The 51917-nt window shown below is 51.0% G+C and overlaps 3 protein-coding genes across 3 annotated transcripts; all 3 read left to right on the top strand.

The window, feature by feature from the left end:
* The first annotated feature begins 9898 nt into the window (after nt 1-9898).
* Nucleotides 9899-14335, top strand: LOC148595366 (sperm-associated antigen 4 protein-like). Its single transcript, XM_088521004.1, has 7 exons — nt 9899-10067; nt 11686-11837; nt 12397-12472; nt 12872-12984; nt 13562-13729; nt 13863-13952; nt 14168-14335. The coding sequence occupies exons 1-7, from the start codon at nt 9899-9901 to the stop codon at nt 14333-14335; spliced, it is 936 nt and encodes a 311-aa protein (XP_088377130.1).
* A 13330-nt stretch (nt 14336-27665) lies between these two features.
* Nucleotides 27666-32151, top strand: LOC148595365 (SUN domain-containing protein 3-like). The gene is made up of 8 exons (XM_088521003.1): nt 27666-27800; nt 29243-29283; nt 29489-29627; nt 30214-30289; nt 30689-30801; nt 31378-31545; nt 31679-31768; nt 31984-32151. The coding sequence occupies exons 1-8, from the start codon at nt 27666-27668 to the stop codon at nt 32149-32151; spliced, it is 930 nt and encodes a 309-aa protein (XP_088377129.1).
* An 8051-nt stretch (nt 32152-40202) lies between these two features.
* On the top strand, nt 40203-44682 carry LOC148595364 (SUN domain-containing protein 3-like). The gene is made up of 7 exons (XM_088521002.1): nt 40203-40371; nt 42007-42158; nt 42745-42820; nt 43220-43332; nt 43909-44076; nt 44210-44299; nt 44515-44682. Exons 1-7 carry the CDS (start codon nt 40203-40205, stop codon nt 44680-44682), a joined length of 936 nt encoding a protein of 311 aa, XP_088377128.1.
* The last annotated feature ends 7235 nt before the right edge of the window (nt 44683-51917 follow it).

Here is a 51917-nt window from a genome sequence, read left to right as displayed (position 1 = left end):
CTAGTTATTTTTTTCCTCTGCTTATTTCTCTTTATTTACATAGCACTATTTTGCTGGTATAAATTCTTTCTACTGAAATTGTGATATAATAATAACAGTAGTAGCAGTAGTAACAATAGTAACTAGTAAAAGAATTCCAATGCCTCTATGCTAGAGTGGGATTTGTATTGTCATTTTCCTTGGTAGATTTCATGTGGAAATAAGGGACTTCTGATTGCTTATGTTATTCTATATCATTTAACAATTTCCTTATTGATGAATAGATCTCTAATAATTTAGTTCTTGGAATTTTTAACTAGTTGGAAAATAGTGACAAAATTGCTTCAATTTTATCAGTTTTATGTTCTGCACTCTCTCTCTTTTTTTTTTTGGCTAGTCCTTAGGCCTGCCTGTCTTCAGCATTTTGAACAGTGGGCTTCAGCTGTCTCCGGATAGATGCTTCACATCCCTTTTGAGTTTAAAAATGTTACTTTGCTCATTACTCTCAGTTTATTCCTGGAAACAATCAGAATAACCTCTCATGCTGCATTTTCCCGCTCTATCCCACCAGGCATGGTCACTGTGCTTCCTCATGTGGCTTGTTTTTATGTGGTATACGTGTGGTATCTGCTTGTATGTGTGTGGTGGGTTTTCAACCCATATTTCTTTATGTGGTTAGACCTAGAGGCAGTGCATGATTTTCTTTCTGCCCTACTCTCTCTTCATACTCAATGCATGTGTTCTTGTACCACAAAGCACTTGTTTCATCTCAGCTGTTCAAACAAGTAATTGCATAGGCATTCAACTTAAAAAGAGAGGTTTTTTTTCAGAACCACTTTTAGAGAAGACCATGCTACTGTTATTTTTACCATGCACCCTTTAAAGTCTCTGACTTCAGTGAGGTGGATTGTGCTGTGTTATTACTGATCTTGTCATATCCTTGTATGCCTTATGGAGAGATGTTCATATTTATAAGGTCTCAGAAGTGCCTTCTGTGTGCCTCTGAAATGCAAGCTGCCTGTGAGTTTGCTTAAGGTTATGGGGCAGCACATAGGAGGCGGGGTAGGAACCTTACAAACAAACAAGCAGACAAACAATAAACTTTAGTATAAATATTAAATGAACGGGAGCAGGAGTTTATTTTCTCAAGATGCTCTCTTGCCCCTTCTTGTTCATGCTTGATCTACATTACTTTGGAAAGACAGAAGAGAATCTGGCTGTGAGCTGTGCAGGGATTCAATTACTAAGTAACTGAAGATGGCATTTTAGTGGAAGCCCAGTATATTTGTGCATATTCCAACACTGAAGGAAGAGGGGGTATGGGAGGGAATACTGTTGTGAATGATGAGCCAGTCAAGCAACATTTGTCAGATATACAAGCTGTCAAGTTTCCTCCAAGACCTTGGCAGTCAGGCTAATATTAACTACAAACTCACTACAGCATTTTTAGCTGTATTTGTTTCAAGGCGGCTTGTTGCATCATCTTCTATATGCCATCTCTTAGAAACCTATTTCCTTATTTCAGTTCAGAAACTCTTTGTGGACATACAGAGCACACAATTAAGAAAAAGGATGCTCAATGTTCCATCTAGGTCTTCCTTCCTACATTACTCCACATGGTGAGAAATATTTGATTAAGTTCAAGGTGGTTATTTTCCAAAGAAGTGCTAGTTATCTTACTCTGGCTCTGCAGGCCGCTTTAATTACTTTTCCCCCCAAAGGTCTACTCAGACAGAGTGATACATATATTCAGAGTATGGGAGGACAGACGTTGTGAGCGGATACACAACCTCATTTTTTTTGACTGCTCAGGAATTTTAGGCAATTTCGCTGAAAAAGAAAATAATGACTTTGTATGCAAGCGGCACAAAGAAGCATAGCCTTGCAGATGCAGAGGTAAGTGCTTTTTTATGTCAGCTTGCTCAAGAACTCCCTCATGTGGCTTAGACAAAACACTCCACATGGGTTACTGAGTATGTTTCCCCTAATTTTTACTTATGAAATAAATAAAATCAAACACTTGCTATTCATTGCCTAGAGAAGTCAACAGATGCTCTCAAAACAAATGCACATGAGCTATAATGAAAGATAATTCATGATTAGAAGCCTTTTCATAGTAACTGGTCCATGTTATCTGGTAGCGTTGATGGACAGGGAAAGAGAAAAGAACAGTCATTAAAGAAACTCATAACAGAGTTTCTTCATTCTGTCTAGTAATACATATGACCTGTAATGCAAACAGTTTCTGAATACATCAAGTGCTTGTTGTGAAGAAAAGGAATTGTTTGCTTGGCAATGATATTAGCAGTGCTCTAAGTAGTTTTGTTTTTACTGAGGAAAAGAATAATTACTCTGTGCTTCCCCATCACTGCAGTGTAAAAGAGCAGCATAAAGGGAAAGAATGAAGGCACTTAAAAGAAAGACACATGAAGGACACTGTAAGCTGGTAAATAAATGATAACTGTGACTCCTAAAACACCAAAACATATTGCTAGGCAGATGCAACAGAAGGCAGCAAAACATGTAAACTCTTATCTCTAAGTAATAACAACTTAAGATTTTTAAAAACTGTGATTCAGGGGAGACTTCAACTTCACAGAGGTACCTCCATCACTGTGCGGTGGAAACCAAGCTGTAATTTCAGGCAGTGTAGCAAGTAATTAGAGTGCAGTCAGGAGTTGATGAGTCCAAATCCTCTTATAGGACACTGTTAAATAGCTGGCTATACCTCATAGCTGGGATACCTCATAAACAGGCTTTAGTGTAACAGGCTCACCCTGTGATCAAATAGATAATCTGAGGAAATGAGAATTAACTGAAAGATCATTGTATCACACAATTTATGGATTTGAAGGTTGGACTTAGGATAGAGAATCTGTTCATATTGCTGCTGTGGTGTGCAGTTGGGCTAATGTTTGTCATTAATAGGAAGAAACATAGTTTCTACAGACACAAGTAAAGTACTAGTAAAGTACAGTAAAACAGAGCTGTGCATATTTGCCCATACATATGTGTGCATAAATAAAAAATACATGCTCAAATATAGAAAATACTGTACTTTCCAAATTGTCAATTATAACTGTGTAATCACAGAAAAACCTACTTTTCCAGTTTATTATAAGAGTTGCAGAATGGGTCTTCAAACCGCAATAGCTCCCAGCTATTAGCTCTCTTGGACTTTTCATTCTCTTCTTTTCTACATATCCATTCTTACATGGTCTTTAATTACAGTGGCCTGCAAAATTTTCTTGCACGTGGCAGGAACATTGATTTCCTAGAAACAAATAGGTCAAAAGAGCCACAGATGGTCACACCATTACATCAAACATTAAGGTGTGAAAAGCGAGCACTAGCTTGCTCAGAACCAACAAACAGGCATATATGCACTTTTTCTGAGTTTGTGTAACAACTCAGACAATGCAGAAGTATCCCTGAGACCACTTAGTAGTGTTAAGTACAGTTTTTACTTTAACTGCTTAACTTGATATCCTATTCTTTTTCTTATACACCTTTTATGTGGTAGGAGAGAGAATGTTATTTGTGATTCTGGGTTGAAGAGAGTTTGTTGACATGGGCCGCAGTGGGTGACGTTGCATTTCTTGCTGGATGCTCAGCCTAATCTCGGTGCAACACCTTGGTCCGTCCCCGCGGCTGCAGACATGCAGCACCTTCGCCTCACTGCTGCCTGTGACCGACCTGCGCTGTGGTCTGCCATCATTTCTGACCCCCGTCTGCCCGCCACACACTACATTTCCACCCAGCCTAAGGAATCTTCAACATTGCTCAGGGGTGTGCTGCCAGTGCTTTTGAACTTTGGTAAAGCAACAAATTCTTCAGTCACGCTCCTAGAAATAATAAATCTCTTTTGACAAAACTTTCCTCTTAAAGTTAAGGGGCCTATCAGGCCTTGGTAGACAACTGGTATATATAGTTTCAGCTCGGATGGTTAAACTAAAATAAGATTAGAAGAAACTGAAAGTCAGGTCATCAGAATGGAAAAAGAAGGAGTCTAGTATAGCAAGTGCACCAGTCTTCAGTATACAGTTTCAGTCGTTACTATTTCTCTTAATGTCCTGGCAGCATAATTGAAATACATTTTATGGCACAAGCTCGTGACAAGGATGAATTCATTAGCTTAGTAAAGTGCTTTGAGAGTGTGAAGTGTTACAAATGTCAGGAGCAGCAGGTGAGACTTGTGGTATTTAAACCAGCAGATGATTTGCTAGAAAATATTAGCGGGCCAAAACTCCTTAAAGACAGCTGGGGGACAGATGTGTTGGACTTTGATAAAGCGGTATCTGAGAATGCACAACCAGTTTTCCCCTGGTACCACAGTGGCCCCTGCTCTCTCCTTTACACCAATTACTCCTAATTAGTAACAAAATCAGACAGTACTGCAAGTGGTGTGCCTGGCTGACTTTGACTTAGGCTCAGACATAGATTAATATTGCCTTTTCAGCTCTACATACATTTATGTGAGGTAGACTTTACCCATATTTATGGACACCAGTGAAAATACTCTGCAAGGGAAAGCATGAGGAAAAGTACAGCTTGGAAAAGCAATGCAGTGCTCAGAAAACTTCAGTGCAAGTGTTCCTAAGTCTATACTGAGGTGAGTGTAGGGTGTGGAAATGAAAAAGAGTACGCCGTATGAGGAGAGAAAAACCGTGGGCTCAGAACGATGCAATGTGAATCAACCTGAAAAAACAGTTTATTGAAACAAAGCCGTCCCTTATATACCAGTTCCGTTCCCGGGTGCCTACGCTCCCCTCTCATCTGATTGGCTAGAGCCTTTCTCCTGATTGGTTGTTGTCAGGCTCCGTGGATCTTCCCTTAGGCCACAGGTTCAGATTAACCTTTTGTTCTGCGCTGTGTTCTTACTCCAACGTCTCCTATGGCTGGTTCAATAGGCGGCCATTTTCCTCCAAAATTCACTCCACAGCAGTATCCTTCTGTGGCTCTTGAGAGGTCAGGACAGGAATGTAGTGCATTTAGTTATAGGAGAAAAGCGAGTACTGTCTCAAGGGTGTTTGGGTGATGTCAGCCATCTGTAAGCTTAGCAGCTGTGGGCAGGCTTATCCTGTGTGCAGGAGCACCTTGTGACAAGGCAGCTGGAGCGGGAGCTGCCTTGTGACATGTTACTGAGGACAGTGCTGGTCATACTGCCTCCTGCTGTTTGTGTTGTCTGAAGGCTGCAGTTTAATTAATTAGAGGAGAGAGGAATTCATGTTCAAACTTCATTTCCTGATCTTCTTGATCCAACTGAGAGGTAATACAGGGAGTGTGAAGGGTTTTCAGTTTCTGCTCTCTAGCTAAGATCCATGTCAGGAAGAGGTCAGAGAGGAAACAGCACGCGGAGAAAACAGAGCTTGGCCGATCTAGCTTAGCTCTGCGCTGCGAGAAGAGTTCATATTATGAGTGCACATTCTCTGCTAGCCACATCCCATGATGTGTCTTATGCCTTCTGTTGGAAAGGCAGCCAAAGGAGGACTGAGCGGGAGGCCCTGTGCTTTAAATGTCCTCTACTCCAGGAGGAGGAATAAAGAATTATAGGGTACCAATGCTCACTTCAGTGATGGCAAGTGTACTGTGCTGCCTGTTGCTGGCCTGAGAACAGGCTAGATACATGGATGGGGAGACAGTGCTTCATCATGAAAACTGCCCATCTTGGAAAGGAAGTCTTCCACTTATGGTGCCTCTGAGCTTATCTTTACTGTTGTTCAAAGTGCCGTGCAGAAGGAATTTTCAGCTGACCTGCCAGGGAACTACTGCTGACTAATCCTATGCAGAGTCTTTTGCTGTTTCCATTAAATGAGAAGAAATGCTTATCATGGTGAATGTAAGACTAACAAAGGACTCTCTAAGGTCTAACTCATTATTTTACAGTGATTATCAATTTTTAGTACTTTGGAAGAAACTAATTTGCAAATATTTAGCACTTAGTTGAAATATAAATTACTTAAGGAGTAATACATTCCAGATCAAAACCACAAAATGTTTCTAGGTAATAATGACTTTTCTCCTATACACACGAGTGTGCAGAAGTGTCTGTCCAAGATGTGTATGTTCAAGTGTCTTCTGAGATATGTATGGTCAGTCAGCAGCAAAAGTGCACTGTATTTAGTCGATGTTCTAGACATCAGCTTGTGGTTAGTAGTGAGGCCTGGCTCAGGCCTTATCTGCTCTACCCAATTTGAGATTACCCTGTTGAACATGCTAACTCCTGTCTCCCATAGTGGTGCAGGAGACATCAGAGAAATAAGCATGTACTTTTTGCCTCCCATTCCTCTCTCTCTGCCCTCAAGTTAGTATATCTCTTTTTTTTTCTCTTTTATTTATTGTTTTATTCTGAATGTTTCTGTAATTGAGACTTTTTAAATGTTTTAAATTTGATTTAGTAATTTATTCCTACCTTCGGATATAAGTTTATTTCTCAGGAGTCATCAAGCCCTGGGAGTAGGTGTGTTTTGCTGTCACCCATGTTTGTCTTTAAAAATAAATGTTTTGTTAGCAAGGGTCTACTGGTGATGGTAGTGAGAAGACAGATAGAAGTGGAGATACTGAGGTAGTGTAAATAAGATGACCATCATTTTCTGCCCAGTAGAGCTGGATTTTGAAATATGCAGTGGAAAACTCACAGGTATTCAGTGCCTGTGGTTACATGAAATTTGTAGATGTGACAGAGTGGTGCAAGGAGGAAGAGAGTATCAAAGCCTAAAGCTGCCACATACTGTATAGATATGGTGCTAATACCTGGAGGGGAGAGAGAAAATGGGTGGTGGGAAGGCTCCTTACTCCCTTCCCTCACTCCTCATAATCTGATCTTTCTCCCTACTGCTCAGTAGATGCCATCTAGATGATGAGTGGTTCATTTTGCTTAACCACAGGCAAAGTGTTTTTTCTTCATGTCAATTTTTCACTTGTGAAAGATACTCCTGGCAGATAGCCTTGGAAGATGAAGAACTCTGTCTACAAGAAAGAAGTCCAAGACCAGCATTAGCATCTTAAGCATCCCTGCACTGCCTGACATGTTGGGTAAAGGAGAGCTGAGTTTTCAGTTCATTCAGTTTCTATCTGCTCTGCCTAAATTGCTAATGGGATGCCTGTTGTGACTTTTGAAGCCCAGCATCCTCCATACAGTAAGATTGGGTATGAAGCCACTTAATATATATTAGGTGAAAATGAGGCTTGATTATAACCAGAATTTGGGGGGGGGGGGCGGAAAAAAAAAGAAGAGCTCAGATGTTTAATTTATTTAGAAGTGTCTCTGTGGAGATTACTGTCAGACCATCAGATTAATGGTGGCAGATCAATCTCTTCAGATAGACTTTGCTTGAAATTTTACTCATTATAACCTCATTATAATACCAACACACCTCCATCCCAAAAGTCACCCATTTCCAAGGTATGACCATTTCTCACTGAGCATGCTCTCCAGTTTTTCAACTGATTGTACATTTAAATGAGAATGAGGGACTTACACCAATCGGTAACAAAAGTAAGTATGACTCAAGTCACTCAAGGTCCACTTAAATCTAAAAATACATAAAACTAAGGAGGGAAGAAGTTGGGGAAGACTCCATGGTAACTTCTGGGATCAGTTGATGGGCTGAACCTGCCTTTCTGCCCTTGGGCTGGGACACCACCTGAGGAGACTCCTTGACTCCTCTCCCATCATCTTGGGTGAGTGGTTATAGTGCATTTCTACATTAAAGGCAGCTAAGAACCCTACTCTGTAGTAGAGAATTTGCTGTACCAGCTGAAACCAGCTTTGTAAATGTTGCATTTGAATAAATCATGCTATTTGTGAACTCAGCTACTTGTTTTGAAGACAGTTGGACCTACAGTTGACAGACAGTTCGTGAATCCGGTACTGCCAGAGTCAGGTCTATAGCTACCACAGTATTTGGTATCCCTATTAAGTGATAAGTCCAGCTGCCCCTAGTCCCTCTAACCTTTGAGGATCAGCTGGAATGCAAGGGGATTCATCTCTTAGCAAACTTGTCCCCACTACAAACCACAACTGTGATAGATCATAGTAAGTGAGAGTGGCTCAAAGAGGAAAGGAATACCAGGCTGCAGACATTGAGTTCACAGCTATTTTGTTGATTGAATGTCCTGCAGGGAGAATGAGCACTGAATTTGCTATTCACTGAAATCAGCAGTCCAACCCTTATTCCTGTATATTTTTTCCTGATAGCAGTTCCACGCACATTACAAATTAAAAGCACAGCATTAAAAACACATAGACACTGATTGATTATAATTAATTTTACATAACAGTCAGTCCCTACTAAGAACAGTTAGGATCTAAGAAAGGCATGCATTATAGTTTTGAAATAGTGTTTAGATATTTACTGAACATTCAGAGTATGAATGAAACATGCTTTTCAATCCTTAGAGCAATTAAGCTGCTTAATAAGGATCTGCTCGTCCAAGGACAAGTGCACTCTCATGTTCTTCCTGGTACCTACTTAGCTAATCCTTACTCTCTCCCTTGTATTCAAATAGGTCCTAAGAGCCTGATGCACATAATAAAGAAGTGCTTTCTGTTACACTTCTAATAATATTGTGATTATATATATGAGGCTATAATGTGACAAAATGACATACAAGATCAAAGACTAGAAAAACAGACTTCCTGTAGGGTACGGCGCTTGGAAGATCTCGCGATGTACGGGAAGAATAGGGAAGTAAGGCATATGCCATATTAGGTAAAGAGCAACGCTTATTGGCTATATAGGCATGCTTCCGCCTTTGCTACCTTTATAAGATCCAGCCTGCGTATATTAAACGCCATTTGCAGCATCCTCATATTGGTGTCTGTGCTCTTTGGCCCGGGCACGGGTTGGACGTGCCTGGCCGCCTCGGCGGACGGAGTCGATTGTCAATGTCAGGCAACACTTCCTTAACAGAAAGTCTCCACCCATCCTGATATGAGTGGGGTGTAATTTCTGCAACAAATGCAGTGAGATTAGAGACTGCAACAGACCAAGGAATCTGCCTGTGGAACTGCATGGGGTCTGACCATCGCCTCTTGTTTGTGATAGCTCCGCCTGCAGTGCAGATGTTACTCTGTCCTTAGAGGATACTCCGGTCTGTACTGCCCAGGTGGTGGGAGTGGGGATGGAAAAGTTTGGGCACTAATACACTATGGAACGTCCTGCTCCTGCTTCAGACACTCACAGTCTGTGAAGGTTTTTTGGGTCTGGAATAGCGCTGCCTTAAATAATCTTATCTTATAAACAAAGAGTGATGTCACATTATCTTCAGCTTGTGTCAGACTCTTAGTCAGGAAAGAGCACCAGGGCTAATATAAGAGACAGTGTTGTTCAGCAGTTCTTGAAGCCCATAGGCTGTTTGTTTGCAGCAGGTAGGCATATAGAGAGGTAAAGTAGAAGCTCTTGGTCTCAGAAAAGGAGAAAAGGGGAGCAGGGAAGAAGAGCCTAAAAGTTTTCTTTTCCCTGCCAGGAGGTATCCAATTTAATAAAGGAATCTAATAGTGCAGGAGGAAAATTGAAACAAGGCGAATAACCAGCCCATGAAAGATGAGTGTGGACAAGAGCGGTGGTCTAGGGTAGGATGGACAAGTGGGCTGGGGCTACTTGGGAGGATGGCAGATGTGTGTCCCTGCAAGGCAGTGCTCCGGGCCATGTCCTGTGCCCATGCTGCAGTGTGACATCACATCACGCCTCGCGCCACCTCACACGTGTGTTTGTGAGGTCACAGCCAGACAGCCCTTATAGGCGCGCAGGGCCGGGGCCACCCTCAGCCCGCTGCTCGGGGCTCAACGCGGTCTCGCGACTCGTTGTGCTTAGCGGGTTTGCTCCTTCTGGGGCACTTGGTGTCTTTTTGCCTAATCAGGTGGAAAGGCTCTGTGTGCGTGAGGGAGTGAGTGGAGATCTGGTTCCTCGCAGCAATGGCGAGGAGGCAGCCTCTCCCGCGGCAAGGGCGCCGCCGGGGGGCACGGGCAGCTCCTGCGGAGCAGGACGCCCCGGTGCTGCAGAGGGCCGAGGTGGCTGTGGCTGCCCTCCACGTGGCCAGGGAGGTCCACGTGAGCACCACGGAGCGCGCTGGGGAAAAGGCTGGTGAGTGTCGCGCTGCTGAGTCTCTCTACGTAACGCCCTCGCGTGTCCACCACCCATGTCATACGTGGAGCGGATCCATGTCTGTGTCCCCCTGACCTGACTTGCCCGAGCTGTGCTGCGCTGCACAAATCCCAGAATCATGGTCACGGTGAGGGATTAGAGCAGGCACACAATTCAGCTGCAGCCACCTACTACTTCCCTGTTGTTTGGCTGCTGTGTAGCCGTGGGATGCACTGCTGAACCCAGCCTGGCTGAGCTGTGGCGGCAGCGCCTGCAGGGGAAGGCTCCTCAGCTCCCCGATGTGTCCTTCTGCGAGGCACAACCTTGGCCCTTACTTTACCCGTGGAGGCAGCACGTGCAGCTCAGTGCGTCCCTCCCGTGCAGAGCTGAAAGGCCTGGGGATCCCGCAGGAGGCCCCACAGGAGGTGGAGGGGACCTCACTTTGCACTCTTCCTTCGTGCCTAGGGATCTTCCACCGTATTACCAGCTGCCTGGCGATGCTCCTTCTCTTAATAAGGAGACTTTCTGGCATTTGTGTCTCCACCCTGTGAGTATCTCCCACAGGCCTATCCCCTTAGAAAATCATCAGTATGTCCCTAATCTCAGAGGAGAGGACTTTTGCTGTTATAGCAAGAGAGAAAGCAAGAACACTACAAGGACTGTTTTCTCTCTTCACTTGGGACATCTCTCCACTTCCCTGGAGGCCTTTTCTCCCTCTTGTGGAGGTGCTCTTGTGGCACTTTCCTGTAGGAAGGCCTGTCAGGCCTGCCAGCCCTGCCACTTTAGTAGTAACACTCCCTCTTTTGTAGGAAAAGGGTCCCCCTAAGGAACAATGTGTTTGTGAAAGCTCTCCTTGGGACCTGTGTTGGTATTGGTGAGTATTTGTGAGCAAAGAGCTGCCAGCAGTAAGCAGCACAGAGCTGCTGGAGGCCGGAGGCCCTGGAGTGCCCTGGAGTGGGGCACCGTCCTGCTTCCCTTTCCTGCACTTCAGGGAGCTCCAGAGACGCTCTCTACAGGGGGTCCCATTAGCCTAGTAACCCTGCTCTTCCTTGCTGCTGTGAATTTCAGTTGCTGGCTATTGTGTGATGATGATTCCAGCATGGACTCTGCCAGGATTATCAGATGAACCAACAGAGATGCCTGGTAGAGAGAGACAGGTAACTCCTGCAAAGGAGAGGGGCTGATGTGGGTGGCATACATCCCCGAATACTGCCATGCCCTGCAGCAGGAAGCACAACAAAGCTTCAGCTGGATCTTGCGCTTGAGCTTGAACTGGCTTGCCAGAGTGAAGTGGCAGGTCCTGCTGGGCTTCCTCCAGCAGCGTCTGAGGGAAGCCCTGGCAGTTGTGGTAGCGGCTCTGCTGACGGAAATCTTTGGCCTTTCAGGGGCTCCTGGGATGGCTCTTTCCGGACCTGAATGCTAACAGGTGAGACAATATCTGCCTGGGGACTCATTTCATGGCATAGTGTCAGCTGGGCATGTGCTACTTGCGTGTCCGGGCAAGACTCCTTGCGTTGGCCACAAAAGCTAAAGCTGGAGGGGGAAGGGAAAGCCCTGCCAAAGCGGGCAGAGCAAAAGGGGCCCAAGCACAGGGAGCTCTTCTCTCCTCTGGGCTTAGAGGCTCCCTGCAGGGGACGGGCAGCTCTCAAACAGCAGCTTCTCTCTCTCTGCAGGGACTTGGTCACTTTGCTGGCTAAACAGGCCAAACAGATGGAGCTTCTCAGAGGGGAGGTTTTGCGCCTGAATGCTGAGATGGGGAGTATGAAGCAGGTGATGCTCCATTTTGTGAAGGAAGGCTTGGATGAGCGGAAGCGCTGACAGGACCCTAGTCGTGGTGGTTGTTGCTTTCTTCTGGTTTACGGGAGCCCCCCTGCCTCTCTGTCATTGATTCCCTTCTCCCAGACGGGGATCGCTGGGCACTTTCTCGGAGCAGAGGACTCCCGACACGCTTTGCCTGCAGTGCCGGGGACTCGACTAGCTCTGGCCTGCCCCCACAGCAGGCCTGGGGCTCAGGAGGACTTCGTGGGAGCAGCTGGCACTGGCAGGGCCTGAGCCCATCTCCTGGCTGAACTAGAGGGTGGGGAGGGTGGAGAGCAAGCTGTGCTGCCCCATGGCCCCACTCTGGCTGTGTTCACGCATGGTCTTCCCCATTGCATGGGTTTCCTAGAAACACTTGCGAAAGAATGGAGCCTTTCAGGTCTCTGGACAAGGTTGCTCTTGCACTTTATTAGCCAGGCTCTTCTCTTTCCTGTGTGCTAGTTCTAGGAGTAGCCCTGCTGAGCTGCCTGCTGAGGTGGAGATTACCTCTAGTTGTTTCTGTCTTTGCCAGGAAGTGCAGCAGATGAGAGAGGCCCTGTTTGATGAAGGCCACGTGCCCCTCTCTGACTGGGCTCTGCAGACCACAGGTGAGGACACAGGCAGACAAGTCTCTGCGTGATGTGTGTGTGAACACAGGGAGGCTGCGTGGCAGCCCCTGCTCACCGAGGTGCTGGGAGATGAAAGGACACGTGGGGGTCCACGAGCAAGGCTGTGGCAGAGGGGCTGTCTGTGACCCACACCCACTCCTGCCCTGGTGCTCTGTGCTACTGCCTCTGGCACTGCCCTCCAAGTTTTCTGTGTCGACGCAGTGGCTCTCTTCCTCTCCCCTGAGCTTTCCTGTCCACCCGAAGGGGAAGGCTGCACTGTGCTGCGCGTTGCCACAGCAAGACCTCCGCTTGGCCTCCAGCTGGCAGGCAGTGTTACAAATGCCCTGGAAGCAGCCGGGCTGTGGCACCTTGCAGGCAGCAGCTCCATCTTCTTTGCAGGCGCTGTAATTGACCTGCAGAGAACTTCCCGCAATTACGACTGGGGAGAGCGTTGGCTCTGCAAGGCCTTTTGGTTCCTATGTGCTGCAAAGCCACCAGATACCATTTTGCAGGTAACAGTGCAGAAATCCTCAGTGTGGCTTTAGTTCCTTCCTGGGAATCATGGTGATAGGCCAGGGCACCTGTCCTGCATTCAGAACTGCTGCTCTTGTCCCCAGCAGTGATTCTTCACACCCAAGGCTTTTACTTGATAGAAAGCAGTGACTCCTTTAGGAGTGGAACTCCAAGGAAGTAAACTCCGGGGTGGCACCTGCAAATCCTCCAGATAGCATTTTGCAGGTGTCAGAAGAGAACAGTGAGGGGAAGGAGTCTCTCCTTCACAGTCCATTTGGTGGGAGCAAACTCTGCTGGGCCGGTAGAGATGTTTGGGCAGAACCCTGAGTCTGGGGTGAGGTGGCAGATGTCATGGCCCCGACAGGTCTTCCTTCCCTCATTCATCTGTAGAGCCCACTTGAGCAGGGGCAGGAGGTCTCTGCTTCTCTGCCCTGGCTCCCACGTGCTCTTCATTTTGGAGCAGAAATGCAAGATGTAGGCAAAGGGCTGCCTGTGCTTCCAGTTTCCCTGGCACTGTCACTGGTGGTGTCCCCCCTCACAGCCTGCCCATTCCTTGCTGTCCTGTTCTGCTTGCAGCCTGACATGACACCTGGGCAATGCTGGGCTTTCCAAGGCTCTCGGGGGCACGTGGTCATTCAGCTGCCTGCTCGCATCTGGCCAGCTGCTGTCACTCTGCAGCACATTTCCAAGGCTGTCTCCCCAAGCGGCACGGTCAGCAGCGCTCCCCGAGACTTCACTGTTTCTGTAAGTCTGTGCTGCTTGGGCTGGGGTTGTGGGGAAAAAAATGCCACAGGGAGAAGGGGCATTCACTTGCTGTGCTGCATGCCCCGTTTGGGCCTTGGCGTCCCGAGGCTGATGCTGGTGTTTTGTCTTGAAGGGAGTGGAGAAGGAGGGAGAAGAAGAAACTCTCCTTGGCACATTCACATATGATGTGGAAAGAGAGGCCATTCAGACCTTCCCTCTGAAGGTAGAGGAAGCGTGGGTGGGCTAAGGCCAGGCAGAATGACGGTTTCCCCTTAGGCCTGTTGCACAAAGACCATCCCCAGGTGCAGCGTAGGCGGGGGATGGTCATTGAGACCTGCTCTTACCAATGCCATGTCCTGAAAAGGGAGGTGTGTGACTTGTAGTGACCTTCTTTGTCCCCCAGCAACCATATTTCTTCTTCCCATGATTTCTTTACAGCATGAGCTCTCCAGAGCCTTTCAGTATATAAAGCTGGAGGTGCAGAACAACTGGGGGAACACGGAGCACACCTGCATTTACCGAGTGCAGGTTCACGGAAGGGTGGCAAGACAGACTTCATTCCCGGACCCCAAAGACATGGGGAAAGCTGATCTTCATAACCAATAAAAATACGTAAAAAGAGAAGGCTGGCCCAAGGAAATGGCACAATAAGTGTGGTGTAAGAGGAGGTGTGGGGCAATGGCAGTGGCAAGGGAGCACTCGGCCCGGGGTACTGGCAGGGGTTGGGGGTGCAGGTTCACGGGAAGGTGGCAAGACAGACGTCGTTCCAAGATCCTGAGAAAATGGGGAGAGCTGCTGTTAATAGGAAATAAAAATATGTAACAATAAAATGCAGGAGCAAGGAAATGCAACTATAAGTGCGGCGTAAGAGGACGTCTGAAGTAATGGCAGTTCCAGGGGAGCCCTGGGCCCGGGGTACTGGCAGGCGCTGGGGTAACGGCAGGACAGAGGGTTCTGTGCTGGACACAGAGTATGAGCAGGGTGGGGAAATGGCCCGGGAGGTAACACCATGCTCCACATAGCAGCACGGTCCGTATTGAACACAAGAGCCCGGGAGCGCAGCAGGCCAGGGCAGAGCGGAAGGTCTGGGATAACGGCAGGGCAGGCGGTAGGGGCAGTCCCTGTTCTGGCAGTCCTGGAGCAGGGGCACCCCGGGCAGCCTCTGGCTGCGCTAATGGCAAGGCTCCGGTAGTGGCACGGGAAGGTAAGGGCACAACTGGGGTGCCAGCAGCCCTGGGGACAGCAGCCTCGGCAGTAGGACCCCTTCCATTATCGGCACGTGTCAGGAGCCCCACATGACATGGGCAAAGATCGCCAGCGACAGCGCTCCTTGGCAGCTGAAGCTCTCCCTTCTGCTTCTCGCTTTGCTGCTTGTGCCCAGCGCTAGGGGAGGCCAAAGTGCTGCTGGAGTGTGGGTCTGCGTGCAGCACCTCTGAAACAGGCAGGAGCTGCTGCCTGTGTGTGCGGCCCTTTTGTGACACATGACAGCCATGCATGGCGGAGGTTTGGAGGCATCACACAGTTCTGCAGATGCTGCCAGCTCATGCTCTGCCACATTCTTGCCTGGGAAGAGTCTTCAGAGACAAGGAGGAGTTGCTGCAGACCATCTTCTCGCTGGATGGGCTCCGTGCTCCCAAAAGAGTGCAAAAGGGGACAAGGGCTCTCTTCCTGCGGAGAAGCTCTTTCTCCGGCTCTCTGCCTGCTAGGTGAATGCTCAGAGCCACGTGGCTGTGAAACAATGAGCCTGATGCTTGGAGGAAACTGAGCTACAAAAAGACCACAGAAGCAGGCTGGCTTAAAATGCCCTTTTTTTTTTTTTTTTTTTTCCCCAAATGCTTCCGCACTCCAGGCTCACGGTGTGTGCTCTTGGCCCACATGACGGCTTTGGGGTTCCTAAGCTGCACGTGGTGCTGAAGGTATGGAAAGCTTCAGCCCTGCCACTGTTTCTTCTGGAGAACACGCCTTATGGTTGAGCGAGTAAAACACTACAGAGGTGTCCACTGTCTTAATTAGCTAGTGGACATAAGGTTGGGATACAAACAAGCCAGGAGAGACACTGGGTTCAGCAGCACAAGAGAAGGAGAAGGCTCCGGAGCACAGGATTGTGCCAGGGGACCTTTTGTAGAAGAGTAAAAGCATGGTCAAAGCCATGAAGCAGGAAGGTGGTGGCAGTGTGAGGGAGCACTGCCTCACCCAGCGGGCAGCGCCAGCCGTTCATGAGAGGCAGCTCTGAAGCAGTGGGGTGATGCCAGAAGGGAAGGCGAGGGCAGCCCCGTGCCTACAAGAGCAGTGCTCAGGGAGGGCGAGGAAGCAAGGCCTCGTGCAGTCCTTAGCATGGCCATTAACTACCTAGCGCAGCCCTTAGCGTGGCCCTTAGTGTCAGGGCCAGGGTCAGTGTGATCCTTAGTGCGGGAGTGGGCAGTCTTCCTCCACGCTCAGGAGGAGAGCTCTCCTCATGGTAATTAACTCTCTGAAGAATTAGTCACACACTCCACTCTGCAGGAAGCAGCTCTAAAAAGCCTCTGGTGACACAGATGGAGCTGCCACCCCTACACACGCTTGTTCAGGTCTCCGGCTACAGGGAATGTCTGAGCCTGTCACTGTTACCAAGGGGCAGCAGAGACAACACACGTGTTAGGAGGCCTCCCAGGGGCGCGGGGAAGGGACAACAGTAGAAGCCTCCCAGGCCTTGTGTGACCATCTGAGTATTATCTGCTCTTCCAGATTGGCAACAAACAAAGCAGTCAATCTGAATTCCATCAAAAGAGCGTTCAGGGCATAGGGCAGATGGGTTGATGGAGTGGGAGCGCACGTGGTCTTCTCCTCAGTGTCAAGGAAGAATGCAGAGAGGAACATGAAAAGCGACTTACGACCCACACAGCTAAGTCATTGGTGTCATTCCCCCACACCAGGCTCTCCTCAGGGCAGATGCTGCCTTTGGATATTAGAATCATAGAATCGTTAAGGTTGGAAAGGACCTCTAGAGATCATGTAGTTTAACCCCCCTGCACACATATGGTCATGTAGAGCACGTGGCACAGGACTGCATCCAAGCGGGTTTTGAAGATCTCCAGAGAAGGAGATTCCACAGCCTCTCTTGGCAGCCTGTTCCAGTACTCTGTCACCCTCACTGTTAACAGTGGTTCCCTTAAGTTCCTGTGGAACTTTTCATGTTTCACTTTGTGGCCATTACCTCTAGTTCTGTTGGTGGCCACCGCTGAAAAGAGGTCTGCCCCATCCTTCTCACTCCTTCCCTTGAGCTATTTATAAACATTGATCAGGTGCCCTCTCAGCCTTCTCTTCTTCAGGCTGAACAGGCCCAGCTCCCTCAGTCTCTCCTCATAGGGCGGATGTTGCAGGCCCCTGATCATCCTTGTGGCCCTTCGCTGGACTCTCTCCAGTAGATCCATTTCCCTCTTGTACTGGGAGGCCTAGCACTGGACACAGTACTGCAGATGTGGCCTCGCCAGGGCTGAGTAGAGGGGCAGGATTACCTCCCTCGACCTGCTGGAGACACTCTTCTTAATGCACCCCATATCCCATGTGGGATTCTGGGGTGCATTAAGATATAGGATACCCAACGACAGTCAGGGAAGGCTGCAGGCCTTGTGTGAGAGTAGGTGAAATGGTCATGGAGCCAGGGAAAAAGGGCATCACCATTGTGGTTGCACTGCGGGCTGCCCTTTGAAACCTCTTTGGAACAACCAACCCCACAGTCCTCTCAGAGCAAAGGACAGCCGGCCTGCAAAGGCAAGGCAGGCCTTTCGCGGAAGCAGGTGCTGAGCAGAGCTTCCTTGAGGGCCATCAGTGCAGGGTCTCCTTTAAGGAACCAGCTCCCACAGGCCAGGCTCATTTCATGATTTTGGTCTTCTCCGCATAACGTAATGGCACGGGGCCCGTTCTCAGCCTCCAGAGGCTGAAGCTCTGTCTCCTGCCCCTGGCCTTTCTCCTTCTTCATGCGTGGGAACTGTGGCCCAAGTGCTAGAACTCTGCCGCTGTGACAGTGTGCACCACGGGAAAGGCAAGGTGGAGAGCGTTAAGGGCTTTATGAGCAAGGCTTCAGCATTGGATCGCTTCCTCTGCCAGTACCACTGCAATGCCAAAGTACAGAAAGGGAGGATTTTCTGTCAACACCGATGAGTCTCCTGTGGGTGCTCCAAATGGAGAAGGCATGTTGGAGGTCTCAGGAGAACAAAGAAGAAAAGAGACTACAAGGAGAACTCCAATGAGCTCCAAGGAGACTCATAAGGCAGCTGCGGCCTGCCAAGTCTGATGAGCACATTCCTCCACATGAGAAAGGGTGAACTGATGAGGTGCTAACAAATTCTCCCCTGTACTCTTGGCCTTTTTTTTTTTTTTCCCCTAACAGAAGGGTTTTTCAACAGCAGCAGCTGCAATGACTTGCATGTTCAACATTGAAAGCATATGTTCATTGCCCTCATGTAAGCTTTTGAAAAAGGTCCCTGTGACAATGAAAGATCATCCACCATTGTGCTGAGAAAGCAGGGGCTGCGAAAGTGCGTGTGTGCGTGTGTGCATGCGAGACGCAGAGGCAGTGGTAAAGAGAGCAGCATTTGCAGCCGGGCAGGTGGAGCGGTGCCAGGTCACAAGCCAACCCCGAGGCAGGTTCTACTCCACAGCTGCTCCTCCCAATGCTGCTCCGGTGCCCCTGTGCTTGGAGGGGTGCTGCTGGCAATGGGGCAAAGGTAGCATGGGTGGAATGACCGAGCCTGGGGCAATGGCCCAGGCAGGACTCAAGGCCTGCAGGTGTAGGGTGCATTAGCAGGGAAGGTAGGGGTTAAATAGCTAATGTAAAATAAGCTGAGTCTTAAAGCACAAGGACCCATGATAACTGGCGGAGTCTGGATGCCTTGCTCATGGCAGGGGTAGAACCCTTGATAGATGGCAGGGTCAGGATGCCCTGCTCATGGCAAGGTCTGGACCCTTGATATGTGGCGGGGTTAGGGTGCCCTGCCCTCAATCAGGATAATAGAGGGGCTGCTTATCCAGATGTTTTAATTCAGCAAAATAGATAACATTAACAAGAATGCAAAACAGGAAAACGGGAGGGGGAACACTCTTGGGTAAGAACGGTATAAAAGAGGGGCGCCCGAAGTGGTCGGGGTCCGTGGTGTGACCCCTGCGTGGGAAAGCCCGGACCCCAGCTAGCTGGTAATACTTATTATCTTTCTTCTGTTAATAAAAGGCAATATATCTATGGTGGTTGTCCCTCTCCCTGTCAATTCGGATACTGGACCTAACATTTGGGGTCTCGTCCGAGATCCGAATGCAGGGGAGGAGAAATAGATAGAGAAAGATAATAAGTCAAGGGAGGCCTCAGGGGGTGAGAGTGAGCCGACAGAAATCCAGGTGGATGCACCGAAGGATAGTCGGCTGGAGTCTGAGGGAGACGTCCCTCAGACTCCCACGAGAAGGAAGGGTGGTTGGTTAGGTTATTTGGGAACACCGTATCTCCTTAACGAAAGGAGACCGGTGTGGGAAGGGAGAATTCTGTTAATAATCGCCCTTACTGGTTTACTAAGCGACGAGCTTGATACAATGGGACAAGGGAAATCCACCCCTTTGTCATTTATGTTAAATCATTTTGGATATGTTAAACGTTGGGCACATAATTTGTCTGTAGAAGTGTATAAAAACCGATGGGAGGCATTTTGTAAAAGTGAGTGGCCAAGTTTTGACGTAGGCTGGCCAAGAGAGGGAAGTTTAGATTTAGAATTAATAAGGAGAGTAAAAGAGGTAATAATGAGACCTGGGTCAGAAGGACACCCAGATCAATTTCCATATATAATCACATGGGAGGATTTGGTTCTGTATCCACCCCCATGGCTGAAACCTCTTTTGGGGGAGGATAGAAAAGACGGAAAAGTTGATATTTACGTAGTGAGAAAGGAAGGGAAAAAAGCAGTACTACCAGATTCGACCTTATATCCAGAAATATTAGACGAAGAAAGTAGGCATAACTCCCCCCCTTACGTACCTCTGCCCGAGGCACAAAGGGAGGCGAGTAGTAGTGATCAAAGAAGGGGGAGAAGGGAGAAAAGGGAAGATAGGGGTCCCGCATATAGGACACGATCTCATCAAAGAGAAGATGAAGAGGGAATATCAAGTACCACCCATGCCTTCCCAGTTAGAACGATTGGAGCAACTGGGCCACAGGGACAGCGTACGTATCAATACTGGCCATTCTCTTCTAGCGATTTGTATAATTGGAAAAGTCAAAACCCCTCCTTTTCCGAGAAACCGGGGGCGTTAATCGATTTATTAGAATCCATCTTGTTTACGCACAACCCTACCTGGGATGACTGTCAGCAGCTTTTAAAAGTGCTGTTTACGACCGAAGAGCGTGAAAGGATCCTGACCGAGGCGTGAAAGTTGGTGCCGGGAGAGGACGGGAGACCCACCGGTCAGCAGAACCTTATCGATGAAGGATTCCCATTGGTAAGACCACTGCGGGATTTTGAACAACCTGAAGGTAGGGAGCGTCTTCGAACATACCGGCAAACGTTAATGGCAGGGTCGCGGGCGGCAGCGCGTAAACCTACTAACTTAGCAAAAGTAAATGCTGTTAGGCAGGAAGCAGAGGAAAGCCCTGCCGCTTTCTTAGAGAGAATATTAGAGGCGTTTAGACAATTCACTCCTTTAGATCCTATGAAGGAGGAGAATCGGGCAGCTGTCATCTTGGCATTTGTAAATCAAGCTGCACCGGATGTAAGAAGGAAATTACAAAAGATTGAGAGGTTGGGGGACCAAACATTACAGGATCTTTTAAAGGTAGCAGAGAAAGTGTACAACAACAGGGAGACTCCAGAAGAAAAACAGGAGAGAATAAGAAGGGAGGATCAGAAACACCAGAGGGAAATGGCTAGGAGATTTTTTGAAGCAGGAGAAGGACATTACGATACAGAAGGAAGAATGTTAATTCCTAAGCGGTTGGGACAGAAGATGGCGCAACAGTTACACAGTACCACACACTTAGGGGAAAGAAAAATGGGACTGTTAATAGAAAAGTTCGGGTTGAGATTCCAAGATCAGAGGAAAATATTAAGAGGGATGATAGAGGGATGTCAAGCATGTCAGGAAATGAAACCATCGAGGGTCAGGAAGGTACATGAAGGTATAAGGGAAAGGGGTGATGAACCTGGAAGGCATTGGGAAGTAGATTTTACAGAAATAAAACCAGGTAAATACGGATATAGATATCTGTTGGTATTAGTAGACACCTTCTCAGGGTGGGTGGAGGCCTTTCCCACTAAGCAAGAAACAGCCCAGGTGGTAGCGAAAATACTTTTGGAAGAAATAATCCCCAGATATGGGATACCGGTGAGCATTGGGTCTGATAATGGACCAGCTTTTGTGGCAAGGGTTACACAGGAATTAGCCCGAGCACTGGGAACCAACTGGAAATTGCATTGTGCATATAATCCTCAAAGTTTGGGTCAGGTGGAAAGGATGAACAGAACCTTAAAGGAAACCCTTGCTAAGCTAGTAAAAGAGACTGAAGAGAACTGGGTAGCAATGCTACCTTTTGCCCTATACCGGGTTCGGATAACTCCATATGTACTAGACTTTACACCATTTGAAATAATGTTTGGGACCCTACCCCCAGTATATCCCTTAGAGATAAGGAAGGGAATAACTAAAAACTCAGGAATGAGGAAAGAGATGCAGATCTTAAAAGAAATACAAGATGAGTTATTCCCATTACTACAAAATTGGTATAAAAGAAATCAGAAGGGGTCAGAAATGGATATCGAACCTGGAGATTGGGTGTGGGTAAAAAGGCATAACCCAAAAACATTAGAAAGCAGATGGAAGGGACCTTACTTAGTAATTTTAGTAACACCCACTGCCGTTAAGGTCGATGGAACAGGACCTTGGATTCACCATTCCCACGTCCGGAAGCTAAATAAAGAAGAGCGGAAGAAAGCAGAGGAGTGGGAGGTCCGAAGGAATAGTAAAAATCCTCTGAAATTGAAATTAATTAGGAAAAATGTACAGTAACACAATTTGGGTATTTATGGTCCTGCTAACTATGATTCTGAAGTGTTCTAATGGGTTATACAACATAGAAGAGAGAAGTAATATGTGGGTGACTTGGGCAAATAACACGGGGAATCAGGAATTCTGCCTGTCCCTCACCACCGCTAGTAATCCATTCAGAACCTGCTTGTTTGGGAAGCCGGGATTTGATGACAACAGTTTTAAAAAGGTATCTACGGGAAACTGTTCAGGGGTAGTAAGTGCCTCAGAATGTGCCGTAAGGCTAATTAAGGGATTAAATACCTCATTGCCTTGGGACCCCCAAGAGCTCAATTTGATGGGGGCACAAGCGATTGGAAATAGTTCCAATAATTGGACCCAAACGTGTTTTATGTTTGGGGACAAGTTTTTTGGAGAAAAGGGAGGAGTGAGACTCCTGGCACAATGGAACATTATAATTAAAGGAGGCCCTAGGCCCCAATGGTGGAATGCTTCGGGTTGGACTGATGTATCTCCCGACCCAATATTCGACTGGCGTAAGACCATAGGAGGAGACGGAACCTTCGGTCCCATATATGCAAACGGGACATTCTGTGGGATAAATGGGACAGTCGATGGGTTACGAGAACGGTACCCTGCGGGATTACCCTTAGGAGCATATGGGGGGGATCCATCAGGACAGGTACATAATAGGACAGATTTACTATGGAATAATGATACTGCTAAGGCCTTGCCAGATGGAGTGTTTTTAATTTGTGGGGATAGAGCATCGCAGGGAATACCTAAGAATGCCTATGGGGGACCGTGTTATTTAGGGCAACTGGCAATGATAGCCCCGTCTAGAGCTAAGTTGTTAATTATGAAGCGGGAACAAAGAAGGCAAAAGCGTTCCCTTGGTTTAACACCGGAATGTAATGATAATGTACAATTAATACCTGTAACTGCGCGGGTCGCCTTAGCTATCTTTGTGCCAGGAGCTGCAGCAGGAAATGCATTAAGGGAACTTTCAAAGTTAGCCTGTTGGAGTGAGAAACAAGCAAATGCGACAACCGAGGTATTGGAACAACTCCTGCTCGATCAGAACAGCCTGCGACATGCATTACTACAGGACAGAGCAGCTATAGACTTCTTGCTCCTCGCTCATGGACAAGGATGTGAAGAGTTTGAAGGACTATGTTGTTTTAACCTGGCGGACCATAGCCAATCGATTCGACAACAATTGCGCTGGCTCAAGGAACACACTCAGAAGATAACGCGGGAAGAGGGACTGATGGACGAATGGCTAGAGTCATTGTTTGAAGGGTTACCTGGATGGATATCAGGACTGATAAAAGAAGGATTACGCGTATTTGTAATTCTGTTATTACTGTTACTGTGTATCTGTATAATGTGGAAATGTGTAATGGGGGTAATGGAAAAAGCTACAAATCGAGTTAATTCTATGCACATAATGTTCATGCGACAAACTCAGAAAGATCGAGAAAGGATTCTCTGATATTAGCAAAAGAAAAAGGGGGGAATATAGGGTGCATTAGCAGGGAAGGTAGGGGTTAAATAGCTAATGTAGAATAAGCTGAGTCTTAGAGCACAAGGACCCATGATAACTGGCGGAGTCCGGATGCCTTGCTCATGGCAGGGGCAGAACCCTTGATAGATGGCAGGGTCAGGATGCCCTGCTCATGGCAAGGTCTGGACCCTTGATATGTGGCGGGGTTAGGGTGCCCTGCCCTCAATCAGGATAATAGAGGGGCTGCTTATCCAGATGTTTTAATTCAGCAAAATAGATAACATTAACAAGAATGCAAAACAGGAAAACGGGAGGGGGAACGCTCTTGGGTAAGAACGGTATAAAAGAGAGGCGCCCGAAGTGGTCGGGGTCCGTGGTGTGACCCCTGCGTGGGAAAGCCCGGACTCCAGCTAGCTGGTAATACTTATTATCTTTCTTCTATTAATAAAAGACAATATATCTATGGTGGTTGTCCCTCTCCCTGTCAATTTGGATACCGGACCTAACACAGGAACAGGGGATTTGCAGTGAGATAGGTTAATGTTGGTTAAGGGCAGGGATCAGCGTCACAACTACCCTGGGGGAAAGGCTGGCTCGGTGTGATGGTTCAGGGTAAAAGCCCCTCTAATGAAGGCAGCCAGGAGCTCATTCACAAGGGGAAAAAATGTGAGGAAGTCAGAGAGTCCAGAGAGGAAAGCTTTGTACACAGCATGCTTGGTGAGTGCACTGGTGAGCTTTTGAACAGTTGGGACTAGGCATCTGTGCAGCAGCAAAGTAAATTATAAAATACGGTCTCACAGATGCTGACATGAAATCCTAGCCCGGCAGAAAGCAAAGTTCTCAGGCAAGGAGTATCCTCTGAGCTGAAGTCTGCTGTCTCAGAGGGCCACTTGGTTCCAAGGCTTCCTTTTGGTTAGGACTGCTAAGCCTCACACCTGTAGAAACACTTGCAGCAGGAACATTAGACCATCTGTGGCACAAGAGCTTCAAATCTGGAAAAGCAGGAGTTCTGTGGCTCTTCAGCTCAGCAATGTGCCACTGATGCGAGCAAGAGCCAAGGCACTGACCCTGTCTGTGCAGGCAGCCCATGAGGTCAGTGCGTCCCTGCCGTGCGGAGCTGAGAGATATGGGAATCACAGAGGAACGGACACAGGAGGGAGACTTCATTTTCCACTGCTTGCTTTGACCAGCAAACAGTTCCCGTATCACCAGCTACCTAGTGAAGGGTATTATATTCCTGCAATAGGACTGTTCAGCACCTGCATCTCTGCCATGTCTCCCAGCTGCTCCACAGGTCTGTGCGTTGAAACATCTGGGTAATGTCAACTAGGAAGTGGCCTGCTTTTACAGCAACAGAGAAAGCAAGCACAGCACAAGGACTAGCTTCTGTCTTCACTTGGGACATCTGTCTGCTTGCCGTGATCATTAGCACTCCTCTTTGAAGGTGCTCTTGAGGCACTTTCTTGCAGGAAGCTCTGCCTGGCTGGTGAACACGCCTGGCAAAAGCCACGGGCACCCAGGAAAGCAAATTTAGCACCTGAACAGAAAACACATTCCCACCTCAACCTGATTCACATAGATTTATCTGCACCTTGTGTTTGCAGTGACTCAGCAAGGGGGCCTATGGGCAATTGCCAAGCTCTCAGGGACAATCCTGTGAAATGCCTATGCCTGGTTCCATGAAAGGGAGGAAGTCTTTTGTTGAAAACTTTGTTGAAGACGCTGATTTGTTGATCCTTGCAAATCGTGCACAGAAAAAGTCTCAATGTTCTGGGCATGCAGGGGCCCCTTCCACACGCATGGTCTTGGAGGAGGGTGCTGAGCACGTGAGGAGGCTGCAGCTGGGGGAAAAAGCTGGGTATGTTTGTTCTGCCAGTGACCAGGTAGATCTGGCAGTTTATTTCACTATGCCTGTTGGTGGCAAGGGGAAGCAGATTGCACAGGGAGTTATGACCAGGCCGTGTCCTGGTTTGGGAGTCCTGGCTGACAACAAATTATCCATGAGGCAGCAATGTGCGCTTGTGGACAAGAAGGCCAACAGGATCCTGGCCTGCATCAGGAGGAGTGTTGCAAGCAGGATAAGGGAGGGGATCCTGCCCCTCTACTCAGCTCTGATGAGGCCACACCTGGAATCTTGTGAGCAGTCCTGGGCTACCCACTACAAGGGCGAGGTGCAACTTTGAGAGAGGGTCCAGCGTAAAGCGACAAAGATGATTAAGGGACTCGAGCATCTATTGTATGAGGAAAGACTAAGCGAGCTGGGCTTGTTTAGCCTGGAGAAGAGAAGATTAAGGGGATCTTATCAACATGCACAAGTACCTGAGGGGAGGATGTAAAGAGAATGGGGCGAAACTCTTCTCAGTGGTGGCCAGTGAGAAGAGAAGACAGGACAAGGTGGGGTCAAATTGAAACACAGGAAGTTTCATGTCCATAGGCAGAGGAACTGCTTTACTCTTTGGGTGGCAGGGCACTGGAACAGGCTGCCCAGAGAGGTTGTGGAATCTCCTTCTTTGGAAGGAGACCTTGAAAACCCATCTGGATGCAATCCTGTGCCACATGCTCTAGGTGTTCCTGCTGGAACAGGGGGTTGGCTTCGATCTTCTCCAGAGGTCCCTTCCATCCTCAACCATTCGGTCATTCTGTGTGATTCTGTGATTTCTGGGGACCAGACATGGACTTCTCAGCATTCTTGGCATGACTGAGTGCAGTTTTCCGTTCTCTGTGGTGGCATTTTTCATTGACTTGGTTGCTGTGTCATGCCACAGGGATGCAGCAAAGAGACCTGCTGGCACCACCTTTACACCAGAAAAAGGGCACAACAGCAGTATGCTGCCCTGTGGCACTTCTGCCTTGAACCTATTGGAGGATCCTATGAGGACCTCTGAAATGCACTTGCTCCCTCATCCCAGGAGAAGGCTGGCTCACGAGAGCTCCCTCTACTTCTCTGCCTCTGTGCTGGCTAGGGCCAAAGCAGAGCAATAGCAAAGTCCTACCTCATGCATTCTGTACTCCAGAACTGCTCATCACAGGAGTCATATTTCCTGCTGCAATACATGACTCTTCAAAAGACAGTATTACCATACTTCCTTACCTATGGAAAGAAAAACTAAGAAAGAACAACAACAAAATCCGTAGTGATTTGGCTGTGCAAGGGGATGGTAATCCCCTGTGGGAGAAAAGGCAGTTGGCGAGCAGAAAAGTTCCTTCAGATCAATACAAAGCTACTCTTGGTGCTGGACGGCGGCTCACACCTGCTCAACACCTAGCCCAAATAGAGTGTGGATCCCTAATTTCAAGAAATGGCTGCCAAGGCAAGCATCCAAGAAAGGGACAATTTACAAAAGTCTGACTCCGGACACCAGATTCGGTTCTTCTCTGTCACTCTGTGTGGCAAGGCAGCTCAGTGAAAAATACCAGGGTGCCTGAGGTCTGGAGAAGCCACCCTTTTTCAAGAGAGGGCTTTCTTGGAAAGGGCTACTTAGGCGACTGTCCAGTATTGAAGAAAAAGGACCAAAGAGGCTGATGCACATAAGAAAGAAGTGCTTTCTGTCAGTCCTCTCATAATAGTGGGACTCCATGTGGGGCTTCGAGATAAGCATGCAGAGAGGTGAAGGAGAAGATCTTGGTCGCAGAACCGGAGAAAAGGAGAGCAGGGACGAAGAGCCTAAAGGGTTTCTTTTCTCTGCCAGGAGTTATCCAATTTAATGGAGGAATCTAATAGCGCAGGAGGAAAAATGAAACACGGAGAGCCACCAGCCCGTGACGGAAGAGTGTGGACAAGAGCAGTGCTGTAGGGAAGGAGGGACGCGTGGTCTGGGGCCACTCGGCAGGATGGCAGATGCGTGTCTGTTGCGGTTTGATGGGGGGACGCAATTTTGGTAAGAGATGAATGCCCTTGTGTTCCAGGCAATCCTCAAAGATTAGAGGGACTGGTGGTGGCTGGACTCATCCTCATTCCTGAGGGCAGGAAAGGGGTTCAGCATGTCGACTGATTCAGAAGTTACAATGCAGTCTTCCCTTCCTCCTTTTTTCCTTATTTTCTCTTCCTCCTTAGCGTCTTCTTTCTTCCTTCGTTCTTACCAGTGCGTTCTTCCTCCTATATCCCTGGGGCCAGTCGGGAGGATGGCAGATGGGTGTCCCCACCAGGGAGTGCTCTGGGGGGTGAACAGGGCTCATGCTGCAGTGTGACATCACATCACGCCTCGCGCCACCTCACACGTGTGTGTGTGAGGTCACAGCCAGACAGCCCGTATAGGCGCGCAGGGCCGGGGCCACCCTCAGCCCGCTGCTCGGGGCTCAACGCGGTCTCGCGACTCGTTGTGCTTAGCGGGTTTGCTCCTTCTGGGGCACTTGGTGTCTTTTTGCCTAATCGGGTGGAAAGGCTCTGTGTGCGTGAGGGAGTGAGTGGAGATCTGGTTCCTCGCAGCAATGGCGAGGAGGCAGCCTCTCCCGCGGCAAGGGCGCCGCCGGGGGGCACGGGCAGCTCCTGCGGAGCAGGACGCCCCGGTGCTGCAGAGGGCCGAGGTGGCTGTGGCTGCCGTCCGCGTGGCCAGGGAGGTCCACGTGAGCACCACGGAGCGCGCTTGGGGAAAGGCTGGTGAGTGTCGCGCTGCTGAGTCTCTCTACGTAACGCCCTCGCGTGTCCACCACCCATGAGATTGGTGCTCTGTGTCACACGTGGAGCGGATCCATGTCTGTGTCCCCCTGACCTGACTTGCCCGAGCTGTGCTGCGCTGCACAAATTCCAGAATCATGGTCCCGGTGAGGGATTAGAGCAGGCACACAATTCCGCTGCAGCCACATACTACTTCCCTGTTGTTTGGCTGCTGTGTAGCCGTGGGATGCACTGCTGAACCCAGCCTGGCTGAGCTGTGGCGGCAGCGCCTGCAGGGGACGGCTCCTCAGCTCCCCGATGTGTCCTTCTGCGAGGCACAACCTTGGCCCTTACTTTACCCATGGAGGCAGCACGTGCAGCTCAGTGCGTCCCTCCCGTGCAGAGCTGAAAGGCCTGGGGATCCCGCAGGAGGCCCCACAGGAGGTGGAGGGGACCTCACTTTGCACTCTTCCTTCGTGCCTAGGGATCTTCCACCGTATTACCAGCTGCCTGGCGATGCTCCTTCTCTTAATAAGGAGACTTTCTGGCATCTGTGTCTCCACCCTGTGAGTATCTCCCACAGGCCTATCCCCTTAGAAAATCATCAATGTGCCCCTAATCTCAGAGGAGAGGACTTTTGCTGTTATAGCAAGAGAGAAAGCAAGAACACTACAAGGACTGTTTTCTCTCTTCACTTGGGACATCTCTCCACTTCCCTGGAGGCCTTTTCTCCCTCTTGTGGAGGTGCTCTTGTGGCACTTCCCTGTAGGAAGCCCTGCCAGGCTTGCCAGCCCTGCCACTTTAGTAGTAACACTCCCTCTTTTGTAGGAAAAGGGTCCCCCTAAGGAACAATGTGTTTGTGAAAGCTCTCCTTGGGACCTGTGTTGGTATTGGTGAGTATTTGTGAGCAAAGAGCTGCCAGCAGTTAGCAGCACAGAGCTGCTGGAGGCTGGAGGGCCTGGAGTGCCCTGCAGCGGGGCACCGTCCTGCTTCCCTTTCCTGCACTTCAGGGAGCTCCAGAGACGCTCTCTACAGGGGGTTCCCATTAGCCTAGTAACCCTGCTCTTCCTTGCTGCTGTGAATTTCAGTTGCTGGCTATTGTGTGATGATGATTCCAGCATGGACTCTGCCAGGATTATCAGATGAACCAACAGAGATGCCTGGTAGAGAGAGACAGGTAACTCCTGCAAAGGAGAGGGGCTGATGTGGGTGGCATCCATCCCCGAATACTGCCATGCCCTGCAGCGGGAAGCTCAACAAAGCTTCAGCTGGATCTTGAGCTTGCGCTTGAGCTTGAACTGGCTTGCCAGAGTGAAGTGGCAGGTCCTGCTGGGCTTCCTCCAGCAGCGTCTGAGGGAAGCCCTGGCAGTTGTGGTAGCGGCTCTGCTGACGGAAATCTTTGGCCTTTCAGGGGCTCCTGGGATGGCTCTTTCCGGACCTGAATGCTAACAGGTGAGACAATATCTGTCTGCGGACTCATTTCATGGCATAGTGTCAGCTGGGCATGTGCCACTTGCATGTCCGAGCAAGACTCCTTGCGTCGGCCACAAAAGCTAAAGCTGCAGGGGGAAGGGAAAGCCCTGCCAAAGCGGGCAGAGCAAAAGGGGCCCAAGCACAGGGAGCTCTTCTCTCCTCTGGGCTTAGAGGCTCCCTGCAGGGGACGGGCAGCTCTCAAACAGCAGCTTCTCTCTCTCTGCAGGGACTTGGTCACTTTGCTGGCTAAACAGGCCAAACAGATGGAGCTTCTCAGAGGGGAGGTTTTGCGCTTGAATGCCGAGATGGGGAGTATGAAGCAGGTGATGCTCCATTTTGTGAAGGAAGGCTTGGATGAGCGGAAGCGCTGACAGGACCCTAGTCGTGGTGGTTGTTGCTTTCTTCTGGTTTACGGGAGCCCCCCTGCCTTGCACAGAGGCTTTTTGGGGGAGCTTCTCTGCCATTGATTCCCTTCTCTCATACGGGGATCGCTGGGCACTTTCTCAGAGCAGAGGACTCCCGACACGCTTTGCCTGCAGTGCCGGGGACTCGACTAGCTCTGGCCCGGCCCCCACAGCAGGCCTGGGGCTCAGGAGGACTTCGTGGGAGCAGCTGGCACTGGCAGGGCCTGAGCCCATCTCCTGGCCGAGCTAGAGGGTGGGGAGGGTGGAGAGCAAGCTGTGCTGCCCCATGGCCCCACTCTGGCTGTGCACACGCATGGTCTTCCCCATTGCATGGGTTTCCTAGAAACACTTGTGAAAGAATGGAGCCTTTCAGGTCTCTGCACAAGGTTGCTCTTGCACTTTATTAGCCAGGCTCTTCTCTTTCCTGTGTGCTAGGTGTAGGAGTAGCCCTGCTGAGCTGCCTGCTGAGGTGGAGATTACCTCTACCTGTTTCTGTCTTCTCCAGGAAGTGCAGCAGATGAGAGAGGCCCTGTTTGATGAAGGCCAAGTGCCCCTCTCTGACTGGGCTCTGCAGACCACAGGTGAGGACACAGGCAGACAAGTCTCTGCATGATGTGTGTGTGAACATAGGGAGGCTGCGTGGCAGCCCCTGCTCACCGAGGTGCTGGGAGATGAAAGGACACGTGGGGGTCCACGAGCAAGGCTGTGTCAGGGGGACTGTCTGTGACCCACACCCACTCCTGTCCTGGGGCTCCGTGCTGCCGCCTCTGGCACTGCCCTCTAAGTTTTCTGTGCCCACGCAGCGGTTCCCTTCCTCTTCCCTGAGCTTTCCTGTCCACCCGAAGGGGAAGGCTGCACTGTGCTGCACGTTGCCACAGCAAGACCTCCGCTTGGCCTCCAGCTGGCAGACAGAGTTACAAATGCCCTGGAAGCAGCCTGGCTGTGGCACCTTGCAGGCAGCAGCTCCATCTTCTTTGCAGGCGCTGTAATTGACCTGCAGAGAACTTCCCGCACTTATGACTGGGGAGAGCGTTGGCTCTGCAAGGCTTTCTGGTTCCTGTGTGCTTCAAAGCCACCAGATACCATTTTGCAGGTAACGGCGCAGAAATCCTCGTTGGGGCTTTAGTTCCTTCCTGGGAATTACAGCGATAGGCCAGGGCACCTGTCCTGCATTCAGAACTGCTGCTCTTGTCCCTAGCAGTGATTCTTCACACCCAAGGCTTTTACTTGATAGAAAGCAGTGACTCCTTTAGGAGTGGAACTCCAAGGAAGTAAACTCCGGGATGGCACCTGCAAATCCTCCAGATAGCATTTTGCAAGTGTCAAAAGAGAACAGTGAGGGGAAGGAGTCTCTCCTTCACAGTCCATTTGGTGGGACCAATCTCTGCTGGGCCGGTAGAGATGTTTGTGCAGAGCCCTGAGTCTGGGGTGAGGTGGCAGATGTCATGGCCCCGACAGGTCTTCCTTCCCTCATTCATCTGTAGAGCCTGCTTGAGCAGGGGCAGGAGGTCTCTGCTTTTCTGTCCTGCCTCCCACGTGCTCTTCATTTTGGAGCAGAAATGCAAGACATAGGCAAAGGGCTGCCTGTACTTCCAGTTCCCCTGGCACTGGCACTAGTGGTGTCCCCCTCACAGCCTGCTCATTCCTTGCTGTCCTGTTCTGCTTGCAGCCTGACATGATACCTGGGCAATGCTGGGCTTTCCAAGGCTCTCGGGGGCACGTGGTCATTCAGCTGCCTGCTCGCATCTGGCCAGCTGCTGTCACTCTGCAGCACATTTCCAAGGCTGTCTCCCCAAGCGGCACGGTCAGCAGCGCTCCCCGAGACTTCACTGTTTCTGTAAGTCTGTGCTGCTTGGGCTGGGGTCGTGGGGAAAAAAATGCCGCGGGGACAAGGGGCATTCGCATGCTGTGCTGCCTGCCCCGTTTGGGCCTTGGCGTCCCGAGGCTGATGCTGGTGCTTTGTCTTGAAGGGAGTGGAGAAGGAGGGAGAAGAAGAAACTCTCCTTGGCACATTCACGTATGACGTGGAAAGAGAGGCCATTCAGACCTTCCCTCTGAAGGTAGAGGAAGCGCGTGTGGGCTAAGGCCAGGCAGAATGAAGGTTTCCTCTTAGGTCTGTTGCACAAAGACCATCCCCAGGTGCAGCGCAGGCAAGGGATGGTCATTGAGACCTGCTCTTACCAGGACCATGTCCAGCAAAGGGAGGTGTGTGACTTGTAGTGACCTTCTTTGTCCCCCAGCAACCATATTTCTTCTTCCCATGATTTCTTTACAGCATGAGCTCTCCAGAGCCTTTCAGTACATAAAGCTGGAGGTGCAGAACAACTGGGGAAACACCGAGTACACCTGCATTTACCGAGTGCAGGTTCACGGGAAGGTGGCAAGACAGACTTCATTCCAAGACCCCAAAGACATGGGGAGAGCTGATCTTCATAACCAATAAAAAAAACGTAAAAAGAGAAGGCTGGCCCAAGGAAATGGCACAATAAGTGTGGTGTAAGAGGAGGTGTGGGGCAATGGCAGTGGCAAGGGAGCATGCGGGCCGGGGTACTGGCAGGGGCTCGGGGTGCAGGTTGACGGGAAGGTGGCAAGACAGACATCGTTTCAAGATCCTGAGAAAATGGGGAGAGCTGCTGTTAACAGGAAATAAAAATATGTAACAATAAAATGCAGGAGCAAGGAAATGCAACTATAAGTGCGGTGTAAGAGGACGTCTGAAGTAATGGCAGTTCCAGGGGAGCCCTGGGCCCGGCGTACTGGCAGGTGCAGGGGTAACGGCAGGACAGGGGGTTCTGTGCTGGACACAGGGTATGAGCAGGGTGGGGAAATGGGCTGCGGGGTAACACCATGCTCCACACAGCAGCACGGCCCGTATTGAACACAAGAGCCCGGGAGCGCAGCAGGCCAGGGCAGAGCAGAAGGTCTGGGATAACGGCAGGGCAGGCGGTAGCGGCAGCCCCGGTTCTGGCAGTCCTGGAGCAGGGGCACCCCGGGCAGCCTCTGGCTGCGCTAATGGCAAGGCTCCGGTAGTGGCACGAGAAGGTAAGGGCACAACTGGGGTGCCAGCAGCCCTGGGGACAGCAGCCTCGGCAGTAGGACCCCTTCCATTATCCGCATGTGTCAGGGAGTCCCACGTGACACGGGCAAAGATCGCCAGCGACAGCGCTCCTTGGCAGCTGAAGCTCTCCCTTCTGCTTCTTGCTTTGCTGCTTGTGCCCAGCGCTAGGGGAGGCCAAAGTGCTGCTGGAGTGTGGGGCTGCATGCAGCACCTCTCAAACAGGCAGGAGCTGCTGCCTGTGTGTGCGGCCCTTTTGTTACACATGACAGCCATGCATGGCGGAGGCTTGGAAGCATCACACAGTTCTGCAGATGCTGCCAGCTCATGCTCTGCAGCATTCTTGCCTGGGAAGAGTCTTCAGAGACAAGGAGGAGTTGCTCCAGACCATCTTCTCGCTGGATGGGCTCCGTGCTCCCAAAAGAGTGCAAAGGGGGACAAGGGCTCTCTTCCTGCGGAGAAGCTCCTTCTCCGGCTCTCTGCCTGCTAGGTGAATGCTCAGAGCCATGTGGCTGTGAAACAATGAGCCTAATGCTTGGAGGAAACTGAGCTACAAAAAGACCACAGAAGCAGACTGGCTTAAAATGCCTTTTTTTTTTTTTTTTTCCCCAAATGATTCCGCACTCCAGGCTCACGGTGTGTGCTCTTGTCCCACATGACGGCTTTGGGGTTCCTAAGCTGCACATGGTGCTGAAGGTATGGAAAGCTTCAGCCCTGCCACTGTTTCTTCTGCAGAACACGCCTTATGGTTGAGCGAGTAAAACACTACAGAGGTGTCCACTGTCTTAATTAGCTAGTGGACAGAAGGTTGGGACACAAACAAGCCAGGAGAGACACTGGGTTCAGCAGCACAAGAGAAGGAGAAGGCTCCGGAGCACAGGATTGTGCCAGGGGACCTTTTGTAGAAGAGTAAAACCATGGTCAAAGCCATGAAGCAGGAAGGTGGTGGCAGTGTGAGGGAGCGCTGCCTCACCCAGCGGGCAGCGCCAGCCCTTCATGAGAGGCAGCTCTGAGGCAGTGGGGTGGTGCCAGAAGGGAAGGCGGGGGCAGCCCCGCGCCTACAAGAGCAGTGCTCAGGGAGGGCAAGGAATCAAGGCCTCGTGCAGTCCTCAGCATGGCCGTTAACTACCTAGCGCAGCCCTTAGTTAGCGTGGCCCTTAGTGTCAGGGCCGGGGTCAGTGTGATCCTTAGTGTGGGAGTGGGCAGTCTTCCTCCACGCTCAGGAGGAGAGCTCTCCTCATGGTAATTAACTCTCTGAAGAATTAGCCACACACTCCGCTCTGCAGGAAGCAGCTCTAAAAAGCCTCTGGTGACACAGATGGAGCTGCCACCCCTACACACGCTTGTTCAGGTCTCCGGCTACAGGGAATGTCTGAGCCTGTCACTGTTACCAAGGAGCAGCAGAGACAACACACGTGTTAGGAGGCCTCCCAGGCGCGCAGGGAAGGGACAACACTAGAAGCCTCCCTGGTCTTGTGTGACCATCTGAGTATTATCTGCTCTTCCAGATTGGCAACAAACAAAGCAGTCAATCCGAATTCCATCAAAAGAGCGTTTAGGGCATAGGGCAGATGGGTTGATGGGGTGGGAGCGCATGTGGTCTTCTCCTCTATCACCTCAGTGTCAGGGAAGAATGCAGAGAGGAACATGAAAAGCGACTTACGACCCACACGGCTAAGCATTGGTGTCATTCCCCCACACCAGGCTCTCCTCAGGGTAGATGCTGCCTTTGGATCATAGAATCATAGACTCATTAAGGTTGGTAAGGACCTCTAGAGATCATGTAGTTTAACCCCCCTGCACACATATGGTCACCTAGAGCACGTGGCACAGGACTGCATCCAAGCAGAGAAGGAGATACCACAGCCTCTCTTGGCAGCCTGTTCCAGTACTCTGTCACCCTCACTGTTAACAGTGGTTCCCTTAAGTTCCTGTGGAACTTTTGCTGTTTCACTTTGTGGCCATTACCTCTAGTTCTGTTGGTGGTCACCGCTGAAAAGAGGTCTGCCCCATCCTTCTCACTCCTTCCCTTGAGCTATTTATAAACATTGATCAGGTGCCCTCTCAGCCTTCTCTTCTTCAGGCTGAACAGGCCCAGCTCTCTCAGTCTCTCCTCAAAGGACAGATGTCGCAGGCCCCTGATCATCCTTGTAGTCCTGCACTGGATTCTCTCCAGTAGATCCATTTCCCTCTTGTACTGGGGGGCCTAGCACTGGACACAGTACTGCAGATGTGGCCTCGCCAGGGCTGAGTAGAGGGGCAGGATTACCTCCCTCGACCTGCTGGAGACACTCTTCTTAATACACCCCAGATCCCATGTGGGATTCTGGGGTGCATTAAGATATAGGATACTCAACGACAGTCAGGGAAGGCTGCAGGCCTTGTGTGAGAGTAGGTGAAATGGTCATGGAGCCAGGGAAAAAGGGCATCACCATTGTGGTCGCACCGCGGGCTGCGCTTTGAAACCTCTTTGGAACAACCAACCCCACAGTCCTCTCAGAGCAAAGGACAGCCGGCCTGCAAAGGCAGCGCAGGCCCCTCTCGGAAGCAGGTGCTGAGCAGAGCTTCCTTGAGGGCCATCAGTGCAGGGTCTCCTTTAAGGAACCAGCTCCCACAGGCCAGGCTCATGTCATGATTTTGGTCTTCTCCGCATAACGTAACGGCATGGGGCCTGTTCTCAGCCTCCTGAGGCTGAAGCTCTGCCTGCTGCCCCTGGCCTCTCTCCTTCTTCATGCGTGGGAACTGTGGCCCAAGTGCTAGAACTCCGCCGCTGTGACAGTGTGCACCATGGGAAAGGCAAGGTGGAGAGCGTTAAGGGCTTTATGAGCAAGGCTTCAGCATTGGATCGCTTCCTCTGCCAGTGCCACTGCAATGCCAAAGTACAGAAAGGGAGGATTTTCTGTCAACACCGATGAGTCTTCTGTGGGTGCTCCAAATGGAGGAGGCATGTTGGAGGTTCTGTTCAGGAGAACAAAGAAGAAAAGAGACTACAAGGAGAACTCCAATGAGCTCCAAGGAGACTCATAAGGCAGCTGTGGCCTGCCGAGTCTGATGAGCACATTCTTCCACATGAGAAAGGGTGAACTGATGAGGTGCTAACAAATTCTCCCCTGTACTCTTGGCCTTTTTTTTTTTTTTTTTTCCCTAACAGAGGGGTTTTTCAGCAGCAGCAGTTGCAACGGCTTGCAGTTCACCATTGAAAGTATATGTTCAATGCCCTCATTCAAGCTTTTGAAAAAGGTCCCTGTGAAAATGAAAGATCATCCACCATTGTGCTGAGAAAGCAGGGGCTGTGAAAGTGCGTGTGTGCGTGTGTGCATGCGAGACGCAGAGGCAGTGGTAAAGAGAGCAGCATTTGCAGCCGGGCAGGTGGAGCGGTGCCAGGTCACAAGCCAACCCCGAGGCAGGTTCTGCTCCACAGCTGCTCCTCCCAATGCTCCCCCGGTGCCCGTGTGAGTGGAGGGGTGCTGCTGGCAATGGGGCAAAGGTAGCATGGGTGGAATGACCGAGCCTGGGGCAATGGCCCAGGCAGGACTCAAGGCCTGTGGGAACAGGGGATTTGCAGTGAGATAGGTTAAGGTTGGTTAAGGGCAGGGATCAGAGTCACAACTACCCTGGGGGAAAGGCTGGCTCAGTGTGATGGTTCAGCCCCTCTAATGAAGGCAGCCAGGAGCGCATTCACAAGGGGAAAAAATGTGAGGAAGTCAGAGAGTCCAGAGAGGAAAGCTTTGTACACAGCATGCTTGGTGAATGCACTGGTGGGCTTTTGAACAGTTGGGACCAGGCATCTGTGCAGCAGCAAAGTAAATTACACAATGCGGTCTTACAGATGCTGACATGAAATTCTAGCCCCGCAGGAAGCAAAGTTCTCAGGCAAGGAGTATCCTCCGAGCTGAAGTCTGCTGCCTCAGAGGGCCACTTGGTTCCAAGGCTTCCTTTTGGTTAGGACTGCTAAGCCTCACACCTGTAGAAACACTTGCAGCAGGAACATTAGACCATCTGTGGCACAAGAGCTTCAAATCTGGAAAAGGAGGAGTTCTGTGGCTCTTCAGCTCAGCAATGTGCCACTGATGCGAGCAAGAGCCAAGGCACTGACCCTGTCTGTGCAGGCAGCCCATGAGGTCAGTGCGTCCCTGCCGTGGGGAGCTGAGAGACATGGGAATCACACAGGAACGGCCACAGGAGGGAGACCTCACTTTCCACTGCTTGCTTTGACCAGCAAACAGTTCCCATATCACCAGCTACCTAGTGAAGGGTATTATATTCCTGCAATAGGACTGTTCAGCACCTGCATCTCTGCCATGTCTCCCAGCTGCTCCACAGGTCTGTGCGTTGAAACATCTGGGTAATGTCAACTGGGAAGTGGCCTGCTTTTACAGCAAAAGAGAAAGCAAGCACAGCACAAGGACTAGCTTCTGTCTTCACTTGGGACATCTGTCTGCTTGCCGTGATCATTAGCACTCCTCTTTGAAGGTGCTCTTGAGGCACTTTCTTGCAGGAAGCTCTGCCTGGCTGGTGAACACGCCTGGCAAAAGCCACGGGCACCCAGGAAAGCAAATTTAGCACCTGAACAGAAAACACATTCCCACCTCAACCTGATTCACATAGATTTATCTGCACCTTGTGTTTGCAGTGACTCAGCAAGGGGGCCTATGGGCAATCACCAAGCCTCTCAGGGACAATCCTGTGAAATGCCTATGCCTGGTTCCATGAAAGGAAGGAAGTCTTTTGTTGAAAACTTTGTTGAAGACGCTGATTTGTTGATCCTTGCAAATCGTGCACAGAAAAAGTCTCAATGTTTTGGGCATGCAGGTCTTGGAGGAGGGTGCTGAGCACGTGAGGAGGCTGCAGCCGGGGGAAAAGCTGGGTATGTTTGCTCTGCCAGTGACCAGGTAGATCTGGCAGTTTAATTCACTGTGCCTGCTGGTGGCAAGGAAAAGCAGATTGCACAGGGAATTATGACCAGGCCGTGTCCTGGTTTGGGAGTCCTGGCTGACAACAAATTATCCATGAGGCAGCAATGTGCGCTTGTGGACAAGAAGGCCAACGGGATCCTGGTCTGCATCAGGAGGAGTGTTGCCAGCAGGTTAAGGGAGGGGATCCTGCCCCTCTACTCAGCTCTGGTGAGGCCACACCTGGAATCCTGTGAGCAGTCCTGGGCTCCCCAGTACAAGGGGGAGGTGCAACTTTGAGAGAGGGTCCAGCGTAAAGCGACAAAGATGATTAAGGGACTCGAGCATCTATTGTATGAGGAAAGACTAAGTGAGCTGGGCTTGTTTAGCCTGGAGAAGAGAAGATTGAGGGGATCTTATCAACATGCACGAGTACCTGAGGGGAGGATGTAAAGAGAATGGGGCGAAACTCTTCTCAGTGGTGGCCAGTGAGAAGACAAGGCAGGACAAGGTGGGGACAAATTGAAACACAGGAAGTTTCATGTCCATAGGCAGAGGAACTGCTTTACTCTTTGGGTGGCAGAGCACTGGAACAGGCTGCCCAGAGAGGTTGCGGAATCTCCTTCTTTGGAAGGAGACCTTGAAAACCCATCTGAATGCAATCCTGTGCCACATGCTCTAGGTGTCCCTGCTGGAGCAGGGGGTTGGCTTCGATCTTCTCCAGAGGTCCCTTCCAACCTCAACCATTCGGTCATTCTGTGTGATTCTGTGATTTCTGGGGACCAGGCATGGACTTCTCAGCATTCTTGGCATGACTGAGTGCAGTTTTCCGTTCTCTGTGGTGGCAGTTTTCATTGACTTGGTTGCTGTGTCATGCCACAGGGACGCAGCAGAGAGACCTGCTGGCACCACCTTTATACCAGAAAAAGAGCACAACAGCAGTATGCTGCCCTGTGGCACTTCTGCCTTGAACCTATTGGAGGATCCTATGAGGACCTCTGAAATGCACTTGCTCCTTCATCCCAGGAGAAGGCTGGCTCACGAGAGCTCCCTCTACTTCTCTGGCTCTGTGCTGGCTAGGGCCAAAGCAGAGCAATAGCAAAGTCCTACCTCATGCATTCTGTACTCCAGAACTGCTCATCACAGGAGTCATATTTCCTGCTGCAATACATGACTCTTCAAAAGACAGTATTACCATACTTCCTTACCTATGGAAAGAAAAACTAAGAAAGAACAACAACAAAATCCGTAGTGATTTGGCTGTGCAAGGGGCTGGTATTCATGCGTGGGAGAAAAGGCAGTTGGCGAGCAGAAAAGTTCCTTCAGATCAATACAAAGCTACTCTTGGTGCTGGACGGCGGCTCACACCTGCTCAACACCTAGCCCAAATAGAGTGTGGATCCCTAATTTCAAGAAATGGCTGCCAAGGCAAGCATCCTGAAAGGGGCAATCTACAAAAGTCTGACTCCAGGCACCAGATTGGGTTCTTCTCTGTCACTCTGTGTGGCAAGGCAGCTGAGTGAAAAACACCAGGGTGCCTGAGGTCTGGAGAAGCCACCCCTTTTTCAAGAGAGGGCTTTCTTGGAAAGGGCTACTTAGGCGACTGTCCAGTATTGAAGGAAAAGGACCTAAGAGGCTGATGCACATAAGAAAGAAGTGCTTTCTGTCAGGCCTCTCATAATAGTGGGACTCCATGTGAGGCTTCGAGATAAGCATGCAGAGAGGTGAAGGAGAAGATCTTGGTCGCAGAACCGGAGAAAAGGAGAGCAGGGACGAAGAGCCTAAAGGGTTTCTTTTCTCTGCCAGGAGTTATCCAATTTAATGGAGGAATCTAATAGCGCAGGAGGAAAAAGGAAACACGGAGAGCCACCAGCCCGTGACGGAAGAGCGTGGACAAGAGCAGTGCTGTAGGGAAGGAGGGATGCGTGGTCTGGGGCCACTTGGCAGGATGGCAGATGCGTGTCTGTTGCGGTTTGATGGGGGGGATGCAATTTTGGTAAGAGATGAATGCCCTTGTGTTCCAGGCAATCCTCAAAGATTAGAGGGACTGGTGGTGGCTGGACTCATCCTCATTCCTGAGGGCAGGAAAGGGGTTCAGCCTGTCGACTGATTCAGAAGTTACAATGCAGTCTTCCCTTCCTCCTTTCTTCCTTTTTTTGCTCTTCCTCCTTAGCCTCTTCTTTCTTCCTTCGTTCTTACCAGTGTGTTCTTCCTACTATATCCCTGGGACCATTCGGGAGGATGGCAGATGTGTGTCCCCACCAGGGAGTGCTCTGGGGGGTGAACAGGGCTCATGCTGCAGTGTGACATCACATCACGCCTCGCGCCACCTCACACGTGTGTGTGTGAGGTCACAGCCAGACAGCCCTTATAGGTGCGCAGGGCCGGGGCCACCCTCAGCCCGCTGCTCGGGGCTCAACGCGGTCTCGCGACTCGTTGTGCTTAGCGGGTTTGCTCCTTCTGGGGCACTTGGTGTCTTTTTGCCTAATCGGGTGGAAAGGCTCTGTGTGCGTGAGGGAGTGAGTGAAGATCTGGTTCCTCGCAGCAATGGCGAGGAGGCAGCCTCTCCCGCGGCAAGGGCGCCGCCGGGGGGCACGGGCAGCTCCTGCGGAGCAGGACGCCCCGGTGCTGCAGAGGGCCGAGGTGGCTGTGGCTGCCCTCCGCGTGGCCAGGGAGGTCCACGTGAGCACCACGGAGCGCGCCGGGGGAAAGGCTGGTGAGTGTCGCGCTGCTGAGTCTCTCTACGTAACGCCCTTGCGTGTCCATCTCCCATGAGATTGGTGCTCTGTGTCACACGTGGAGCGGATCCATGTCTGTGTCCCCCTGACCTGACTTGCCCGAGCTGTGCTGCGCTGCACAAATCCCAGAATCACGGTCCCGGTGAGGGATTAGAGCAGGCACACAATTCCACTGCAGCCACATACTACTTCCCTGTTGTTTGGCTGCTGGGTAGCCGTGGGATGCACTGCTGAACCCAGCCTGGCTGAGCTGTGGCGGCAGCGCCTGCAGGGGACGGCTCCTCAGCTCCCCGATGTGTCCTTCTGCAAGGCACAACCTTGGCCCTTACTTTACCCGTGGAGGCAGCACGTGCAGCTCAGTGCGTCCCTCCCGTGCAGAGCTGAAAGGCCTGGGGATCCCGCAGGAGGCCCCACAGGAGGTGGAGGGGACCTCACTTTGCACTCTTCCTTCGTGCCTAGGGATCTTCCACCGTATTACCAGCTGCCAGGCGATGCTCCTTCTCTTAATAAGGAGACTTTCTGGCATCTGTGTCTCCACCCTGTGAGTATCTCCCACGGGCCTATCCCCTTAGAAAATCATCAATGTGTCCCTAATCTCAGAGGAGAGGACTTTTGCTGTTATAGCAAGAGAGAAAGCAAGAACACTACAAGGACTGTTTTCTCTCTTCACTTGGGACATCTCTCCACTTCCCTGGAGGCCTTTTCTCTGTCTGGTGGAGGTGCTCTTGTGGCACTTTCCTGTAGGAAGCCCTGCCAGGCCTGCCAGCCCTGCCACTTTAGTAGTAACACTCCCTCTTTTGTAGGAAAAGGGTCCCCCTAAGGAACAATGTGTTTGTGAAAGCTCTCCTTGGGACCTGTGTTGGTATTGGTGAGTATTTGTGAGCAAATTGCTGCCAGCAGTAAGCAGCACAGAGCTGCTGGAGGCCGGAGGCCCTGGAGTGCCCTGGAGTGGGGCACCGTCCTGCTTCCCTTTCCTGCACTTCAGGGAGCTCCAGAGATGCTCTCTACAGGGGGTTCCCATTAGCCTAGTAACCCTGCTCTTCCTTGCTGCTGTGAATTTCAGTTGCTGGCTACTGTGTGATGATGATTCCAGCATGGACTCTGCCAGGATTATCAGATGAACCGACAGAGATGCCTGGTGGAGAGAGACAGGTAACTCCTGCAAAGGAGAGGGGCTGACATGGGTGGCATACATCCCCAAATACTGCCATGCCCTGCAGCAGGAAGCACAACAAAGCTTCAGCTGGATCTTGAGCTTGAGCTTGAACTGGCTTGCCAGAGTGAAGTGGCAGGTCCTGCTGGGCTTCCTCCAGCAGCTTCCGAGGAAAGCTCTGGCAGTTGTGGTAGCGGCTCTGCTCATGGAAAGCTCTTGCCTTTCAGGGGATCTTGGGATGGCTCTTTCCAGACCTGAACGCTGAAAGGTGAGACAATATCTGTCTGGGGACTCATTTCATGGCATAGTGTCAGCTGGGCATGTGCCACTTGCATGTCCGAGCAAGACTCCTTGCGTCGGCCACAAAAGCTAAAGCTGCAGGGGGAAGGGAAAGCCCTGCCAAAGCGGGCAGAGCAAAAGGGGCCCAAGCACAGGGAGCTCTTCTCTCCTCTGGGCTTAGAGGCTCCCTGCAGGGGACGGGCAGCTCTCAAACAGCAGCTTCTCTCTCTCTGCAGGGACTTGGTCACTTTGCTGGCTAAACAGGCCAAACAGATGGAGCTTCTCAGAGGGGAGGTTTTGCGCTTGAATGCCGAGATGGGGAGTATGAAGCAGGTGATGCTCCATTTTGTGAAGGAAGGCTTGGATGAGCGGAAGCGCTGACAGGACCCTAGTCGTGGTGGTTGTTGCTTTCTTCTGGTTTACGGGAGCCCCCCTGCCTTGCACAGAGGCTTTTTGGGGGAGCTTCTCTGCCATTGATTCCCTTCTCTCATACGGGGATCGCTGGGCACTTTCTCAGAGCAGAGGACTCCCGACACGCTTTGCCTGCAGTGCCGGGGACTCGACTAGCTCTGGCCCGGCCCCCACAGCAGGCCTGGGGCTCAGGAGGACTTCGTGGGAGCAGCTGGCACTGGCAGGGCCTGAGCCCATCTCCTGGCCGAGCTAGAGGGTGGGGAGGGTGGAGAGCAAGCTGTGCTGCCCCATGGCCCCACTCTGGCTGTGCACACGCATGGTCTTCCCCATTGCATGGGTTTCCTAGAAACACTTGTGAAAGAATGGAGCCTTTCAGGTCTCTGCACAAGGTTGCTCTTGCACTTTATTAGCCAGGCTCTTCTCTTTCCTGTGTGCTAGGTGTAGGAGTAGCCCTGCTGAGCTGCCTGCTGAGGTGGAGATTACCTCTACCTGTTTCTGTCTTCTCCAGGAAGTGCAGCAGATGAGAGAGGCCCTGTTTGATGAAGGCCAAGTGCCCCTCTCTGACTGGGCTCTGCAGACCACAGGTGAGGACACAGGCAGACAAGTCTCTGCATGATGTGTGTGTGAACATAGGGAGGCTGCGTGGCAGCCCCTGCTCACCGAGGTGCTGGGAGATGAAAGGACACGTGGGGGTCCACGAGCAAGGCTGTGTCAGGGGGGCTGTCTGTGACCCACACCCACTCCTGTCCTGGGGCTCCGTGCTGCCGCCTCTGGCACTGCCCTCTAAGTTTTCTGTGCCCACGCAGCGGTTCCCTTCCTCTTCCCTGAGCTTTCCTGTCCACCCAAAGGGGAAGGCTGCACTGTGCTGCACGTTGCCACAGCAAGACCTCCGCTTGGCCTCCAGCTGGCAGACAGAGTTACAAATGCCCTGGAAGCAGCCTGGCTGTGGCACCTTGCAGGCAGCAGCTCCATCTTCTTTGCAGGCGCTGTAATTGACCTGCAGAGAACTTCCCGCACTTATGACTGGGGAGAGCGTTGGCTCTGCAAGGCTTTCTGGTTCCTGTGTGCTTCAAAGCCACCAGATACCATTTTGCAGGTAACGGCGCAGAAATCCTCGTTGGGGCTTTAGTTCCTTCCTGGGAATTACAGCGATAGGCCAGGGCACCTGTCCTGCATTCAGAACTGCTGCTCTTGTCCCTAGCAGTGATTCTTCACACCCAAGGCTTTTACTTGATAGAAAGCAGTGACTCCTTTAGGAGTGGAACTCCAAGGAAGTAAACTCCGGGATGGCACCTGCAAATCCTCCAGATAGCATTTTGCAAGTGTCAAAAGAGAACAGTGAGGGGAAGGAGTCTCTCCTCCACAGTCCATTTGGTGGGACCAATCTCTGCTGGGCCGGTAGAGATGTTTGTGCAGAGCCCTGAGTCTGGGGTGAGGTGGCAGATGTCATGGCCCCGACAGGTCTTCCTTCCCTCATTCATCTGTAGAGCCTGCTTGAGCAGGGGCAGGAGGTCTCTGCTTTTCTGTCCTGCCTCCCACGTGCTCTTCATTTTGGAGCAGAAATGCAAGACATAGGCAAAGGGCTGCCTGTACTTCCAGTTCCCCTGGCACTGGCACTAGTGGTGTCCCCCTCACAGCCTGCTCATTCCTTGCTGTCCTGTTCTGCTTGCAGCCTGACATGATACCTGGGCAATGCTGGGCTTTCCAAGGCTCTCGGGGGCACGTGGTCATTCAGCTGCCTGCTCGCATCTGGCCAGCTGCTGTCACTCTGCAGCACATTTCCAAGGCTGTCTCCCCAAGCGGCACGGTCAGCAGCGCTCCCCGAGACTTCACTGTTTCTGTAAGTCTGTGCTGCTTGGGCTGGGGTCGTGGGGAAAAAAATGCCACGGGGACAAGGGGCATTCACTTGCTGTGCCGCCTGCCCCTTTTGGGCCTCGGCGTCCCGAGGCTGATGCTGGTGCTTTGTCTTGAAGGGAGTGGAGAAGGAGGGAGAAGAAGAAACTCTCCTTGGAACATTCACGTATGACGTGGAAAGAGAGGCCATTCAGACCTTCCCTCTGAAGGTAGAGGAAGCGCGTGTGGGCTAAGGCCAGGCAGAATGAAGGTTTCCTCTTAGGTCTGTTGCACAAAGACCATCCCCAGGTGCAGCGCAGGCAAGGGATGGTCATTGAGACCTGCTCTTACCAGGGCCATGTCCAGCAAAGGGAGGTGTGTGACTTGTAGTGACCTTCTTTGTCCCCCAGCAACCATATTTCTTCTTCCCATGATTTCTTTACAGCATGAGCTCTCCAGAGCCTTTCAGTACATAAAGCTGGAGGTGCAGAACAACTGGGGAAACACCGAGTACACCTGCATTTACCGAGTGCAGGTTCACGGGAAGGTGGCAAGACAGACTTCATTCCAAGACCCCAAAGACATGGGGAGAGCTGATCTTCATAACCAATAAAAAAAACGTAAAAAGAGAAGGTTGGCCCAAGGAAATGGCACAATAAGTGTGGTGTAAGAGGAGGTGTGGGGCAATGGCAGTGGCAAGGGAGCATTCGGGCCGGGGTACTGGCAGGGGCTCGGGGTGCAGGTTGACGGGAAGGTGGCAAGACAGACATCGTTTCAAGATCCTGAGAAAATGGGGAGAGCTGCTGTTAACAGGAAATAAAAATATGTAACAATAAAATGCAGGAGCAAGGAAATGCAACTATAAGTGCGGTGTAAGAGGACGTCTGAAGTAATGGCAGTTCCAGGGGAGCCCTGGGCCCGGCGTACTGGCAGGTGCAGGGGTAACGGCAGGACAGGGGGTTTTGTGCTGGACACAGGGTATGAGCAGGGTGGGGAAATGGGCTGCGGGGTAACACCATGCTCCACATAGCAGCACGGCCCGTATTGAACACAAGAGCCCGGGAGTGCAGCAGGCCAGGGCAGAGCAGAAGGTCTGGGATAACGGCAGGGCAGGCGGTAGCGGCAGCCCCTGTTCTGGCAGTCCTGGAGCAGGGGCACCCCGGGCAGCCTCTGGCTGCGCTAATGGCAAGGCTCCGGTAGTGGCACGAGAAGGTAAGGGCACAACTGGGGTGCCAGCAGCCCTGGGGACAGCAGCCTCGGCAGTAGGACCCCTTCCATTATCCGCACGTGTCAGGGAGTCCCATGTGACATGGGCAAAGATCGCCAGCGACAGCGCTCCTTGGCAGCTGAAGCTCTCCCTTCTGCTTCTTGCTTTGCTGCTTGTGCCCAGCGCTAGGGGAGGCCAAAGTGCTGCTGGAGTGTGGGGCTGCATGCAGCACCTCTCAAACAGGCAGGAGCTGCTGCCTGTGTGTGCGGCCCTTTTGTTACACATGACAGCCATGCATGGCGGAGGCTTGGAAGCATCACACAGTTCTGCAGATGCTGCCAGCTCATGCTCTGCAGCATTCTTGCCTGGGAAGAGTCTTCAGAGACAAGGAGGAGTTGCTCCAGACCATCTTCTCGCTGGATGGGCTCCGTGCTCCCAATAGAGTGCAAAGGGGGACAAGGGCTCTCTTCCTGCGGAGAAGCTCCTTCTCCGGCTCTCTGCCTGCTAGGTGAATGCTCAGAGCCATGTGGCTGTGAAACAATGAGCCTAATGCTTGGAGGAAACTGAGCTACAAAAAGACCACAGAAGCAGACTGGCTTAAAATGCCTTTTTTTTTTTTTTTTCCCCAAATGATTCCGCACTCCAGGCTCACGGTGTGTGCTCTTGTCCCACATGACGGCTTTGGGGTTCCTAAGCTGCACATGGTGCTGAAGGTATGGAAAGCTTCAGCCCTGCCACTGTTTCTTCTGGAGAACACGCCTTATGGTTGAGCGAGTAAAACACTACAGAGGTGTCCACTGTCTTAATTAGCTAGTGGACAGAAGGTTGGGACACAAACAAGCCAGGAGAGACACTGGGTTCAGCAGCACAAGAGAAGGAGAAGGCTCTGGAGCACAGGATTGTGCCAGGGGACCTTTTGTAGAAGAGTAAAAGCATGGTCAAAGCCATGAAGCAGGAAGGTGGTGGCAGTGTGAGGGAGCGCTGCCTCACCCAGCGGGCAGCGCCAGCCCTTCATGAGAGGCAGCTCTGAGGCAGTGGGGTGGTGCCAGAAGGGAAGGCGGGGACAGCCCCGCGCCTACAAGAGCAGTGCTCAGGGAGGGCAAGGAATCAAGGCCTCGTGCAGTCCTCAGCATGGCCGTTAACTACCTAGCGCAGCCCTTAGTTAGCGTGGCCCTTAGTGTCAGGGCCGGGGTCAGTGTGATCCTTAGTGCGGGAGTGGGCAGTCTTCCTCCACGCTCAGGAGGAGAGCTCTCCTCATGGTAATTAACTCTCTGAAGAATTAGCCACACACTCCGCTCTGCAGGAAGCAGCTCTAAAAAGCCTCTGGTGACACAGATGGAGCTGCCACCCCTACACACGCTTGTTCAGGTCTCCGGCTACAGGGAATGTCTGAGCCTGTCTCTGTTACCAAGGAGCAGCAGAGACAACACACGTGTTAGGAGGCCTCCCAGGCGCGCAGGGAAGGGACAACACTAGAAGCCTCCCTGGTCTTGTGTGACCATCTGAGTATTATCTGCTCTTCCAGATTGGCAACAAACAAAGCAGTCAATCCGAATTCCATCAAAAGAGCGTTTAGGGCATAGGGCAGATGGGTTGATGGGGTGGGAGCGCATGTGGTCTTCTCCTCTGTCACCTCAGTGTCAGGGAAGAATGCAGAGAGGAACATGAAAAGCGACTTACGACCCACACGGCTAAGCATTGGTGTCATTCCCCCACACCAGGCTCTCCTCAGGGTAGATGCTGCCTTTGGATCATAGAATCATAGACTCATTAAGGTTGGTAAGGACCTCTAGAGATCATGTAGTTTAACCCCCCTGCACACATATGGTCACCTAGAGCATGTGGCACAGGACTGCATCCAAGCAGAGAAGGAGATACTACAGCCTCTCTTGGCAGCCTGTTCCAGTACTCTGTCGCCCTCACTGTTAACAGTGGTTCCCTTAAGTTCCTGTGGAACTTTTGCTGTTTCACTTTGTGGCCATTACCTCTAGTTCTGTTGGTGGTCACCGCTGAAAAGAGGTCTGCCCCATCCTTCTCACTCCTTCCCTTGAGCTATTTATAAACATTGATCAGGTGCCCTCTCAGCCTTCTCTTCTTCAGGCTGAACAGGCCCAGCTCTCTCAGTCTCTCCTCAAAGGACAGATGTCGCAGGCCCCTGATCATCCTTGTAGTCCTGCACTGGATTCTCTCCAGTAGATCCATTTCCCTCTTGTACTGGGGGGCCTAGGACTGGACACAGTACTGCAGATGTGGCCTCGCCAGGGCTGAGTAGAGGGGCAGGATTACCTCCCTCGACCTGCTGGAGACACTCTTCTTAATACACCCCAGATCCCATGTGGGATTCTGGGGTGCATTAAGATATAGGATACTCAGCGACAGTCAGGGAAGGCTGCAGGCCTTGTGTGAGAGTAGGTGAAATGGTCATGGAGCCAGGGAAAAAGGGCATCACCATTGTGGTCGCACCGCGGGCTGCGCTTTGAAACCTCTTTGGAACAACCAGCCCCACAGTCCTCTCAGAGCAAAGGACAGCCGGCCTGCAAAGGCAGCGCAGGCCCCTCTCGGAAGCAGGTGCTGAGCAGAGCTTCCTTGAGGGCCATCAGTGCAGGGTCTCCTTTAAGGAACCAGCTCCCACAGGCCAGGCTCATGTCATGATTTTGGTCTTCTCCGCATAACGTAACGGCATGGGGCCTGTTCTCAGCCTCCTGAGGCTGAAGCTCTGCCTGCTGCCCCTGGCCTCTCTCCTTCTTCATGCGTGGGAACTGTGGCCCAAGTGCTAGAACTCCGCCGCTGTGACAGTGTGCACCATGGGAAAGGCAAGGTGGAGAGCGTTAAGGGCTTTATGAGCAAGGCTTCAGCATTGGATCGCTTCCTCTGCCAGTGCCACTGCAATGCCAAAGTACAGAAAGGGAGGATTTTCTGTCAACACCGATGAGTCTCCTGTGGGTGCTCCAAATGGAGGAGGCATGTTGGAGGTTCTGTTCAGGAGAACAAAGAAGAAAAGAGACTACAAGGAGAACTCCAATGAGCTCCAAGGAGACTCATAAGGCAGCTGTGGCCTGCCGAGTCTGATGAGCACATTCTTCCACATGAGAAAGGGTGAACTGATGAGGTGCTAACAAATTCTCCCCTGTACTCTTGGCCTTTTTTTTTTTTTTTTTTTTCTCTAACAGAGGGGTTTTTCAACAGCAGCAGTTGCAACGGCTTGCAGTTCACCATTGAAAGTATATGTTCAATGCCCTCATTCAAGCTTTTGAAAAAGGTCCCTGTGAAAATGAAAGATCATCCACCATTGTGCTGAGAAAGCAGGGGCTGTGAAAGTGCGTGTGTGCGTGTGTGCATGCGAGACGCAGAGGCAGTGGTAAAGAGAGCAGCATTTGCAGCCGGGCAGGTGGAGCGGTGCCAGGTCACAAGCCAACCCCGAGGCAGGTTCTGCTCCACAGCTGCTCCTCCCAATGCTCCCCCGGTGCCCGTGTGAGTGGAGGGGTGCTGCTGGCAATGGGGCAAAGGTAGCATGGGTGGAATGACCGAGCCTGGGGCAATGGCCCAGGCAGGACTCAAGGCCTGTGGGAACAGGGGATTTGCAGTGAGATAGGTTAAGGTTGGTTAAGGGCAGGGATCAGAGTCACAACTACCCTGGGGGAAAGGCTGGCTCAGTGTGATGGTTCAGCCCCTCTAATGAAGGCAGCCAGGAGCGCATTCACAAGGGGAAAAAATGTGAGGAAGTCAGAGAGTCCAGAGAGGAAAGCTTTGTACACAGCATGCTTGGTGAATGCACTGGTGGGCTTTTGAACAGTTGGGACCAGGCATCTGTGCAGCAGCAAAGTAAATTACACAATGCGGTCTTACAGATGCTGACATGAAATTCTAGCCCCGCAGGAAGCAAAGTTCTCAGGCAAGGAGTATCCTCCGAGCTGAAGTCTGCTGCCTCAGAGGGCCACTTGGTTCCAAGGCTTCCTTTTGGTTAGGACTGCTAAGCCTCACACCTGTAGAAACACTTGCAGCAGGAACATTAGACCATCTGTGGCACAAGAGCTTCAAATCTGGAAAAGGAGGAGTTCTGTGGCTCTTCAGCTCAGCAATGTGCCACTGATGCGAGCAAGAGCCAAGGCACTGACCCTGTCTGTGCAGGCAGCCCATGAGGTCAGTGCGTCCCTGCCGTGGGGAGCTGAGAGACATGGGAATCACACAGGAACGGCCACAGGAGGGAGACCTCACTTTCCACTGCTTGCTTTGACCAGCAAACAGTTCCCATATCACCAGCTACCTAGTGAAGGGTATTATATTCCTGCAATAGGACTGTTCAGCACCTGCATCTCTGCCATGTCTCCCAGCTGCTCCACAGGTCTGTGCGTTGAAACATCTGGGTAATGTCAACTAGGAAGTGGCCTGCTTTTACAGCAACAGAGAAAGCAAGCACAGCACAAGGACTAGCTTCTGTCTTCACTTGGGACATCTGTCTGCTTGCCGTGATCATTAGCACTCCTCTTTGAAGGTGCTCTTGAGGCACTTTCTTGCAGGAAGCTCTGCCTGGCTGGTGAACACGCCTGGCAAAAGCCACGGGCACCCAGGAAAGCAAATTTAGCACCTGAACAGAAAACACATTCCCACCTCAACCTGATTCACATAGATTTATCTGCACCTTGTGTTTGCAGTGACTCAGCAAGGGGGCCTATGGGCAATCACCAAGCCTCTCAGGGACAATCCTGTGAAATGCCTATGCCTGGTTCCATGAAAGGAAGGAAGTCTTTTGTTGAAAACTTTGTTGAAGACGCTGATTTGTTGATCCTTGCAAATCGTGCACAGAAAAAGTCTCAACGTTTTGGGCATGCAGGTCTTGGAGGAGGGTGCTGAGCACGTGAGGAGGCTGCAGCCGGGGGAAAAGCTGGGTATGTTTGCTCTGCCAGTGACCAGGTAGATCTGGCAGTTTAATTCACTGTGCCTGCTGGTGGCAAGGAAAAGCAGATTGCACAGGGAATTATGACCAGGCCGTGTCCTGGTTTGGGAGTCCTGGCTGACAACAAATTATCCATGAGGCAGCAATGTGCGCTTGTGGACAAGAAGGCCAACGGGATCCTGGTCTGCATCAGGAGGAGTGTTGCCAGCAGGTTAAGGGAGGGGATCCTGCCCCTCTACTCAGCTCTGGTGAGGCCACACCTGGAATCCTGTGAGCAGTCCTGGGTTCCCCAGTACAAGGGGGAGGTGCAACTTTGAGAGAGGGTCCAGCGTAAAGCGACAAAGATGATTAAGGGACTCGAGCATCTATTGTATGAGGAAAGACTAAGTGAGCTGGGCTTGTTTAGCCTGGAGAAGAGAAGATTGAGGGGATCTTATCAACATGCACGAGTACCTGAGGGGAGGATGTAAAGAGAATGGGGCGAAACTCTTCTCAGTGGTGGCCAGTGAGAAGACAAGGCAGGACAAGGTGGGGACAAATTGAAACACAGGAAGTTTCATGTCCGTAGGCAGAGGAACTGCTTTACTCTTTGGGTGGCAGAGCACTGGAACAGGCTGCCCAGAGAGGTTGTGGAATCTCCTTCTTTGGAAGGAGACCTTGAAAACCCATCTGAATGCAATCCTGTGCCACATGCTCTAGGTGTCCCTGCTGGAGCAGGGGGTTGGCTTCGATCTTCTCCAGAGGTCCCTTCCAACCTCAACCATTCGGTCATTCTGTGTGATTCTGTGATTTCTGGGGACCAGGCATGGACTTCTCAGCATTCTTGGCATGACTGAGTGCAGTTTTCCGTTCTCTGTGGTGGCAGTTTTCATTGACTTGGTTGCTGTGTCATGCCACAGGGACGCAGCAGAGAGACCTGCTGGCACCACCTTTATACCAGAAAAAGAGCACAACAGCAGTATGCTGCCCTGTGGCACTTCTGCCTTGAACCTATTGGAGGATCCTATGAGGACCTCTGAAATGCACTTGCTCCTTCATCCCAGGAGAAGGCTGGCTCACGAGAGCTCCCTCTACTTCTCTGGCTCTGTGCTGGCTAGGGCCAAAGCAGAGCAATAGCAAAGTCCTACCTCATGCATTCTGTACTCCAGAACTGCTCATCACAGGAGTCATATTTCCTGCTGCAATACATGACTCTTCAAAAGACAGTATTACCATACTTCCTTACCTATGGAAAGAAAAACTAAGAAAGAACAACAACAAAATCCGTAGTGATTTGGCTGTGCAAGGGGCTGGTATTCATGCGTGAGAGAAAAGGCAGTTGGCGAGCAGAAAAGTTCCTTCAGATCAATACAAAGCTACTCTTGGTGCTGGACGGCGGCTCACACCTGCTCAACACCTAGCCCAAATAGAGTGTGGATCCCTAATTTCAAGAAATGGCTGCCAAGGCAAGCATTCTGAAAGGGGCAATCTACAAAAGTCTGACTCCAGGCACCAGATTGGGTTCTTCTCTGTCACTCTGTGTGGCAAGGCAGCTGAGTGAAAAACACCAGGGTGCCTGAGGTCTGGAGAAGCCACCCCTTTTTCAAGAGAGGGCTTTCTTGGAAAGGGCTACTTAGGCGACTGTCCAGTATTGAAGGAAAAGGACCTAAGAGGCTGATGCACATAAGAAAGAAGTGCTTTCTGTCAGGCCTCTCATAATAGTGGGACTCCATGTGAGGCTTCGAGATAAGCATGCAGAGAGGTGAAG

This window comes from Tinamus guttatus, unplaced genomic scaffold, assembly GCF_059628265.1.
Source record: "Tinamus guttatus ecotype Peru unplaced genomic scaffold, ASM5962826v1 Tinamus_guttatus_pri_ptg000110l, whole genome shotgun sequence".
NCBI lineage: Eukaryota > Metazoa > Chordata > Aves > Tinamiformes > Tinamidae > Tinamus > Tinamus guttatus.
Note: the sequence above shows the minus strand (reverse complement) of the source record. Positions and strands in the feature narration are given on the sequence as shown.

What these genes read in the sequence shown, in the direction of transcription:
- LOC148595366 (XM_088521004.1), top strand. Translation starts at nt 9,899, where the DNA reads ATGGCGAGGAGGCAGCCTCTCCCGCGGCAAGGGCGCCGCCGGGGGGCA. An exon ending in CACCAGATACCATTTTGCAG is followed by an intron (nt 12,985 to 13,561) that starts GTAACAGTGCAG and finishes TTCTGCTTGCAG; the next exon opens with CCTGACATGACACCTGGGCA. An exon ending in TTCAGACCTTCCCTCTGAAG is followed by an intron (nt 13,953 to 14,167) that starts GTAGAGGAAGCG and finishes ATTTCTTTACAG; the next exon opens with CATGAGCTCTCCAGAGCCTT.
- LOC148595365 (XM_088521003.1), top strand. Translation starts at nt 27,666, where the DNA reads ATGGCGAGGAGGCAGCCTCTCCCGCGGCAAGGGCGCCGCCGGGGGGCA. An exon ending in AGATGGGGAGTATGAAGCAG is followed by an intron (nt 29,628 to 30,213) that starts GTGATGCTCCAT and finishes TGTCTTCTCCAG; the next exon opens with GAAGTGCAGCAGATGAGAGA. An exon ending in CTGGGCTCTGCAGACCACAG is followed by an intron (nt 30,290 to 30,688) that starts GTGAGGACACAG and finishes TCTTCTTTGCAG; the next exon opens with GCGCTGTAATTGACCTGCAG.
- LOC148595364 (XM_088521002.1), top strand. Translation starts at nt 40,203, where the DNA reads ATGGCGAGGAGGCAGCCTCTCCCGCGGCAAGGGCGCCGCCGGGGGGCA. An exon ending in CACCAGATACCATTTTGCAG is followed by an intron (nt 43,333 to 43,908) that starts GTAACGGCGCAG and finishes TTCTGCTTGCAG; the next exon opens with CCTGACATGATACCTGGGCA. An exon ending in CCCGAGACTTCACTGTTTCT is followed by an intron (nt 44,077 to 44,209) that starts GTAAGTCTGTGC and finishes TTTGTCTTGAAG; the next exon opens with GGAGTGGAGAAGGAGGGAGA.